This window comes from Curcuma longa, chromosome 1 (assembly GCF_044706935.1).
Source record: "Curcuma longa cultivar G26 ecotype Majalengka, Jawa Barat chromosome 1, ITB_CL_G26_1.1, whole genome shotgun sequence".
In the NCBI taxonomy this organism is placed as follows: domain Eukaryota; kingdom Viridiplantae; phylum Streptophyta; class Magnoliopsida; order Zingiberales; family Zingiberaceae; genus Curcuma; species Curcuma longa.
In genome coordinates, this window is record NC_133861.1 from 7,471,031 (window position 1) to 7,529,517 (window position 58,487).

A 58,487-nucleotide genomic window follows, 5' to 3' on the forward strand; every position below is an offset into this window, starting at 1 on the left:
AAAATATATAGTAAATTTGGCATCCCAAAAATCTATTTAATGCCCCCTGAAACTTGACCTATTTTATTGATAACCTCATCGACCTACCTCCACTGCTTTGCTTTGGCTTGTTTGTTTCTTTCCAAGAAATAACGGTGGGTGATCAAAACAAGAAGCAGTGAAGTGAGTGGTAAAGAGAAGGTATGGGAAACCCTTTTGGATGATCATGGCAAATGCCTTGGGAAGTGGGCCGTCGTTGGAAGTAAACACAGCGATTTGTTTTGGCAAGAAGAGTGGTGATCCAACAACACAAGTGTCTTTTGGAGAGGGTTGAAGATGTTCGTCAACTGTCGGTTGAGATCGAGCCTTAGACGAGCAGTAGCTCCTACGCCGTCGGACACGATGGCCGCTCTTTATCTATCAGGCAAAATGAAATGGGACAACTCAGTCGTCTTAACGGACTGTGAAATCTCTAATTTAATTCAATCAAAAATAATTAAAAATATATTTAAAAACATCCTATAATTTTATTGAATTTGATTATTTCATAAATAAACTCATAGATCCATCTCGATCCGTTTGGATTCGTAATTTGCAAGAGCTAATCCGTTTAGATTGTTTTTAAATGGATTAATAAAATTTTAATTTAATCCATTTAATTTATTTGACAGATGAGCCAATTCAATGACAACTCGATAAAAGCAACCTTAAGTGACATTTAAAAAAATAGAGAATCCTTGAGGTGTAAAATGAAAAATTCGTTATCTTAGACCTGACAAATGGTAAGGACGAACACAGAAGGCGAGACTAAATGCACCTGGACACGGTACGAGACAATGTGAATGAGCCTTCCCATGCGAACGAACTGCTTAGAAAATGGTACGGGAGTGCTGAACATGGTTTTCTTAGATTTCTTTGTATACTTGTTCTTGTTTAAGCATCAGAGAAGCAATAGTTTTATTTTTGGGGAATGGGGTGGTCATTTTTAAAAAAAAAGGCAAATAGTGTTTTATTCTTCCAAGTAATATGTACAATTTTTAACTTATGTTTGAATTTTTTTTATCATAGTACCATTTCATTTTTGTCATTTTAAATACATCTGAGCACATGTGAGAATTTAGTTTTTTTAAATTTTCATTTCATTTAATTTAAATATTATAATTTTAATTTTTTTTTAAAAAATTAACATTAAATGTCATGGATGGAAGTGCAAAGTAATATTTCAACATATATATAAATTAATAGGAAAGGTTAGAATGACGCTAAGATGGATCTTAGCAGTTACTCCAATACTTAAGTTAATCCCTTGATTCAGAAGTTGAAGAGTAGAAGAAGTTGCCTTGGGGCTTGTTTGTGTACTTGTGCTCGTGAAAGTATCCTTTCTTTTATATATTACCCTAGTAGAAAAAATGATGCCCATGTTCGGGTGGAGGGGGTGTTACGTTACTTCATATTTCTCATATTTCTGTTGAACATGTTGTCTCACATTTGCCATATTTTCCAAATTTTGTTGACTCTGTCATCCTACGTTTGTCATGTTCAGTTGACCTTGTCATCTCATGTTCTCCACGATTTGATCGAGAGAACGTCACCTTCGAGTAGAGGGGGTGTCACATCACCTCATGTTCCCATGACTAAGGAGGCTAGTGATTGCATTCAGAGGTACTGTGAATGAATCAAGCTAAAGGTGTCAAGCATAGACAAGCTGAAGGTGTCGAGCATGGCCGAGCTGAAGGAGTCAGGATTATCTGAGAGCCATAAGGTCAAGGGCCTAGGCATCTTTCTAGAATGAGGTTATTGACTCGAACTATGCTTCCCAAGTGAGGCTATCGACTCGAGCTATGCTTATTGAGTTGATTTGACTTGCTTAAAATCTAAGTTTCTTAGACTCAATAGGTCAAGTGAGCTTGACTTAACTCGGGCTCACTTTTGACCAAGCTTGATTATGATTGACTTAAATTTCATTTTGACTTATAACTCAACATAATTCTTCAGCAAAAGGTGGAATCCGTTGTCCCAGCGGCCCCACACGGTCGGCCTTACGATCCTCTGTGAAGAGGTAAATCGAGAAATTACATTTGTCCACTACAGGGAAGGGCATTGCCTTGGTTTCGTTTATATTCGACTCTTGTCCACTTCAATAAATTTACTCCGCAATAACTAATTCAATCATGCCATAACTCAACATAATTCTTGACTCCATTGATACACGTGGAAGTGGATAATATCTACCGCATCAAATATGAATAATTATAGACAACGTCGTGTTAATTCATGACTACACCAAACCAGCCCGGGGTATAGTTGAGTTGATTACGACGGAGCAGAGTTAGTGAAGTGGACAAGGATCGAATCTTGACAAAGTCGAGACAATGTCCTCCTCCATCGTGGCCAACTGTAGTTTCTCGATTTACCTCCTCACAGATGATCATGGAACCGATCGTATTGAGGTGATGGATTCTATTTTTGTTGAAATGACTGCACTAAACCAAGTTATGTCCAATCTACTATCTAAGTTGAGCCACCCCTATCTAGCTTGGTTGTGTATGGCATGAGTAGTTATGAACCATAACGTGTTAATGTATGACTCCTTAAACTAATTGACTTACAAACTCTATTGAACTCATGAATATCATATAATTCAACTCCTATTTTGTTTGGGATCGCACAATGATTTTTATTATTATTTTATAATTAATAATAATAATAATAATAATATTGCTACTAAATATGAATATTCTCAAAGTTACTTCGTATAAATTATATTTCAAATTTATCTAATAAATAAATCAAAATAAAATCCTCTATTTAATATAAATAATAATAATAATTTCAAAAAATAATGAAAATAATTAATGATTAAAAAAGGAGCAGGTGATGACGTGGCGAAACCCCATGTTTCGGCCAATTAAAAGCTTTCGCCTTCGCGTTTTAGTTTTTGAGCTTTTGCTTCCTCCGCAGCACTCGAAGAAGAAGAAGAAGAAGAGAACAACAATGGCGGAGAGAAGCTCCAACTCCCTCCGATATTTTTATTTTTCATGTTGTTCTTTCAGTTTGTTGTGAGAAGATTCCAAGATTTGCTCTTCCTGTTCCTCGGAGGAGGAAAAGATGGCATTTTTACCTCTTTTTGATCGGTTGTTCTGTGGAGAAGCGAGCTCGGAGGTGGAAGGAGGCGGAGGAGAGGAAATGCCGCCGATGATGGTCTCGTATGGCGAGGAATATTGGGCGGAGGCGCTGTCTTCTCTGGCGGCGAAGGACGCAGAGGCCTCTCCCTGTCTCATCGCCGGCGGCTGCAGCGATTCCCACCTCCGGGCGGCGAGGGAGGAGGCGGCCGAGTGGATCGTCCGCGCCGCCTCTTGCCAAGGCTTCTCAGCCCTCACGGCTCTCCTCGCGGTGACCTACTTCGACCGGTGCTTCCTCTCCGACGCCGGCGGCGGAGGCGGTGGGCTGCTGCGGCTCCACGGCGATAAGCCCTGGATGGGGCGCCTCGCCGCTGTGGCTTGTCTTTCCCTGGCGGCAAAGGTGGAGGAGACCCGCGTCCCACTGCTGCTCGATCTCCAGGCGCCTCCACCGCCGGAGGAAGCCGGATACTTGTTCGAGCCGAAGACCGTTCAGCGAATGGAGCTCCTGGTTCTCGACGCCCTCGGCTGGCGGATGAATCCCATAACCGCTCTATCCTTCGTTCACCACCTTCTCGCCGCCGCCGGTGGCAGCAGCGCCGCTGTCCGTAAACTAGCGAGGAGATCGGAAACGGCCCTTCTTGTCATGGTCCCCGGTGAGTAATTCAGATGACAGATTTAATGGAAAATCGTTAAAAATTTAATAAAACAAAAATATTTAAATTTATTTTAATATCGATAAAGCTAATCGATTTCTCCGTCTGCTTCACTGAAGACTGGAGATGGGTTCGACATCCGGCGTCGGTGTGGGCGGCGGCGGCGCTGCTCCACGCGGCGGAGTGGCCGGAAATCCACCGCCGCCGCCTCGTTTCCCTCCTCAGAGCCCCAAAGGTTGGATCTTTTAGCCACTGATCTCATCTCTCCTCCTCCATTTCTGTGAACTCCCCTGCTCACCACTGCAACGTAACACTCCGCAGGGAGCCACGGAAGAATGCCGCCAGCTAATGGCCGCCGCCATGAACGTCCACAAGCGCAAGCACCATTCCAGCTCATCGCCGGCGAGTCCCAGCGAGGTGATCGGCTCCTGCTTCAGCGCCGGCGAGTGCTCGTCGTCGGGTTCATGGCCGCCGTGGACTTCCCCTGTCGAGGCTCCTCCTCCGAACAAGAAGCTCAATGCCGGCGGCGTTAATGGAGATCAGAGAAACTACTAATTGTTTTCATCTCTAAGAATCAACCGATCGAGGAAGAGCTTGTTCTATCAGATTCTCATCGAAATGCACTGCTTTGCTATTTTTGCCCACTATTTTATCTATCTTCACACTTTGCCCATCATAGTTCAAAGTATTTCATTTTGCTCTAGCTATAATTCTCAAAACAAGAACAAATTACATTTGATAATACAATGAAAACATTAAGGAGCAATTCGATATTAAAATATAAAATACTCAAAGAATCTTAGAAGGTGTTTTAAAAATTATCGTTAGCTAGCTCGGGCCTCGGGTCACGGGTAGTGGGTAGGGTCCAAAAATTATAATTTGCAATATATAGTGACCAAATGTAGTATTTTAACTTAGAGAGGACAAGGACAAAAATGAAAGGGTAGGAAAAGTGTGAAGGGTAAACATAAAATTGTCTTAAAGTTTAGGGTGAAAATGAAAGGACAGAAAGAAAAGAGAGACAGCTCCAACAACTACACAACAGCATTGACAACTTGTGTTTGTTTGTCTGCAAATGGAAAAAGGTTGAAAATAAATAAATAATGAGAGATTTTGTTTGACCTTGAGATGCTCAAGTGTGGACTTTTTATGTATGAGCTGTTTTTAATTAACTTAGGAGGAAAATTTCACTTCACCCCCTTAAAGTTATTGCATTTTTATATCTCCCCACATACTCATACATATATATAAGTGTTCAACGAGAAGGAAAAACTCATCTTAGGTGTCCAAACATTGTCAGATTAATCCTGAAGATAGACAACCTTCCTTCTGATTTACCTATTTAGTAAATTTGAAATATAATTTGTGCATATTTACAGATATTTTTTTTTGCTCTATGAATACTTTACCATTGCATCACATAGTAGGAATTTGATTTTGATAAGTTAGGGGGCTAAAGTGAAATATTATCTTAACAATTTTTTAACCAGAATCTTAGTTAACAAGTCTTTCTTCCCATGTGAACTAGTGTTGAAACCCAAAGCATAAATCTAATATATTTGGTTTAAGTTCTAAGTCATAATATATTTGGTTCAAGTCTTCTTTTTCCCTTTTTATAATTTGCGGTTTGTTGTAATACTTTTAATATTATAGTTATAATAAAAACAAATTTTTTTTATAAATTACTTAATTTATTTTATATTTTCCCTAAAATTCTGACAATCAAATGAAATGATTAATTGGATGTCTGAATTAAATGCTTGATGGGTGTGGGACCAAGCAATTCTTTACTGCTTGTCTTCAATGATTTTGTTATCACCCACAACTACACTCTGACAGCACTACATATCAGTCAATTGTAAAAGCAACAAAAATGTGAGAGCATTCAATTATAATTATTGTAAAAGGGAGAAGAAGAAGAAAATAAAATAACATTTCATTTTCTTCATAAGTACTTTAATTTATGACACAATTACTTTATTAAAGGAGTGGTCAAGTCCATGACTTTTCCCCTCCCTTTCAATGATGCACAAACGTAAACTTTAAACACTAGTTATTCTTTTTTCACTCAGCCCTAAAAATCAAAAAGTGACAGCTTTGAATGTTTTGTTTAAGGCTTAGGAGGGAAGGTTTGGTTGAATCTTCTTTTTAGATCTAAGGGTTTCATTGTCCATGCACATTTGAGATTTTATTTGGATTTGGGGTTAAGAGGGTTTAATAAGTTTAATCCATTATCATTAATAGATCAAGATTTAACACTTTATAGTAAAAGGTAGAATCCGCCATCCCAACAGTCCCACATAATCAATTCCACGATTATCTACGAGGAGGTAAATCGAGAATTTACAATTGACCACTATGGAGGAGAGCATTGTCTTGGCTTCATCAAAATTCGACTGTTGCTCACTGTAACAAGTCTGCCCTGCAACAACCAACTCAAGCCAAAATTTAATATTCACTTTTATACATGAAAATGATTGATAAAAAGAGGCATAAGTAAGAGAAAATAAAAATTCAATTAAATTGAATTAATTGATTGAACAATTTAAAATTTTAATTTAATTATTTCAAAATTTTATTTTTTTATAAAAAATATTGATTAATTCGATTAAATTTTAATTTTAAAACTAATTCGATTAAACTGAATAAACCAAACTATAAATCTCTAAATTAGAAAATCCTAATCTCTAATTCTCAATTAACTAAATAAAATTTAAAATCAAATAAAAATGGAAATTTAATTAATTTGATCAATGATAAAATTAAATAATATTTTATTAATTTAATTTGTTCAATTTTTATTAAAAAGTTCAATTGAAAAAAAAATTAATTTATTCAATTTTGAATATTTAAATCAGTTCGATTCTAATCAAATACCCAACTCTAAGCATGAGGTTATTATCATGCTTAGCCCTAAGATAAGATAATTAGATTTGGACTTAAAAGATACCCATAACTTATGATACTCTAAAAAAATAATAATCCCAGTAGCTACATCTCTGGGGGTGGTCGGTCCGGTAGGAAGTTTCCCACCGACCATCAGGGTAAATCGGGAAGCACATACGACGGCCAATCCAGATGCCCAGCATCCTTTGATTGCGTTACCCATTTGGAGAAAAATTCCTACAAATACGCCGTAGTTAGGGATGACCACCCCTGAGTTACAATCCGGATGTCCTACCGTTGCACCAATGCCCCGGGGACTAACTTATGATACTCTAAAGATGTTTATACAAGTCTCCATTAACCATTTATCTCCAACTGAATCTCTTGCGATCTCGTGTTGGTCTTAATGGTTAGTAAGGCGTTGCATAGGTCAACAAGAAAAATTTAATACATCTTAAAAACATATTAGATGTTAAAATTACCTAGATTGGGAATATAGCAATGACCATAGCTTGCTAATAGCTAAATTTTGACGGTTAAAGTGAAAATTTATACAGATAGATGAAGAAGAATAACTTTATTTTTCATGTCTAACCATCTCTTATATTGACTTAGACTCCATCTTGCTCTACATCCTCAATATTTCTCACCATAAAGTGAGTTGATGAACTAATTGATAAGGATAACAGTGCCTCAAATATATAAATCTAACACGAAATAAGGAACCCTATTAAAATTTAACGGAAATCTAAACCAACTTTGAATAAATCATGCGGTACACAATTCTCGAGGGAAAACATCACATGCTTTGAGTCTTCATCATGATCATCAAGCCTTGTTAGTGTTAAACTACAAGCTTCAAATATCAGTACCTAATAATACTTAAATCACATGCTGGAAACTTAAAGAACAAGATAACGCGTAGATAAAGCTCTTTCGCAGGTAGTAGAAAAAAGATGGAGAAAGTACCAAGCATTGACGAGGAAGGGCAGGAGCATGGAGAATACATCTATATCGACTGAATTCCCAGGTGCGAAGTCAGTTCGTTCATATCGGATGCCTCGTCTTGCAAGCGCACTGCGTCCAGCTTCTGCTTCAGGACGTCAATTGCGTTGATGAGCATTTGTGAAGCCTTGATGGCACCTGTTGATTCAACGGTGAATATGAAGCTGTCTTCTTTGGCATAAATCTCGACAAGGCCTGGTTTCCCCATAGCTTCGGATTTCTTGAGGACTTCATCGTCATACGTATAAGCCTCTGGGTCAATAACTACAACCTGATATTGAGAAAAAACATTATCAGAATGGAAAGCGGATTCCATATATAAAAAAAAGAAGGGTAAGCAAGGATATGTCAAGATAAATTGTTAACTGAGAGAATCAGGGAAACATGAAAGAAAACCTGCCAAATTACCATTAGAGCATTACAAGATATAGGCATCCTTACTTGCAAACTAGAGCATAGCAAATTATGTTATCTTAGGGTTCAATCATCACAATAATGACACATCTCGTTCTCACTAAGTTGATTGGCATGTCCAGGAGGGGAATCGAACCCAGATTGTCTATGGATGATGAGGGTGAATCACAAAGTTACCAGCAACTTACCCAAACCAACAATAATTAACTTTAGTAAATCATCTTTTGTCGCTAGTTCCTTCATTGAAAAGCCATCTTAACGTTTATCCATCAACTTTAAGTCTTACACTCGAGGGCTGTCACTCCAAATTCCAAAATGAAAAACCCTCTTAATGAAGACAAACGCTTACCACTGATCAATGAATAGACTTGCAGAATAGATATAATTTGAACATGAGGCAACAATTTCTGTGTAATTTCTACGGCACAACCTTTTTATTCCTTAGCACTACAAGTATAAAGCCACAGGTATTAAACCAAAAAAAATTTACCAAAATCAGCATGTTTTCAAAGCAAAAGCAGGAAATGAAACTAATGCCAAATCCACCTTTGTAGGAATCCCTTAACCATAGAATTTTCAGCAATGAAATTTTAACACAAAAGAAGTGAATAAAACTGGCAATGATGAGAACCAAATTGGACAGTTTATTAAACACAATTATGCAATGAAGCCAAGCTGGTGGCTTTAGATAACCATGGATTATCCTACATATATTTATGTTCAGTTTTGAACTCCCAACAAGGCTGTAACTCGTGGCAACTTGTTCAGCAAAAGGACACTCTCAATCTCACAATTATAGTTATATGATATTCCTATTGCTATTCAGTCTAAATGGTGCTGTTGTGGAGCCATAACTCACTCTAACATAGCATGGATTCAAAATGGTTTGACTTTTCAAGTGGGAGTGGTTGGAACCTACAACCTATATATTCTTTTTACCTTTTGAGTGATACCAGGAAATACTGGAAGAGTGTAGCATTCTTGTAATTTGGTACGAAACCAATTGTTAAAATATCCAGCCCAATGCGAGTGATCCTATTGTGCAAGATCATAATGAGAATAAAATTGTTTTTTAATTGCTATCAAGGAAATTTAAATCAGAACACAAGCTTCATTAATTCATGAATACACCCTTAACTAGTAAAAAGAGTGAGATCGCCTATAAATCTAGCAATTTAGGGGAAGAGTCGGACCACACTGGGTCTATTGTACGTATCCTTACTCTACGTTCCAAGAGATTATTTCTACGACTCGAATCCGTGACTACAAGGTCACACGACAATAACTTTATTTTTGCGCCAAAGCTCCCCTTCTACTCTTGTTCAAATACTTTCACAACTTCAATAGTAGATAAGAGTTTGTGTTTCAAAGATTACAAGGAGCAATACAAATGTCAAATATGTGAAAAATTCCTTGGAGGAACAAACATAAAGTAAAGCAAATTTGTGGAGCTAACAATAGAACAAACCTGTTGAGTATTCGGATCAATGCCAAAAACTTTTGTAGGACTGCTCTCAACCCAGCTTCGTTTCTCTTCAAGCGTCAATGTTTCCATCAATTCCTCATTTATATGGATCTGTGGCTCATACATAAATGTAACGGTTGCAGCAGGTGACCATTTAGCGTGATCCTTGCCAATCCCTTTTCTAGCAATAGCCCTAAGTCTTAGCTCTTGCCCACGGCGTAATTTCACAATGAGTATACCCCTAGTATAAAATTAACAACCAACAGACATGTAAGTTAACAACAAGATAACATGATCATAGCCTACTTCTCGTACATACATTAGTAACAATGTAGAAGTGACATATAGATACGTTCAAAGGAACATAATTGACAATACCACCATTTATAGTCGAAAATAACCATATTTTATATTTAAATGACATATTGATATAATGGCATACATAAGTTTCCAATTATTATGTCCCAAAACTCCACTATATCAATTAGAAACACAGCCATGGAAAATTATAATTTGGCTCCATAGACACAAATACAAACATCTGGCAATATTAAAATTAAAGACAACCAAGAGAGTATGAGTCAAGCAAGATGGAATAGGATTGCAACTCTAATGTCACATATACAGTGTGCAGAAACTATGAATATATTAAAATCATCGAGGAAAACCAGAAACTGCACCAATTTAGGAGGAAACATTAGATAAGCAGACAACGAGACCATCTTGATTAAATACATACTGTTCTTGCGTTAGGCTACATGCTTCACATCTGACATTAAAGACTATCAAAGGTCCACTAAATCATAGAAGCTTTCTGCCAAGGATTGGGAGGATAATAACATTAAATAGTAACTAAATTTCATGAAAGAAATTAATGACATTAAAACAGAAAGCCAACTTTTTTATGCCTGTTGTGAGAAGCAGGGGTAGATAGGTCTTTTTTCTCTTATGGTATTAGGGTTATGTTGGTTATATAAACCCTGTACATGTTTTCCTTTTTTAAATAAGATAGTTTTAACATGGTATCAGAGCAGGTTCTCTAAAACCCTAATTTTTCCTCTCCTTCCCCATCGCGACGCTGCAGCCGCGAATCTTCTTTTCTCGCGTGCCGCCGCGAATCTTCTTTTCGCGTGCCGCCGCGACGCTACTGACGCGTCTTCTCCCGTGCGAGCGCCGCCAACACAGGCTACCGCCTTCCTCAAGACGCCGCCGACAGCACCGGCCCCACCCATCGCTCTCTTCCAGCATCGCGGTGAGCGCCTGGTCATTCCTTTGTCTTGTTGCCTTCGCCGCCGCCACCGTGCTCCGCCCTTCTCCGCCTGCCAAAAGAAGACTCTCCAGGCGGCAGGGCTCCGTTTCCGACGACCGCCGCGTTCGCTGCTTCGCATTCGCTGCATCCGGTTCAAGAAGGCTTCTTCGCCAGCCGCGCCTTCCATCGCTCGCCAACCCACCACGAAGAAAAAAAAATTCTGCTCGAAAAGAAAAAAGTTTGGTTGGAAGAAAAAGGAGAAAAGGTTCTGTTGAAAAAAAAACTTTTTTCTGAAAAAAAAAAAAAAAAAAAAAAAACTTTGTAGCCCCAACTTTATTTTATGATGGACACCTCTGGAGAAACTTCTGATATTTCTGCAGATCCCAAGACTTCTTCTGGACAAGTACAACCATTTTTCACGATGTCAGGAACTGGAGGATCCGGTCTTCAGATAACTTCGGAGAAATTGACAGAGACAAATTATGCATCTTGGGCAGTTGCTGTTGAACTTTATGTTGAAGGTCATGATAAACTTGATGTTCTTCATGGTACTAAAGTGAAACCAGATGAAAAGGATCCAAATTTTCGTATTTGGAGGCGTGACAATATTCAGTTGATGACTTGGATACTCAATTCCGTCAGTTCTGGCATCAAACAGGTCATTCTTCATAACAAAACAGCTTTTGATATGTGGAAGACACTGGAGCAAATGTACGGGCGCAAGCACGACATGCTACGTACTTATCAGCTAAGTAGTCAAATCTTTAAACTTGTTCAAGGTTCTATGTCTGTCACAAATTATTTTGCTGCTCTGAAGGGGTTGTGGGATGAGTTTGACTATTACAGGATGGAAGATTGGATTTCCACTGATGATCACAAGAGATATCTAAAACTTCTAGAGAAGGACAGAATTATTAAGTTTCTAGATGGGCTTAATGCAGAGTTTGAGAGTTTAAAAGGACAGATTCTTAGTCTTGATCCTACTCCCTCTCTAGAACAAGTTTACTACAAAGTTCTCAGTGAGGAGGGTAGGAAAAGGACCATGAGCAACAAGGGTATTTCTGCTACCAGCACTCCGATTGGGGAGACTTCTGCTCTAGTCAGTTCTGTAAACAGGTTCAAGTCTGGGGGAACTAGAGGAAAAAGTGATAAATTTTGTCGACACTGCAAGAGGACTAATCATGATTCAGATTTTTGTTGGGAAAAATATCCAGAGAAGAAACCTGACAAATTCAAACACAGTGACAAGAAGGCTCCTAGTCGTGGGAATGTTGTTGTCAAGAAATTAGTGGAGGAGGAGACTGTTGGTTCCTCTGTGTCCTCTCCTGTTGGGTTGTCCTCTACTGATATTGCCAATCTTCAACACCTTCTCTCACGGCTTCAGGCTTCATCTTCTGCCTCTACCCCTCCATCTCAAGCGCACACAGGTATCAGTGGCTTGGGATTGAGTGTTGCTGGTTCAAGCTCTTATAGCCCCTGGGTCATTGACTCAGGAGCTACAGATCATATGACAAACATTGCTAACTCTTTCATTTCCTACTCTTTGTCCTCTGGGCAAGATAAAGTGACCATTGCAAATGGAACCAAGGCCACTGTTGCTGGCAAAGGTTCCATACAACTGGCAGATCATTTTATCCTATCCTCTGCTCTTCATGTTCCTTCTATTTCTCTTAATTTACTTTCTGTTAGCAGCATTACAAAACAACTTCATTGCTCAGTAACCTTTTTTCCTGATCATTGTGTCTTCCAGGATCTCGAGACCAAGCAAATGATTGGGACTGGCCGTGAAGTAGGAGGTCTTTATTACTATCAGCTTGGAACAGCCTCTGCTCTGAAGACTACAGCACAGTGTTTGGAGAATAAACATCAAGACATCCTCTTATGGCATTCCCGGTTGGGACATTTATCCTTCAGGTCTTTGAAAGTTTTATTTCCTAGTCTTTTCTCGTCAATTTCTTTTGAGTCACTTCAGTGTGAAGTCTGTCAGTTATCAAAACATTGTAGAACTCAATTTTCTGAGTCCATAAATAAAAGTTCTTCTCCATTTGATCTTGTTCATTCTGATGTGTGGGGGCCCTCTCCTGTGACTTCTTTGGATGGTTATCGATACTTTCTCTCTTTTATTGATGATTACACCCATTGTACATGGCTTTATTTGATGAAAAGCAGAGAAGAAGTTCCTCGACTCATTCAAACTTTTTGTCAAATGGTAGAAACTCAATTTCATACAAGAGTAAAGACTTTACGTTCTGATAATGCCCGTGAGTACTTTGCTCAGTCTCTAAATACTTTCCTTGAGGATTCAGGAATTCTTCATGAGTCATCCTGTCCCTACACACCACAACAGAATGGAGTGGCTGAAAGAAAGAATCGTCATATCCTTGAAACAGCCCGTGCACTATTATTTCAACGCCACTTACCTAAATTTTTCTGGGCTGATGCTGTCCTTGCCGCTGCCTATATCATCAATAGATTGCCATCCAAAGGTCTCGGGTATCGGTGCCCTCTCACTATTCTTCGTCCTGGCACCACGTTGTTCTCCCTTACACCTCGAGTTTTTGGTTCTCTCTGCTTTATTCATGTTCTTGGTCCCAAGTCCTCAAAACTTGATCCTCGTTCTATACGGGGAGTTTTTCTAGGATATTCCACTTGTCAGAAAGGTTACAAGTGCTTTGATCCTATTACTAGGACGAGATATGTTTTGAAAGATGTTACCTTTTTTGAGTCTGAGTCTTATTATTCTCTTCAGCCTCATCCTCAGGGGGAGCATATTACCTCTTCTGTGTCTCCTTGTGTACCTCAAGTGGTCTCATCTCCTCCTTGTGTACCTGAAGTAGTCCCATCTCCTCCTGAAGTAGTCATATCTACTATTCCAGTGGATGCCATGGAAAATACATTACTGGGCTCGCAGTCTTCACAGGAAATTATCACTTACAAGCGACGAAGACACAAGCAAGGACCTACTACTGACCGGCTAGTCGAATCAGATGCTCTGGCTCTTGATTCCTTGGAGCAGTCATTAAATATGAATGAGCTGAACCTTCCTGTTGCTGTTAGGAAGGGGGTCAGGTCATGTACTCAACATCCTATCTCCAATCACGTTTCTTACTCTCGTTTGTCTTCTTCATATCATGCTTTTGTTTCACAGTTATCAAGTCATGCTATACCTTCTTCTTATTATGAAGCTGTAAAGGATGCTAGGTGGCTGGAGGCAATGAATGAAGAGGTAGAGGCTCTTAACAGGAATGGTACTTGGGAATTAGTTGATCCTCCAAAGGGGAAGAACTTGGTTGGTTCTAAATGGGTCTATACTATCAAGTATAATTCAGAGGGTGAAGTGATCAGATATAAAGCCAGACTTGTTGCCAAGGGATTCACTCAAACATATGGGGTGGATTACTTGGAGACTTTTGCTCCAGTTGCAAAACTGAATTCGGTCAGAGTAATTATTTCTCTTGCTGCTCAATATGATTGGCCTCTATTTCAGCTAGATGTTAAAAATGCATTTTTGAATGGTGATCTTCATGAAGAAGTCTACATGTTACCACCTCCTGGAATCGAAACAAAAGGAAAAATTTGCAGGCTAAGAAAAGCTTTGTATGGGCTTAAACAATCTCCCAGAGCATGGTTTGATAGGTTTTGCAAAGCCATGATATTGTTTGGCTTTAAACAAGGAAATGCTGATCATACACTTTTTGTTAAAAAGAAAGAGGGCAGAACTACCATTCTCTTGGTTTATGTTGATGACATGATAGTTACAGGTGATGACGAAGCTGAAATCCAGACTCTTAAGTCCAAGTTAACATCAGAATTTGAAATTAAAGATCTTGGACTATTGAGGTACTTCCTTGGTATTGAAGTTGCTCGATCTCAAGAAGGAATTTATATGTGTCAGAGAAAGTATGTGTTGGATTTACTCAAGGAGACAGGGAAGTTGGGTTGTCGACCAGCATCTACTCCTATAGAAGTAAATCATGATCTTACTAGTTCTAATGGAGAAGATCTTGCAAGTCTGGAAAAGGGAACGTATCAAAGGTTGGTTGGAAAATTACTATATTTGTCTATGACTAGGCCTGACATCACTTATGCTGTTAGTGTGGTGAGCCAGTACATGCATGCTCCTAAAACTGTCCATATGAAGGCTGTTGACAGGATTTTAAGGTACTTGAAGTCATGTCCAGGAAAAGGCTTGTTGTTCAAAGGGGGTGGTAATCTGAAAGTGGAATGTTATTCTGATGCAGATTGGGCTGGTTCTCGAGATGATAGAAGGTCCACTTCTGGCTATTGCACTTTTTTGGGAGGAAACCTGGTAACTTGGAGAAGTAAGAAACAAAATGTTTGTGCACGGTCCAGTGCTGAAGCAGAATATCGAGCCATGGCACAAGGTCTTGCAGAAATATTGTGGTTGTGTTTTTTGTTGAAAGACATGGGATTAAAAGCAGAATTACCCCTTAAGCTATATTGTGACAACAAGGCTGCAATCAATATTGCAAATAATCCAGTACAACATGATCGGACTAAACACATCGAGATTGATCGCCACTTTATTCGGGAGAGACTTGATTCCGGAGAATTATGTTTGCCTTATGTCAAATCTGAGGACCAACTTGCTGATATGTTTACGAAGGCTATACCCCAAGCTATGTTTAATTCTGTTCTTAGCAAGTTGAACATGTTTGATATATATGTTCAACTTGAGGGGGAGTGTTGTGAGAAGCAGGGGTAGATAGGTCTTTTTGCCAATAACTTATGGTATTAGGGTTATGTTGGTTATATAAACCCTGTACATGTGTTTCTTTTTTCAAAATAATAAGATAGTTTTAACAATAAAAAGACATGGGAAAATAAACCCTATATCAGCAGATAGCATGCCATACTAGCAGAAGATTCATAATCTTCAAAGATAGCGGTTGCAAGTGTTGAGGCCAAATATCAATAAGCCTAGTTCAGTTACTGATCCTAACCTTCCTTTGTTTGACTCTTAATAGAAACCTTTAAAAGGAATTACTTGGGGATCTAATAAGCAATGGCTGAGGGAACAGATTTATGGCTACAAGAATGAGGTCAGGGAAGCGCATGGCTTGGGATAATGATCAAACCTAGCATTAGGAACCAATCGAATTCAAAATTGTTCTGGTCATTCCTAGGGTTTCAGGTTTAACCATGATGAATTGAATTCAGGTTTCGGGTTTAGACTGCCATCTATCCAGGAGCAATAGAACGGGATAAGAAGAGGAAAATGACTACTTTTGCTCGGGAGATTCGTAGCCGCCAGGATCGGCCGACATAGCGCTCGCGATAGCCACATCGACGGGGCAGACGCGGGGATTGGTGCTCTGGAGGTCGGCGCTGGTGACGTCCAGCGTCTGGTCAGAGTCGCACCGGACGCTGAGGAAGAACTCGACGGAGCAGAACTCGCACTGGCCGTCCCCGTCGCAGGCGTCGCAGTCGCGGGAAAAGCGCATCGACATGGCGTCGTCGCTGGTGAGAGGGATGAGGCCGAGGCGGTGGGCGATGAACTCGTCGTTGAGGACAGAGGAGTTGGACTCGATCTCAACGAGGTCGATGGCGACGGTGGGCACCTCGGCGATCATGACGCGGCGGAGGGCGTTGGCGATGCTGACGTCGGTGTCCCGCAGCTCGAACTTGAGGTAGTCGTCCTTCATCTCGCGGATCCGCACCTTCGGAAACCGCTGATAGGACGTCCGGGAAGCCCCGCCGCCCAACATCTTCTCGCTCGCCATCGCCTCGATCTCCGGCAATCCCGTTCCGCCGCCTCTCGTAAAAAATGTACAAGGGCGAGGCAGCAGTAAATAATGAAAAATATTTCGTCTCTAACCCTTGAAAGTTTTTGAACTGCTCCCAAAGACGCAATAAATAATGAGACAATTTCGTTTTAACCATCTAATTTTTTATGTTTTAAATATTTCTTTATTGAAATTAATAAATAATATCTTAAAATGGATAAAAATCAAAAAATGTGCCTTATTTATTTTAGATAATTCAGTATCCAATTCTTCTGATCCAATTAATATGTAAGATGATCAATTTTATCCTAGGAAAGTTGATCGATTCTGTCCTATAGAAATTTTTGACTCACCCTCAAGATAATTTTAAAAACACGCAACTCTCTAAGTAAGAATCAACCTCCTAAATTTTTCATTCCACTAAAAGAAATTATTATACAGTATCATAACATAGATTCAAATCATGGATACTTAATTAAATCATTGAGTATCTTACCGCTATACCATTGCTCGGGAGCTAGACGTGTCGTATTTTCATTTCTATAAAAAGATGCCTAATTTAGAGGAATCCTTATTTTAAGATTACTATATTTACTAAAATTACTAAAAAAACCTTATTTTAAAAATTATAATCACGTTTTTAATGAAATGACTAAAGTTATAAAGAAATTTCAAAATATTATTCCAATTTCAAATTTATATTTTAGAATTCAATATGTACATTGTTGTAATAGTTTAAGTGCATGCCAAAAAATTATATTTGAAAATTTTAAAAATATTTTTTAGTAATCAGAAGCAAATTAAATCTATAAAGAAAAATTATATTTCTAATAGCATAATGATCATCAGTGCGGAATCCTTTTAACAGTTCAACATGAAAACTGATCGTGTATTATATTTAAAATAAAAAAACACAGGAAAATAAGCAAATCAATAAGTTTGTTATAAAATATGTCTGGGCAAACAAAATATCACGCTTAAACATCCTTTTTGTTTTGTGATACTTTTGTATGGAAGGAGTACGAAACCATAGAAGGAACTTGACGTTGAATCTAGTGAATTTCATAGTTTTTAAGTAGTATTGTAAATGAGTGAAACGTACGTGAATAAATTTAATGTTCAACTTGATAAGATTTTATTTATATTCATTTAATATATACAAAATCAATTAAATGAATAACATTTAATAATTTATTGAATTAAACAAGGCAAGCTTAGATATATTTTTGTTTAACTCATGAACAATATTCATGAACCATACTTTTATCAACATGCTAAATAAACAAAGAAAACTTTCAAAATGAATAAATAAGTTTATATTATTAAACTCAATAATCAATCAAATAAATTTAAAAGGTAAAAGTTTCAAACAATCAAATAAGTTTGAATTGAAAGCTCGATAATATCTAAATAAACCAAACTCAAGCCAAGCTTGAACTAAGCTCATAAAAAAAACTAAGTCAAGTTTAAACAATCATTTTAATGACTTGATTTATTTTAGGCTCAACTTGACTTGACTACCTTATCAAATAAATTTGAACACCATAAAACTTACTCAAATTGACTCATTTACAATCCTATACTAAAAAAGTAGAACAATCTTTTCTCATTAGCATTACTGTTAATATTATGTGGCTTTGATGGAAGTTTTTTGGCTGGCTAGTACTAGCAGTACTCCTTATTCCTTCCCCTTGAATTTGCATATCTAACAGTTAGATGTTCTTACGCTCAATGCCTACATGGTACAGATAATCAATGCTCATTGTTCTCTTTCAGCTTGCTGGATGATTATAGAGGAACATGGTCTTCTTCTATTTCCTTCTTTATAATCCTGAACTGTTAAATGAGAATAGTTTTGAGATTTCTCTTAAGAATTTGAATTACTTTGCTACTAGAAAGACTAGTTTACCAATGTGCCAGTCGGCTGCAGTTGACAGATTGCTGATAGAGTTCATCTACATGTGTTTTGAACCCATTGGTTACCTGAAGTTCACATATGAGGTCAAGTATCTATCATGTTCATCACTTTCTTTCTAGGTTACTTGAATGAAAAAACTTACAGAAAGTTAAAAAAAAAAAATCACTTTGGTGCTCAACAAAGATCAACAACAAGAAGAAAATCTAATCTAATGAAGTGAATTTTCAGCCTGACTAACAATATGATGTTTATTTGCAGCCATATGATTTTCATTATATTGACATTTAAACTCCTTGGCAACTCCAGCTTATCAACCTTCTTAATTCACAAAACTTTGCAAAGCTGGAAAAAAATTATGGTTTGGTATTGGATAATTGTTCGGTCCTTAGAGGGACATGATCTTCTTCTATTTCCTTCTTTACCTAGCATTTTAATCCAGACTTCTCTTCATGCTAAGCTTTCATTAGTACGACATGGTGTGTGCTTTTCTAGGCAATGGACTTGCCTCAAAGAGCAGCCCTTTGAACGAAATTCATATGAACGAGAAGATTGATAATTTACAATTGCTAATCCTGAACTGTTGAATGGGAATAGTCTTAAGATTTCTCTTCAAGAATTTGAATTACTTTACTGCTAGAAAGACTAGCTTACCAAAGTACCAGTCGGCTGCAGTTGACAGATGCTAGTAGAGTTCAAGAGTTCATCTACATGTGTTTTGAACCCATTGGCCTGAAGTTCATATATGAGGTCAAGTATCTATCATCTTCATCACTTCTTTCTAGGTTACTTGAATGAAAAAACTGATAGAAGGTAAAAGAAAAACACTTTGGTGCTCAACAGAGATCAACAACAAGAAGAAAATCTAATCTAATGAAGTGAATTTTCAGCCTGACCAATAATATGATGTTTGCTTGCAGCCATATGATTTTCATTATATTGATATTTAAACTCCTTGGCAACTCCAGCTTATCAACCTTCTTAATTCACAAAACTTTTCAAAGCTGAAAAAAAAATTTATGGTTTGGTATTGGATAATAGTTGAGTCCTTAGACTATGTCGAACACGGTAAAGCATCATCCATGCTTAGAACGAGCAAGATGAGCATCATGAATATGAAGAAAGCTTTCCCATCATCTATGAAATACTTCTGGCGTAAAGATGGGGAAGCAAGTGGAGCTCAAGTTGTTGTATCAAGGTTGCTACTATAATTTGTCATGATCTTATCAAGTGCTAGCTAGCTAAAGCAGGGACCTAGACTTTTGTTCCTTCTGTTTGATCAGCCCATGTAAATTTGATTGCAGAAATTCTCCTCTAAGAATGTAGTAGGGATTTGCATTACTCTTAAATTAAACGATCTTACAGTTGTATTATCTTACAACAACAACACAAATTGCGACGATTTCCACCTATTTAAGATTAGGCTATCCCAACATTGAAGTTTACATAGTTATATTCTCTTACAGAGCTTATTTTCTCATCATATGTCCTAGTTTTTATCTACCGAAGTTTCTTTGTTATTGAAATTCTTCCAGTGTTCTAGTAAAGAGAAGCAAGATAGGAATCAAAGAAGAAAACAAAATTCTGTGATTTGGATCTCATACCTCCTCCATAGATCGCGCTGACGTCTGGCGGGAATCGAGAGCCACAGGCGATCCTTCTCGACGCAGAGGAAGCGGATCTGGGTGATGTCCCTACTAATCGCTGACGCAAAGCCAGCCGGATCCTCGATCGAATGCATAGACGATGACGATGCATAAGAGAAGGAATCGAGCCGCTCCCGCTCCAGGTGCTCCAGCCCACCAGTCGCGCTGAGAGCCCTGATAGATCTCCGGTAGGGTTGCTCCGCCGCCGCCGGCGGCGGCGGCTTCCATCGGAGCAAGTCCTCGTCGGTCGTGGGACTCGCGCTCATCGATTATTAATTGGGTTTCGGTTTTAAACCAGATTGAGAGATCTTGACCGTTGATCAAGCTTGGGGTCCGAATTGGATGGTCAATATTGTTTTAACGACCTGGCACGCGATTGCACTGAAACGTCTAATGGAACAATTTGAAAATTCTAGGGGCAAGTTGATATTTTTCAAAGATATTAAGGTGAATTGAATATTTAGATAAATTGGATGGGGCAAAGTGAAACTTTCTCACCAGCCATGCCATATAGGGCACCACTCCGACTGCTCTCCGTGGCATCTGCTGCGCCTCCCAAATCGCCGGCTTCTCCCTGCCGAGGCTCCTCCAGGTTCGTCCCTCTACTTTCATTTCACCCGTTGCAGTGATCTGTTCCTGTGGTTGATGTCGATGTCTATGGATCTATTCGGTACCTGGATCTTCCAATTTATGTATTTCACGGTGGACTTTTCTTTTTTGAATCTAAAGATCAAGGTTTTTTTCCATATTTTTCGCGATTGATGCTGAATTTTTACTTTTGGCAGGATTTAGGTTTTGGTTATTTGGTTATCGTAGAAGACGACTCTTGTTTGTGCTTGCAGGGTTCTACTATTAGGAAAAGTTGGAGCGCTGTTCCAGGCTTATGATTCTCATTGGTTGCTTTGATCTTTTTATCGTTAAGCTTCGTAGAAAACTCGCTTTTTATAAGATATTTTTATCTGTAGTTGTTCTCGAAATCATATCTTTTTTTATGTTGTTTGGGGATTTCACTTTGCATTCGCCCATATGCTTAGTTTGATCAGTGAATTAATAAATCTGAACTCAAATTCCAAATGTTTGCTCTGTGAATTGTATGCCAAATTGATATTTTTATCTGTAGTTGTTCTCAAAATCATATCTTTTGGTGTTGTTTGGGGATTCCACTTTGCACTCGCCAATATGCTTAGTTTGATCAGTGAATTAATAAATCTGAAATCAAATTACAATTGTTTGCCGTGGATTGTCTGCCACTGACAGTTGTATTACTTTCTTAATTGCGTGAAATTGCCTTTGTGAACGGTGTTTCTATCCAGTCTGTTACCTTTCTGATTACATCTTTCTCAGAACTTTCTGCAAACTACTCAATGGCTGCTGGAAGAGGCATTGGCCAACTCTTGAGAAAGCACCTTCGGTTTCAGTCAACAGTAAATATTTATTCCTTTCCCCATTTTTACAGCATTCACTCCTCTCACTCTGTTAGACACATATTGTAGTTTACTAATCCATTTCTCTTGGATAGCCATATCATGATTTACTTGCCTCAATGCATATACATCACATCTAAGTGAATGGTTTGTGTTCGATTATTGTAAAGACACTATTTCTTTTTTAGTTCTTGTGTGTCTAAACATGCTTTTAGGATAATAAAATGCTTCAAAACAAGGTTTGCTTCTTCTTCCTCGTCCTCTCTAGTCGCATGTAAGTTCCCACTCTCAGGTTAGTTTGTACAAAAACAAGGATTTTCACACTATCCTTTATTTTTTGTAAACCTCAATAAGTGATACATATAAATTATGCCATCCTCGATAAGTGTTTTGTTCCTTAATTGAGTACAATACATTGAGGATTACTAACAAAACTTTGATTATGTCTGTGGATTCCTGCTTTGGTGTCATCGCAAAAGCAGGAAGAGGCTATTGTATCGGCTGGCATGAAATCGTTGAAAGCTTTTGCATTACTTGGAGTTGGGATTACTGGTGCTTTAAGCTTTGCATCCTTGGCATCTGCTGATGAAGCTGAGCATGGTTTACCGGCTTCAAATTATCCATGGCCTCACAAAGGCATCCTGAGTTCATACGATCATGCATCGTAAGTAAAACAGTGTTGGCATTTTGTTTTTCTGGTATCCTGAGAACTGAAATTTTATTTGTTACAAAATGTTTTTTTTTATGATATGGGAGGCAACTTTTTATGAAATCTAGTTCTCTATGATATCTCATACTTGGAAGATGGTTACAATTGATTTTCCTTTCCGTACCTTAGGCGATTCATTTTTGAATTTTTTAGAGGGTTTATAATTTCTGTATTCTTATGTCCACGTTTGTGATTTTGCAACTGTCGCCTGTGCACAATATTGTCAACAATCATATATGATTGTCTTTTAATGATAATGCATACTTATTCATTTTAAGACTGGTTTGAAAACCTATAACACAACATGATATGCACAGAATTCGGCGGGGTCACCAAGTTTATCAACAAGTATGTGCTTCTTGTCATTCTATGTCTCTGATCTCATATAGAGATCTTGTTGGTGTGGCGTACACTGAAGAGGAGACGAAAGCAATGGCTGCTGAAATTGAGGTCGTTGATGGCCCCAATGATGAAGGGGAAATGTTCACTCGTCCTGGCAAATTAAGCGATCGGTTTCCTCAGCCATATGCAAATGAACAAGCAGCAAGGTTTGCAAACGGAGGGGCATATCCTCCAGATTTGAGCCTGATTACGAAGGTACTGCCTGTCCTTGTCTATCTTGGTTACTTGTCGCTCATGTTTTCTTCAACAAGCTTGATTTTCTCTCCCTTTTCCTAGGCACGACACAATGGACAGAACTATGCGTTTGCTCTTCTCACTGGCTATCGTGATCCTCCTGCTGGTGTTTCGGTAATACTCTGGTTTCAATTTCATTTATTCCGTTTGTAAGAAATCTCATTAGTCATCAATTGTCACTCGTATCAGTATATATGTGATCTGCAAATATAATTTACCATTTATTGCACTCGTAGCAGTATAATTTCTCAATGATAGCATTTCTTATATTCTTTTGTTTACAACTTCCATAATTTTTTTTTAATTCATTACGACGAAAACAAGGCCTTGTTTCTTTGGATATATTGAAAAGATATACAACATCGAGTGCAGTTCATGACTGTCCATTGGGCAAAATTGAACTGAATATTAACTTCGAATTTCCGATGTGTTTATAAGCATATGCAAAGCAATCGTTCGCTAAATCTTATGTTTGTTATTGATGTGATTACAGATTCGCGAGGGGCTCCACTACAATCCTTATTTCCCTGGCGGTGCAATAGCCATGCCGAAAATGCTCATCGATGGTGCTGTTGAGTATGAGGATGGTACTCCTGCAACTGAATCCCAGGTAATTGAACTCAAGATGTGTTCGTATTCATAAACTGTGTTTGATCCGATACTAATTTCTCAAATGTGTTCCAGATGGGTAAGGATGTCGTAACATTTTTATCTTGGGCAGCCGAGCCTGAGATGGAGGAGAGGAAACTGGTAAACTCCAGCCTTCTCGCGCCTATATATTCTTCCATGTAGTATTCACCTAACCAAGATTAGCTTCGCGACTAATCGATCTGCTTTGCGGTTTGGTAGATGGGATTCAAATGGATTTTTGTACTCTCGCTTGCTCTTCTCCAAGCTGCATACTACCGGCGGTTGAAGTGGTCCGTTGTCAAGTCGCGCAAGTTGGTCGTAGATGCTGTCAACTGATGCTTTTATTTCTTCACGGGAAAGACCGGAATAACGACATTGGATGATGTACATTGTCGGTAGATCTAAAGCAATTTTTGGTTCATTCTCCATGTGGGAGAAGTATGTTCTTCTTGACTTAGTTTCTTGGATTGTCAAAAGGTTTGCAATGGCCGTCGACAGATGGTTTGTTATTTATTTTCGAAACATCAGATGTTTCTCTTTTTTGTGTTGCTTTTGCATAAATAATCGGCATAAGGTTTAACATTTTTTGTGGTTGGTTATTTATTTTCGAACATCAGATGTTTCTGTTTTGTGTTTCTATTTATTAAAAGATGTATTTTTAAAAAATATATATTTCAAACTTCATTTGATTAATTCTAAAGATAAGTAGTTTTTTTCTTAATTCGTCTATCAAATAAATTCAATATGGTTGTCATATTTCTTGTTCGTGTCCATAAATGATTGCCATCGACATAAATAATGGTTACATAAGATCTGCCCTTGTTATTGAATGTGTTCGTGTCTATCGATGGAATTACAATTATTCTTCTGACTTGTACCTGCAATTCAATAACAATAATTACGTGAAAATAATGCAAAAAGTAATTTCAATGTTAGTAGTTATGCATATAATCAAATCCAGGATAAAGATTCATATAACTAACATTAAATATATAGTTAAGACAAATAGATCAAAGTAGAAGATCTCAATTGAATGCCATGTAATCACTGACCATGAAAATTATAAAATCAATTGCAAGTAGAAGAATACACACTTGTGTGAAAAATAATCATCCACTTCAAAGAGCTTGTTATTTGTCAAAAGGAAGACTAAAATTCCCCCCGTAGTACTCGCTAATAGAAGCCTGTTGTAATATAAAAACAAAAACAAAAACAAAAACAAAAACAAAAAAAGAGAGTTAAAATTCTTGTGTTTGATTATGTCGACATTTGAAAAAAAACTCATGTGGTGCTTTAGGCCAGAGAACAATCGATTCAAATTATTCTTAGGCATGATGGTGTGAGATATGAAAGTAAACAATCTTTAACTAGTATAAATTAGATCACTCATCGATTGGATACGCCATATTTTTATGTATTGTGATTTAAGTTAAGGGTTATAAATGAGCCAAACTTAACACCAAACAAGCATAAATAAACTCTTATCAATTTATGTACTGCTTGTTATCATTTACGGCCCTGAGGAAGTGTATTTGAGCAAAGAAAAAGGATGTATGTTGAAAGGATAATTCTTTTAGAATTTATACCTGAAGAGTAGGAAGGATCAAGTCATATACTAGAAATAGGAACTTGAAATCTGTGGCAAACCTAAATGACCAAATTTATCATAATTAGCGAACCAATAAGTTAACTATTGTACCAAAAAAGTGAGCGAAGGATTGAAATTCGAAAAAACAAAAAGTTGAGAGGAACTTTCAAAGATTGGTGCAAAATTCTATCTATGAAGGCAAAACTAAGTGACTAATAAGGAAAACATCTGGATGATTCGAGTGAATATTCGAATGACAAATGCAGTAAAATTATCAATTTCGATATGTCGTGCCATGAGAATTTGATTGTTGTAAATTTACTTTGATTGATCAAAGATACATATAAATATTAGTCATTATTAACTTAATTGACTTCTTTCCTATTTAATATTATTTGCTGACTATTGCCTTAAAATACCTTTTAATACCTTGCAGTAGAAATTATATGTAAAATATTTTATATGCAATCACAAAGATATACTCACTGAGGGACAATTGTGTACATCACTTCCTGTGTTTGTAGATTTTGATTGTGCTTTTATTGCTCATGGAGTAGGAAAAGTTTGGAACTATTAGTTAATATCAACTAATCATAATCTATTCCATAATTCCACATATCTATACTTGTAAAAAGAAGACATTAAAGCAGCTCTCGCCTAGTGATGGATTCGAATGATTTTTTCTGAATTTTTCGATATCAATTTATCAGCAAGCTAAATTGATCCATGATAATTGAGCTTTTTCTCTAGGAAAAATGGTAGCTGACTTGGTAGAAGTTGCTAGGAGGCATAAAGTTAAATTTTGGACTAGGCTACTGGATTCAATGCCTTAAACTTTATGTTTGAACTGGTATAAAAGGAACAACATGCAAATAAGTCAACTTATGTAGAGAAAAAGCAATCAGTAGCTTCCTTGAAAAGCAAACACAGGAAAAATAGTGATCTTATGAAACAAGGAAATTGCAAAAGAAGAGAATAATGTTGATCTTAGAAAAAATATGCTGCTAAATATAGAGGTGCACCTTCTTAAAATCCGAGAGCAAACGTACAACTCTTCGATATCTGATTCAATCTTCAGCTTAATATATTGCTTGAAAAGCTCGACCAAGCTGCAAATCATTTCCTCTGATTCCACTGAACTTAAGTCAGAAAATGAAGACAGAAAAGGACTCAAGGACTGAAGCGTTAGAGAAAGAAGACCATTCGTATCGGATCTGGCAAACTGTGTTGCGATAATGTTCAAGACGAAACAATTACTAAGTCGGAATTTCTCAACCCAACTTGGAGGAGTTCCCATCCACATAGACATATTAGAATTTCCAGGATTCTCATCCAGGTTAGAGGGCATATCCTTCTCACTGGTGCTGGGGCCATTTCCAGGATAATGATGGGCTCTGTGTGGAGGCAGTGAAGCAAGAATATCAGCCTTCAATTCTTTAGGTAGCTGATCGAGCACCGAGTAATCTAACTGACTAAGAGATTGAGGTATCGTATCTGAATGATTATCAGCATGAGCATCTGGGTGTAAATCATCTGGCCTTGAAGAAGATGTTGGACAAGTCTGAATTTGTTGGAGGCTGTCCTCGTTAGCTCCCTAGAGATGCCCATACAACTAACATGAGTATAAATATAGCCAATATTAAAAGAGGATTGACAAAAAAGAAAAAGGCAAATAGAGACAAGCTTAAACAGAAGGAGAATCTAAGATAAATAGCATTCTTTATCTTTAGAACTTGCTCTGCTACTGAATTTTTAGAGATCCGGTAAACTTAACTGTAGTGGAAGATGATTAAAATCTACTCTTGTACAACAAAAATTCAAATATTAGGAGTTACTATTAAGATAAAGAGCAGATTCTCTGACCTCATGGCAAACTAAACTCAATAAGAAGAAGAAACATACAGACGGGTTGCCAATGCCAAATACAGAAGGAATTAAAAAACAGAAGTATAGCGTGAGCTGTTTCTACAAAAGTAGTTTTATTGGCATCACCAAACCAATGTTGAATACTTGCTAGCAAAAAAATGAGAAACATGTAGTATATAAACATATGAATGCAACAAGAAAGATGAGAAAGATAATAAGCAATGAAACAGATTGATATAAATAGTATTTATAGGAAAAATTGGTTTGTCAGTGAGAGACTTCCAGCCAAGAGTTTCATCCAATTCTAGATGAACCAAACTTGTTTATTCAGCATATTAGAAAAGACTTAATAGCATTTCGAAGCAAGGACAAACTCAGTAGCAACAGTAACTCAGTTAACATAACCATATAGAGTGTTAGATGGCTTGCTGAGTGTAAAGATGTTTACAAGACAACAAATTATAAATTAAAACATTTGTATATTTAAATCTTGTTATAAATTTTATAAAATAATTAAAGGAACTGAATACCAATAGAAATATAACAGATAAATAGATACCAGTATGTTGTACATAAACATTTCACCTGCTGCTGCTGATTGCAAGGTCCATCATATGGATTATCTAATCGTTCCTTCAGCTTTACTTCGTTCACGCATGCAAAACTCTGTCCCATCTCTATTCCCTTGTGCTTTTCTTTCGTATCATTAATTCTTGATGCTTCATATTCCATCTCACAAAACTTTTCAGTTCCAATAAACATAGCTTCTCTATATGTTGAGCATTCACCTTGCTCATCGACTATCAGCTGTTTCATTTTTTCATTCTTTAGTAACAACGGCCTTCTGGTAGATAGTGAACTAAGAGCTATAGTGGTTTTTCCATCCCTCCGATTTGACATACTCTTAGAAGTAAAAAAAGAAGACAGCTTTTGTTGCTTATGAGTCCCATTCTCAAGCTCATTTAACTGGTAAGGAACCCCTATGCAAAAGAAAAAAAAAAAACTAAATAAATGAGAAATACATTTCATTTAGCATCAAATAAAATCAATTTTGTTGGTATTTCCAACACGCATGCTAAATATTTCTCAACTATCATCTATGAGGAACCTCACAAGGTGATGAAATTAACTAATACTAATCAATTGTGAGAAAATGGAACTAGAAGCATATTCTTGTGATAACATCGTCATCAAGTCATGTTCATTTCAACTATGGGATCTGCTACATGAATTTGTATCCCTCTATCAAGCTTCATGCAAGATTATGTCATTAGCAATTTATAAATCAATTAAAGCATGACTAATTAGAGCACAAATCTTAGCTAACGAAATGGGCAATTAGACTTTGATTGGTTAGGCATTAGTTCATTTCATGAGTCATTAATTCATATACAAAAAATTTATGCTAATTGCAGATGCTTTGCTCAAAGCTCAAGATCATATTCCACAAAGCTATCATCTAAAGGGAAAAAAAATCTTCTTTAGCAAAAGGTGTGGCCAAATATCATATGAATGCTAAAATTTGAGGAAACAATAAAATGGAAAATCATGAGTAAAGACATTTACAGCTCAAAAGCTTATTAGCAGCCACAGATTCAATCACCCAAGCAGGTTTCACAACTGGAAGCCCTCGACTGAATACCCTGAACCATAAAAAGATCACTATAATCAATTAAAGGATTGCTTTAAAAACCACATCAGATAGATACCATGATGCTCCAAGGTGACCTGAAGTTCCTCATTTTGCTGTCAGGCAGATGGCTGCAAATAATATGTGTCACAGAGCGCCTCGAGAAGTAATTCTCGTACCGACCACCATGAATCATCATACAAGCTCTGAGCTCCTACAGGAATCCGTCCAAGAACACACTGTCACAACCAAATCGACAGATCTACTGATACAATTCGTAAACAATTGTAAAAAGAAATTAACGGCATACCTGACTGGAAGGGATCGTGAATCCGTCAACGAAGATCGAGATACCAAAGAAAATGCCCTTCCCGCTTCCAAGTCGGCCACGGAAGACCGCACTAGCATCGAATTGCTCCCGAAGCTTTTGGCTTTTCACCGCCATGTAGCTGCAATGGCAGGAGAGCGGGAAAGATGAGGAGTGCGCGAGGACAAGGAATAGATGACGAACCTGAAAGGAGAGCCTCGTGCCTTCCGGGGTGTGCGAAAGGAGGTTTCTTAGCGCCGCGCCGGCCGAATTCTCTAGGGTTCTTGGTCCGTGCCGGATCGGATCTGGTCGCCGTCCACGGAGATAGCGAAGATCTTGACGTCGCCATTCCGAAGGCTGAGGAGGAGGAGGAGGAGGCCAGCGGCGGGGCTGCAGACGAGGAAATGAGCGCCGCCGGATTTGAATCTTAAACGAGCCAATCGTACGTGGGACGGAACCCGTTGCTGACGCATGCTAGTGGATGGTTTTTAGAAAAGATAAACTTTGTGGGGTGAAGTGAACTCTGTATAGATCTTAATTGACAATCAAGGAAACTAAATGGGCCAAATCGCAAGTTTCCCATACGCAGTCCTCCTCGATCACGTCCATGGCTTCCCCTCTCCTCCTCTCTCTCTCTCTCTCTCTCTCTCCAAGTTTAGGATTCTGCCAGAGAAGCGTGGCCAATGCTGGCGGGGTGCCCGCCCTCCCCTTCGATAAATGGCTCCCTCCTCCGCCTCCGCCTCTCTTGGAGCCCTTGAGCGTTCATCCTCCGCTTGGTTCTGCGCCAGACGCGAAGCATTTCCCCGGCTATTGCCTCTTCATGGCTGTGAGTCCATTTCTCCCCCCGATTTTGCCTTGGAGTTCCGGTTCGATCGTCAAAATATCGTTTCCTGGGAAGTGTTCGGGCTTTAATTGCTCCAAGATCATCCTTTTGGCTTTTTGGTTCCGTCGCTTCTGGTTTTCGTCCGCTAAAAGTTGCTCTTCAATTGCTTCAAGATCGATTTTCGTTCGTGATGCCGTATGCTTCTGCCATTTGGGGTTCTTATAGTCACTGATGCGAGATGTGTTTTTGTATCCATGATTTGGATTGCTTTCTGATAAACTTTACACTTTTCTTTTTAGGGTTCGATTTGCATTCTCCGTGTTTTAGTTTTCCCCTTTTCCTATCATCTTTGACATTTCTCAACTTAAGCTGCAAATTTCTATTACATTGCTCAGAATCAACTTCTGAAGGAAAGTCAATTCTCAAGAACTAAGATTTCACATCTTGTGTTTGGATCGATTGAAACAGGATTTTGGTTTCTAAGAAAAAAATAAGTAAATTCTCTCAGCATGCATACAAAAAAATAATAATCTAGCAAAACACAAGAAGGGTTGATACAAAAAATAATATTCGGCAACCAGAATTTGAGTCCCAAAACTTCTATGTTTCTTCACAAATGAATTCATTGTTACTATGGAATAGGAATTCCATTTAATTTTTGTCCTGAGATTTTAGTTTGCAACATAATATCCTGTGTATTCCTTGAGAAGCATTTGCAATATCTATGATATGAGCATGTGGCAATAATTGGTTCACATTAGCTTGTATGTTTGTACACTTATGATCAACTTCCATTTTTACGGCATAGGAATCGGGAGTTGACTGAGAGAGCATGCATTTATGTTGTGCGGTAATCTCCAAAGAAACCAAACCGTTTGGTTTGGTTTTTCGGCTTGAAATCAAATAATGGATTCCCTTTGTTAGAAAATATTGTGTATACTTTTGTGTTATGTTTATGAGAGATAATCTTATGGTGTCATAGGACCATATAGTGATTTGCCTATCTTTTCACGCAAAGCGTGCAGTAAAACATTGGAATTAGTTCATTAATTTGTTTAACTAACATGGTATTTTGTTCTTTGTTTTTCAGTTTCTCATGGTATGTATCCACTTATAAAAATCTCTAATGATGTTTTAATCTTACAGAATAGAACTAATCTAATAGTTCAAATAGGTTTTACCAATTCTAGATCATGTTCCCGATTTATCACCCTACGTAACTGCTGTTTTTTCTTCTGCTGTTCTCTACTCTGCAGCAGGGGGGCCATGTGCCGCGCTTCGGTGATTGGAACCAAAATGCTGCCTACACGACACACTTTGATACGGCACGCAAGGAGAAAGCTTCTGGTACTACCATTCTCAGTCCATATGATCCAGAGCGAATGATAGAGCTCCACAAACCTGGAGACCTGGCTGCAGAACCTCAATATCCAAAAGAAGGCCGGCACAGGGACAAACATAGGGAGTTCGGCGGGCGGAATCATGAGCCAAAAGCAAATGATGGCAGGGAGGAAAGGAAATGCAAAGGTGGAAACCATCAAGACCATAGGAGTGTAGGTGAAGCTGGATACTTACCTTCTCAGTCCCCCGTCGTGCAGAGAAGAAAAGTAAATGTTCAACAAGGAGCAACTGTAAGAACAATTTTCTTTCTCAAGTATCGCAAAGCAGAGAACGACTAAGCCAAAGTATTTTGGTTTCATATGTTGAAGTTAAATCATGATAGTTTCATTTAAAATTTGCTTGACTTGTTACTTTCTCATAAGATAATGTTGCTAGGAAGAACTTGACACTATACTTATGGTCTAAACCAGTCATGATTATCGATGGGAAAGTCAAGAATGGAACCATAAGAAAGGCGAAGAACCCATTCACAAGGAAGCTAGGAATTACATAAGAGAATAATAGCAAAGCGAGAAAGTCATGATTTATGGTGTGCTCAAATCTCACATATGGGGCCTCTGAGCTCATCAGCAAACACAGGCCAGAATACAAGCTTTCTGTTCGACCTTATTAGTTTGATCGAGAAAGACTTATCTTGATCTAGGTGGATCTAATTCATCTGAGGTTGAACTATTTTTTAACCATTTATAACTGCCCTCCTAGCCATATCTCCAACCTATAGAGGTTTATTGATCATCGCGCCAATTGATTGCTACTAATTCTAATTATGGATCTTGGTTCCTCATGTCATCCATCTTGCAGTTACTATTAATAGGCAATTATTCCAATATCGATCTTTAGTCTATGAAACCAAGTTCATTGTTGAAGAACTTTATAATTTGTTCTGTTCTTATGTCGACAGGATCGCCAAAGAGCCACAGCATTGCCAAAATTCGGAGAATGGAATGCGGCAGATCCTAATATGGCAGCTGGATACACTGTCATCTTCAACAAAGTTAAAGAAGACAAGAAGGCAGCAGCTGCAACTACCATTCCGGGATTTACTCCTCAACCTGCATTTCCTGCGCCGAGCCACAGGTCTTACCACCAGAAAGATCATTCTTTTTGGAGTTGGGTAAGTTCTAAATTGTGCTGAACTTTGTTTGCGATCTCTTTGATCTATTTTTGGGCATTTTACTGACAAAAAAGCTTTGATCTTAACTTTTTTTGGCCTCATCTTGTTGCAAACTGATTTGATCTTAACTTTAGGTTTTTGGATATCAAAAAGAAAATTTATTGTGGCTCTAAATCATCATAAGATGTTTCATTTTTTGTAGTGCAAACAGAGTTTGCAAATCAGCATCCCATGCTTAGCTAGCTTTCGGAAATTATAAGTTGAACATTTTAATTTGCATTGTGACAAATCTCATATTTATCTTTGGATTGAACATTTCAAGTTTCGAAAATGTATATTTTCGTCCTAAATTTTGTCGCTAGCTGATTCGTAAATTTGCTTATGGTACCTTTTATGAGAACAAACAAACTGATCAGTTTGACAAATGCTATTAAATTTACAGAGGTCTGGTGGCAAATTGTTGCCTTTTATATCTATCTTCTAATCGGTGGTTTCGCAGATGTTTCCATGCCTACATTCAAGCCTCAGAAACAGATCAAATGAATTCCCAAATAAGGCATAGTCTCACATCCAATGTGAATGTTCCCGCGGAAAGATTTCTTGCTACCTATGGAACTCTCGATCGAAAATACGAAAACCATAGAAAGATTTCTTGCTATGTATGTATTACTATCCATTCAACCAGAGCTACTGGTTGATGCATTTGTTCAATATGTTTGATATGTTCTTATATTTCGGGGTCGAATGTTCTTATATGTTCTTAAATTTCAATGTAATCTTTGTATTGTGGTTGTTCTTTGTTCATTTAGTAAAAGTTATTGGTGGTGCCTTGAGGTTGTGCCCATGTACACCATTCCATACATATAAAGATGAAAAAAGAAGAATCGCCGAGGCAATGTCCTCTTTCGTAGTGGTCAACTGTAATTTTTTAATTTATCTTCTTATAAATGAATATGGTGTCCATTGTTTAGGATCGTTGAAGTGGCGGATTTTATTTTTTTATAAAGAATGATGAAAAAAGGAGTATGCATTCGTTTGGCTATGAAATTATTCCAACTATTAATTATTAATGCAAACAAGAATGAAAAAGAATAATGAAATAATTTTTGAAATAAATAAATGAAATTAAATTAAAAAAATATTTAAGAAGATTTGATTTTTATTATGACTAATCTTGAAAGTATAATTGTTTCAAAATCTTAATTTTGAGAATGTTAGAAGTTCCCTCGGGACATAGTTGAGTTGGTTATGATAGAACAAAGTTATTGAAGTGGACAAGAGTCGAATTCAATGTTCTCCTCCGTCGTGATCAATTGTAATTTTTTGATTTATTTTTTCACAAATGATCCTGAGATCGATCGTATAGGATCGATCATGTGGGATCGATCATGTGGGACGGACGGTTGAATGACGGATTCTACCTTTAAAGAAAATGTTAGAGGTTAGAACTGTAAATTAGGAATTTCTTGGAGTTAAATGGGAAAAAGTGTTGCTCCCTGTGATAAATCTCGCCGTTGCTTTGTTCGCACTGGTTTTGGTTTACTTGGAAGGACGCTAACCTAGCGAGGCGAGATGAGGAGATTAGAGGGCAAGGTGGCGATCGTCACGGCCTCCACCCAAGGGATCGGGTTCGCCATCGCCGAGCGCCTGGGCCTCGAGGGCGCCGCCGTCGTCGTCTCCTCCCGGAAGCAGGTTCGCTTCGCCCCTCTTTTGTACTGCTTCAATTTCTTTGTATTTGGGATTTTTTTTAAGCCATCGATCGGTGTTTCCTCGTTTGGGAGAACAGAAAAACGTCGATGAGGCGGTGGATAAGCTTCGGACGAAGGGAATCGAGGTGATCGGGGCAGTCTGTCATGTGTCGAATCCCCAGCACCGGAAGGATCTCGTGGAGAAGACCGTTCAGGTGCGCGCTTCTTTGTTTGAGTAGAGAATGATGTTCCTGTTGAGATGTGACTTTTGGATTCTGTGAGGATTTTGGTTTGTGAATAGCCGAAATCAAATTTCAGTTTTTGGTTTGCCATGCTTAATCAGTGTTCTTACATCTCCTTCCTGGTGAATTCCGATTGAGAGATCTCAAGCTAGTTCATGGTGATCAAACCTGTCTTGAGGGATCTAATCATGGGGTTTACTGTTTCAAGCAATCTAATTAGATCGACTAAAAGATAGTTCCTTTTTTTTTTTCATTTTCCTGATTTCCACTCTCACCCAGACTCGGTTGGCCTCTGATTCTTAGTTAAAATAGTTGAACCCTAGTACAGAAGATTATTGATCTTTTAGAATTAATAGAAAGCTTCAGTTGCAGCAAAAGGTGGTAAATTGGTCGTACAAAATTACTGATGTGGTGTTGTATTAGTTCTCCCAGAACCTTGTTAGCCAACATTCCAGTTACTAGAAACTAGTAGTGGAATTGAAACTTTAATTGCCAGTTTTTTCCTTGCTTATGGTACATGAGAGGATAAAACCATATCTGCATCGGTAGCCTGATCCTTTAAAATTGATCACTTGACTGACAACAAGCAATAACCACCTTAGATGATCAAGCCACTTTCAAAAGCTTACTTGAGCTGCTACAGAAACCATTCAGTTAGCTGGTCTGCATCCCTAATTGATCACTTATTTCCTTTTGTTGTGATGCAGAACTCTTGGATTGCCACTTTTCGTTCTTTCCTCATTTCCTTGAACTGACTTTGATGTAAGAGACTAATTGAGACATACCATCATGATGAAGCTGAAACTTTTTTTGCTTTGTTGATCATTGTATTAAGTTAAAATTTAGTACACCTATTTTTCTTGGTGTGGTAGATTTTTTTTCTTTTCTGTGTGTCGAGTAAGATTCTGAGATTTCGATGCTGGTTCAGTGGTAACCATTTTACAAAAAAGATACCATTAATTCATTTTTTGTCTATCCTGTTGAGAGTTGATGGCCATGAAGATATTCATTAAATTGCATACTTGAATGGAACAATTGGATTTGAGAGATCAAATGAGTACAATGTCAATTCCTCGACTTGAATTAATATATCAGTTTGGAGAATGTTGAGGTTTTGTTTATTATCCCTTTCTTCAGTAAGTCTTCTGCTCAGGGACTTACTGTCATCTTGTTTGACATTAGTATTTGACACAGATCTAACAGATGTCATCTCTGATACTCTTGTAGAAATATGGTCGCATAGATATAGTCGTGTCAAATGCTGCTTCTAATCCATCAGTTGATGGCATACTGGATACCAAAGAGTCCATTCTCGATAAGCTTTGGGAGATCAATGTGAAATCTTCCATCCTTATCCTCCAGGTAGTTTGCATCTTGTTCTTGCTTCACCTTGTCTTGTTTGTGTATATTAACTTGGTTCCTCTTTCAGGCTGCTGCATCTTACTTGCAGAAAGGATCTTCTGTTATCCTTATATCTTCAATTGCAGGTTACCACCCACAAGCTTCCATGGCCATGTATGGTGTTACAAAGACTGCCCTTCTCGGACTCACTAAGGCACTTCTCTCTTTCTTATTGTTGTATCGCATGGATCATATTTCTTAGAATATCATGGTGCATCGATAAGACATTTCATAGATTATACAATTTTACATTACAGTGAATTTCGACATTTCTATTCTACAAGTAACTGAGAATAGTTACAGATAAAATTTATATTTTACCTTAAAGATTGTAGTAGTAGTTAGTTTGTAATCCCTTCTGTATTGTCTGTGCCCTGATAACATCAAATGACAGTTGGCTAAATTTCTTGCAGGCCCTTGCTTCCGAAATGAGCCCGGATACCCGTGTCAACTGTATAGCTCCTGGATTCGTCCCTACTCATTTTGCTAGTTTCATTACGACCAATGACGCTTTGGTGAGCTTTCTCTTCTTTTGTTCAAGGGCTCTTGTGATTCCTACTAGACATTTATCGTGCACTTTTAGTCTATTCAATGTATTTTGTGTTGGATCTAACTAGCCAATGGCCCACGGCTATGGTGAGGGCTAGACGTCGCTGTCGGTAAGGGCGACATATATAAGGTAGGCGTAACGTCTCACCAGTTCAAATGTAGCCTCTCGCAGAGCGAGAATTTGGGAGAGGGACAAAGAGAAAGATGCCACACAAGTGTGATGGGGAGGTTTAGAAATGACAATGAAAGTAATACATGTTGTTGCCTTTTTTGCGTTGTTAACATACCGAGTGGCATGCCGTGGGAACACTTCAGCCTTGGGATCAAGTAGCTCCTCAATCGGAACCCTGATAGTTTCATACTTCAAAGTTTTCTCACATCATTCCTTTCATCTCTCATCTTGTGCTTAAAGAACCTCTGCTTAAATGCAGAGAAAAACTATTGAGGATCAAACTTTGCTGAAGAGGCTTGGAACTACAGAAGACATGGCGTCCGTTGCCGCATTCCTTGCATCGGATGACTCAGCCTACATCACCGGAGAAACACTCGTGGTTGCCGGAGGAATGCCTTCCAGACTATAATCCCTCCCCCTAATTCAATAAAACCTTGTGATGGTGATTCACTAGTAGATAACTTTACATTTACTGAATCAACCATTTCCAAAGTCTCAGAGTCACTGAGGCCTCATTTCATTGGATATGTAGAACAGAGAGATTTTAGACTTATTTGGGCAACTGAAGCTGGATGAATTGTGTTTATGGTTCTTGCAATAAACAGTTGGTCATGAACTACAGGCCAACAAATTGATGGCATTGAACCCTGAAAGTGCTTGCAGCCTAGCTGCGAATCACAACTGTTGCGGCCGCGAATTGCGGAGCCCACAAGCTCATGGCTAAGCCGCGAATCACTTGCAGTCTAACCGCGATAAAACAAACAGACAAACTCATAAATGAAGGTGCGATTGAAACTTCATAAATAAATCAATTTGAGTTTTTCATCTACCATTTCTTGACTCTAAAAAGATCCAACTCAACTCATCTTCCTTCAAATATGAACACAAGAAAGAAAAAGCCTACGACCACATTTTTAATTAACAAGAACAAGTCAAACACTCTACAAGCAAGTTGAGGATTAAGACCATGTGGAATTGATGCAAATAGATTAATGCCACCTAAATCACAATCTCAAATATTCTAAATCACGCAACTTTCCAACCCACTCAATTTGAGAGGCCTAAAAGGCAAAGCTAAAGTTAAACAATACAAAGAGATGAAAAATACCTTCACCAACATGTTTTCAACAGCCACAAGATTTCGTTGTTGTTGTTGCGGATCTGCGAAAACCAAACAAGACGAATCAAACTGTCAAATACATGCTTCAAATAAGATCATAAAGTCGATGTTTTCTAACCCACCAGATGACTAAATTTAATAGTTTGGTCCAACCACTGCATCAACTTTGCTTCACAAATTGGGATGGTGAGACTTGTACAACACCTAAAGTTGATATAGCCACAATGAATGCATCACAAGTTGAGGGTTGCTTTCTGTGGCTGGAAAGGGGGAAGAAAGAACTTGCAATGCATGCATTCACATGGCTAACATTTAACATCCAGCGACTTGAATTAATAGTGAAAGGTTAGGAAATAATCGAGACGAATTAGTAAGCAAATGAATAAGTGATACAGTTAGTAAAATTTCCAAGTTTGAGCTAAACCGTTTGTTTTCGATACGCAATGACAAAGCAAAAGCAAAGCAAATGACTTCTACTTAAAACGGAGAAAGAAACGAGAGAAAAATTGCTAGAGAACAAGGGCAAGTTGAAGAACAGTGGCATCAGATAGATTAAATGTTTACTATGTTGGGCAAGCATATTCCAAATGACAAAAGAGAAAGTGCCAAATCATGCTTGAGAGTTTAAAAATGCATAATGTCACAAGAGGGCGAATAGATCCCTCCAACTTCAAAAGTAAGTGGATTTCAGCAGCCTTAATCTAAATCGAAGTTATATAGTGCAATTGTCTACAGGAGTTGAATTTGTCTACCACAATAACATTCAATATCATACAGAAATGACTGCTTACTAACTTACAAGAACTCATCGACAAATAGAAGCAAATGTTCACCTATATCTCATGGTGCTCTTTCAACATTTAAATATAAAAGAAAGGTAAAAGATCATGTACAGAAACTTAAAGCTGGATACCTTAAGTAAGAACATAATGTTAATAACATAACAGTCGTTTCAGTCTTTCAGACAAAGTTGGTTCGACAAATCTAACAAACAATAAGCATAAATTTGGTAAAAGGAAAAACAGATCAACCACAGGAGAAAGAAAACCTGTAGGTAACTGAATTCCAAGAGCATAAACATGGAGGTGAGTAGCTTAATAATAGCCCCAAAGACCAGCAACTTGAATATGTAAACAACATTAAGCTAAGCAAACAGCTTTGCAGTTAGAAAACCTAACTTTAGCACAATGCCAATGCAAGCACAGAGAATGACAATGCTACAAAGATTAAACAAGACAAGATACAGATCCGGGCACTCTGTAGATCTGTTTACACTCAAGTGGGATAGAAATCAACAATGGCAAAGGGCGATTACCAAATAAACTTTTATCAGGATAAGTCCTTGGTAGAAAGGCAGGCATCAAATAAGGAATAAAAGGCTGAAATTTTGGAGAAGAACAATTTCTTAAGCTTGATATTTTCTTTAGTTCTGTTTCCATTTTGACAAATTGAGTAGAGAACTGTTCGTGCGCTGAACAAAAGGCAAAAGAGTGACAAACTAAGAGAAACCTCAAATATGTTCTTACACAATTCGATCCATGAATTCTACTCATCATATAGCTTTCAAAACTTAAATTCAACCCCGTACATATAGATCGAAGTATATAAAGGCAGGGTTCGAATGTATTCGTGGGGAGAAGTCAGAAGAATTCGGGAGAGAAGGGAAAAACCAGTTTTTTTTTTCTGAATTTGTTCTCGTCTCTCGCGGTCATCAGAGGCGGAGAACCGTGTCCTGGAAATCATCATCTGGATAAGGAAGGTTAAGATCAAATGGCAGTGGCTGCGGCCAGGAAGATATGATGATGTCGTCGTCATCGACGACGGAGGAAGAGGATCCGCAGTCACTGTGGCAGTCACCGTCGCCGTTTAGAGGACGCGGGGGCGCCGGGGGGTTGGCCTGCCGCCTTTGCTCTGGATGCCGCAGACGGATCGGCACAGAAGAAGACGGCAGCCTCGGACCGCTTGACGACTCCACGGTGCTGCTGTGGCTGCTAGAAACCGGCCGCTGAGCTGGCTGTGACGGGTGCTGGAAGGAGAAATGGGCGGAAGCCGCGGCGGCGACGGAAGGGTGAGTTGGGAAGGACGAGGGCTGTAAGGGGAAATTAGTCTTGGCCTTAGGTCCACGGAGGGCGACAGCCGCGGCGTCGTAGGCGCGCGCGGCGTCCTCGGCGGAGTCGAAGGTGCCAAGCCAGATCCGCGTCTTCTTCCACGGGTCACGGATCTCCGCCGCGAAACGCCCCCAGGGCCGCTTCCGAACGCCACGGAACCGCATCTCCGCCGCCGCCGCCGCCAAAGCAGCTGGCTCCGCCGCCGTCGTCAGCTTCGCGGACTGCGCACGCCCCTTCCTCATCGCCAGCACCACAATCGTCGAAAACAAAATCGATACAAAAGGGGGAGAAAACAACTATTCTTATCCTCTCCGATCTCAGAAGCTTAGGAACGGATAAGCCCCGCAAGAAGGCCTATGCAGTAGATGACACAGGCTCGGCACTCAGAAGGCGAATCTGGAACGATTCATCACCATCTTCGCCGGCGAAAACTCGAACGACCACCGTCTCGGCGTCGTCGTCTCCTCCCCGGCCCGTCTCTTTTATCGACTGCGGTGGTAGTACATTTGCGCAGCCTGAAAAGACGAAAACACCCCTACATTATTTATTTTCTAAAAAATGAAAAAAATAATTTGTATCTCATTGGCGCCACATCCTCCTACGTACCCATACTGGTACCTTTCCTTTAATTCGTTCCTAACGCGGGGCCTATTTCCCTGGTTGGGTTCAGAAAACCGAGTGCAATCAGACCGGTTTGGCCCAGACCGAAGCGATTCTCCTTTTTTTAAAAAAAAAAATTATCGGAAATCGATAATGTAAAGAAATCGTGTAAGACGCGGTCGAAGCTGGCGTGGGCCGTGTTCCGGCCAGACCGGACCGAGCTGGACCGGCCAATCAAGTCTCGAGTTTTTTTGGCAATAAATAAAGTTTTGGATAAATTAAAAAAATTAATTTAGTGCGAACTGGCTCCGGTGTGGGGAGCGAGGGATTCAAATCGGCCTATAAATAAATGAAATAAAATAAAATAAAAATGAAAATGAAAATAAAATGAAGTGGGAGTTGGTTTGGGGTACCAAGTGTGGTCCATCATTCGTCCCGTCTCGATCCGTCGAATTCTCTCCGTCCATCGGTCTGCAGCGGCCCCTGCAGCGGCTGACACTGAACCCTTTATTTTTATTTTTTATTTTTTAAAATTTAAAAAACAAACTATTCATTTCCAGTTCAACAAGGTTGAGCCTTATGCCCCACTATTCATAGTCAATCTGTGAGCTTGTGGTTAGGGTGCGACTCGTAGCCAATCCGTGAGATCGCGGTTAGGGCATGACTCGCAGCCCCCAACCACAAGTAGATATAAGCTTTCCATATAGCACGAGACTCGTAATAAGAATGTCTCCGCGAGCTCTAGTGAAGTTGATAAGGACACCGAACCGTATAAACGTAAAACGATTATCATGGACAGTCAATACGAGGAGGGCGAGATCAAACACCGACTAAATCGATCAATCGATTATGGGTGACATTGAGCGTGGATGTGGTTCGAGCTTGGGTGGCAAGCGACAAGTAAGGATAATCAATGGATATCGAGAATTTGAAAGAAAGTTCTAGAAACATGAAGGCCAATTCCACAGCCTCATATTTTTCATATCTCTCTCAGACCACCCAATTGGGTTAAAAATAATTTTTTAAAAATAAAAAAAATAAAAAAGGAGAGAAAAAAAATTAGAAGAGACAAATGTACACGTGTCCATAAGGCAGTGGATGCTGAGATTGCTTGGAGTCCTATAAATTGTACCGGAACGACAAGTCACAGTTGCGTAAAACCCTCGTCTTCCTCGTTGCGATGGCAGGCACTGCTGCGTCTTGGAATTCCTTGGCCGTCAACGCGCCTCCGGCGGTGTTCTCCCCTGCCGCCGGCCGCGGTCGCCGATCGTCCTTTGCGCTTTCCTCCCCCCTCCTCCTCAACGCCGCCAAATGGACGAGCGGGCGGAGGCGCCAGAACCTCTCCTTCCCGGCCCCGTTCCTCCCCCGGGCTGTGGCCGACGACGACGAGTGGGGGAAGGAGAGAAGTGAGGATCCGGAGGGATCCGGGGTAGCTGTGGTGGAATCCCCGGAAGCGACGGAGCCGGACGAGGCGGCCGAACTCAAGAAGAAGCTGATCGATCTGCTCTCTGGCACCGACAGGGGATTGAAGGCGTCGAGCGAGACGAGGGCGGAGGTCGTGGAGCTCATCACCCAGCTCGAGGCCAAGAACCCCACGCCCGCCCCCACCGATGCCCTCTTCCTCCTCAACGGCAAGTGGATCCTCGCGTAAGATTCCGATCTCCCTCTATCTCGATCCCTCCCTCTTTTTGGCTAGAAACTTCTTCTCGATTAGCTAAACCTAGCGGAGTTCGGACGCAGCTACACGTCGTTCTCGCAATTGTTTCCACTTTTGGGATCGGGGAGGCTGCCGCGGCTGGTGAAGGTGGATGAGATATCTCAGACCATCGATTCGGAGAGCTTTACGGTGGTGAACTCGGTGAAATTTGCAGGGCCTCTGGCCACCACTTCTCTCACCACCAATGCCAAATTTGAAATCCGGAGTCCCAAGAGAGTGCAGGTACAATCTTGGATGCCCTAATTGGGGAGATCTTGATATCCTGATTCATTTTGATGCATAATCCTAATTTGCTGCTTCTTCAGATCAAGTTCGAGGAAGGCATAGTAGGAACCCCGCAGCTGACTGACGACATCGTTGTACCTGACAAGGTGGAGTTCTTAGGGCAAAACATCGATCTATCTCCGTTCAAAGGCGTCATAACTTCCCTCCAGGATGCGGCATCTTCAGTTGCAAAGACCATCTCCGGCCGACCTCCACTTAAGATCCCGATCAACAACACCAACGCACAGTCCTGGCTGCTCACCACCTATCTCGACGAGGAGCTCAGAATCTCAAGAGGGGACGGGGGCAGCGTCTTCGTGCTTCTCAAGGAAGGTAGCCCTCTCCTGAACTGATGAGGCCGACGCCTATAATTTGAACTTAATGTGGGTTTAGGTAACGTGTAGTACACTAGTTGAAATGTATACATCGTCTAGGGTTGTATAGTTATGAATGATAAATGTAAATGAAATATTTGCTTTTTATATAATACACAATGAATGGGAGCCCAATTTCATGTGGTGCATTTGTTTGGCGATTAGATACAGGTTAAATATTTCAAAGGGGAGCCTAATAATTCTTGTTTCAACAACTCTATGGTGGCCATGATAATTTCTGAAGGTTGGTATAATTGAGAAACGAAACAGGGAAACATATTGTCAAAGAGATAACTCAATTGTCTTAGTATTATTATCTCTATCATGTTGTATTCTTGTTTCAACAACTCTATGGTGGCCATGATAATTTCTGAAGGTTGGTATAATTGAGAAGTTCTCAATTATTGCCGCGGCGAAACAGGGAAACATATTGTCAAAGAGAAATCAATTGTCTTAGTATTATTATTCTACATGTTGGCAATTACGATTTCATAATTATTACAATGTAAATAAAATAAAAATTTACATGGTAATCATTACAAAAAAATCATAATTGCCATAACATAAAAAAATGATAAAAATTTATATTATACTTATTCCATTGATTCATATTGTACAGTTACGATCTCTTAACTGCAATGTGAATAAAAATAATTTCATAACATAATTTAAGAATTTAAATTCTGATAACTACATAATCATAACTATTATAACTTATTTAAATAAAAAATAAATATTAAATAATACAGAATAATAATGAAGGATATTTAGATAATTATATATAACTGAATACTAAAATAAAATATTTAAAAAATTAAAATTAAATATCCCTTTAATATTCGAAAATAAAAGGCATCCTTCTCACGTCTGTCCAAGTTTGAAACTATATTGGATATAAAAATACTTAAAGTAAGCGCGGTAGAGAAAAATAATAATACCTGTTATAAATCCAGCTGGTTTCCACGTGGCACCACTCCTCAATCCTCGCGCCATAGTGGTTGATTTTTTTTTTTTTTTGACTTCCTCCCGCCTCAAACGCAGTAGAAGACCGCCCTCCTCGAGATCAATCGATTCCAAATCCCAATCCCCAAACTACTAGTGAACCATCGATTGATCTCCATCTCCAAACTTGTGATCCATCGCCGTGTCCAACTAGATCGATCTCGCCTGGAACAGATCGGGCGAAATGGAGGATGATCGCCGGATCGGGAGGCAGCGACGGCGAAAATGGAACCGCCTGCAGCGGCAGATCGCGCTCATGGGCTGCTGCGCCAGCGATTGGAGCTTCCGAGCCACCGAGGACGGCCACGATCTCCCGATCGATCCAGATCTGACGGAAGCGGCCGCGGTGGCGGCGGGGGAAGTGGATCTGGCCACGGCGCTGGCGGCGGAGCGGCGACACCGCGCGGCTTCTGCAGCAACGGAGAGAGATCAGGGCTCGGGCGGGAGGGAGGAGGGGGATCAGGCTCGGGCGTCGTCGCTGATGAAATTGCTGGCGGAAGAGGATAGGAGCGATGGGGAAGGCCCCAGCGGCAGCGACAGGTGGTGGTGGTGCTGCGTGTGTATGGGACGGCGGAATGGGGCGGCGTTGATTCCCTGCGGCCACACCTTCTGCCGGCCGTGTGCCCGGGAGATGCGGGCGGGCAGAGGCGCATGCCCTCTCTGCAACCGTCCGATCGCCGACGTCCTTGACATCTTCTGAATCGACGGCCGCCCACCCAATTTATCTCATTTTTTTTCCAACGGTCCTCTCAAAATTTCCAAAATCATTTATTTTACCCCTCTGCCATTAGTAGCAAAATGTTATATATATTTCTTTATAAGTATACGAAAATGCTCCGCTGCGCGATGAGTATTTCCGCAACCCATCCGCGACACCCTGACCCCCAGCCGCCGGCGGTCCTTCCTCGGCCGGTCTCCGACCGCGATTTGACCGAAAATCGACCGCGATTTGACCCGCAATGGCCGCATGCCACTGGTGGCGGTTTCCGAACAAATTCGGCCGGATTCCGATCACAATCCGGCCAGAATCCGGTATCAATCGGTACGTCGACGAGTGGCGCATCGACTGGGCCCGATCCGACGGTCGGATGGCGAGGCGGCAGCGGCGACAGTGGCTGAGGATCGGGATGTGTTTACTGTGCATTCCCAATTTTGGACGGTCCGATGGGCTCGTGATCGCGTGATGGATGGTGATTGCCCAGTTGCGCACGGGCGCGTAGGAAACCGACGCGCAGCAGAGCATTTCTGTATAAGTATATTCGCGATTATATACAAAATATGGCAAAAAGATGGGCTCCTCCTATGTGCATGTGTGATGAGAGATTCAAATATGTTCATATGATAGGTACACACTATAGAATAGTATGCGAACTGTTGTGTAGAGATGATTCCAGTGGCAAGTGTGTTGAACAAGAAGGGCTTGAAATAAATGTAATGATAAGATATATAACCAGCTATGGAAGAGTTTGAAAATGTCATTTTCGGCAACAAATTTAACCGATAAAAATGCAGTCTAACCGAACTAGGACGCGAACCTTGGTTACAAGGTTTCAGCAATGCTTGTACAATTGGAGTGTTCTTGATGAGAATGGTAGATAGCTCAGCTTGCAAGACACCATCTGTGAACTCTTGAAACGACCCAAATGATATCTGCATAGATCACATAGGATTAAGAAACTCTTTGACCTGATATGTTGGATTCAGATATAGAACAGGAATGAAGAATTCGGAAAGAAAAATTCACATATCGAGAAGCAAAACAACCACAAGCAACAATGCGTACGGTAAAATACGGATTGGTACCACTATCGTTCCTCTGGTTGTTCAGACTGAAAACAATGTCAATAGACAAGATGCTGAGTAACAGGTCGAGCATAAATAAACCACACGTTCTATACTAAATTGAAGAACAATCCTGGCAAGGTATTTACTTCAGAAATTTGAACGAAAGCTAGCCGAAATAAATGCTCAAAAAGTAGAAACAAACAGATATGTGAAGAGGTGTGAATTCTGAACTAACCGGTTTAGTTTGATTGAGCATAGTCATAGGGTTGAGGAGTTGATAACATGCGCAAAGGTGGAATGAATTAGCTAAAAAACACATACCGTTTTTTGCCCATTATACAAGAGAACTAACAAAGAACAGAAAAAAGGCTTCTTGAATCATGTCTCTTTGGCTTGGTCTACTTAGGCAGGAAGATAGTGGGAAATGCCACAAATTTACACATGAAATCAGCATTTGGTCACTCGAGTACATTTTTGTGTTTTCCTTCCCCTTCTCCTAGTTATCCATCCAAGTAAACCAGTCTTTAGTTTAGCAAATGTGTTTGCTCTCAACAGATTCCCCCTTCTCCTAGTTCTCCATGTTTCCAGTGGTGCGTAGGATTTCCAATGAGTTTTTGTTAAATAGTCACCACCAACAATACAAATGCAAGTGATATTAGTCTCAACTATTTGAAAATGGCTACAAGAATTTTAGTTAATTGCTTCAATTTCTTAGGTCTCCCACCATCACTAACAAGTTCGACTCTCAATTCAACCTGTCTGATTATAAAATATATTGGGTCAAACAAACCTCATTGCTCATGAATAATAGTATTTTTTTGAGTTCTATCATTGTTATTTTTGCTATTTCAAAGAGAGTCTTGCATTTGTTAAACAAAACTGAAACTTTACATGTTTGTTTTATTGTCTATGTTTTTTCTGCTTGTTGCTCTTGAAGCCACCTAACAAATGTTTACCAAGCACTTGATTAAATTCACAAACATTAGAATGTACTTTTGAGGCTCAAAGTTGCAGTAAGCTTTTCAAAATCAACTACTTCATAACAAATACAATATAGAATCATGTCATTAGGTTTACATTATGTCATGAATCTATAAAGATCCACACAGTATCGACATTTCAGTTGCATTTTCAACTCACTTTGTTTAGTATCTCAAATTTGACATCGTCCATATAAGAGCCCGGAACCCTTAATCATCAAAGTAATTTTACCACTATCTCAATATTTATACTCCCACCTTAAAGGAAAATGATAAAAAGAAAATTTGAGTAAAAAGGCCATTTCATATACTTGTGATAAATATCTAGCAACTTTTAGCAATGTAGTATGTTGCTTTAAGCACAAGAAAAAATAATCTACCATAATCCTGTATGACCAAAATGTTATTTGACTGTTTTTAATAGTTTTACAAGTAAATATTGCATCACTACAGTATTCTATTTATTTTCAAATCAGTAGCATCCGACTAAAAGATGTGTGCTCTAAAGGAGATTCATTTTCACCCACAATATCAAACAAAAGTTTATTAAATCATAAAGACTGCATCTACTTATAAGGCAAGGAGATAACTACAATTAAGCACAAATGTGATAGGTTCATTTAGTTATCTAAGGATGTCTGTGTCAGTTAAAAGAATATTTTAGTTTAAAAGTCTTTAGGAACTACATACCTCAGTGACAAGAGCAGCAGAAACTTGCTCCAACAAAAAATAAAAAATACCACAGCTGCCACTAAGATGATTCCAAGAATGCTAAGCTAGACCTCTGCTCAAGATAAACAGATATATGAAATTCCATTTCACTGATTCGACAACCAAATCCTACAAATGTTAATTTTCCAGCATATGTTTATCCTCATCCATTGAATTCACTCCAGATGCTTCACTGTTTGAAATTGTAATTTTCTTCTCATCACACTGTGCTTCAGTTTCATTGGATGCATGTTTCTTAAGAACTGTGGATATGTCCCCTTCAGAAGCCCCTGCTAGCTTGAATCTTTCGATAGCAGCATCAAAATTATTTTTCCAGTAGTCAAAACCAAGCTTAAACTCAACTTGGGAACGCTCAAAGAGCATGTTGCCCCAAAACAGATGTATTTGAGATCTCATTGCTGCTGCCTGCTCTGCAGCCTCCTCAGCTGATAACTCCCTGTGACCATCTGCAGCTCTTTGTTTTTTTCTCTTCTTCAACAATTCCTCCTCATTGCTTTTTCCAGGGTCTTTAAGCTCATTTATTCTCTGCTGTTCCACCTTCTCCCACATAGCAGTAGCAGCCTTCATCTTTTCCTCTGCGCTATCAAATAGTCTGATTGTTTCTAAAGAATCCCAAGTTGATAGATCAAGCTTCTTAGCCAGTGCAAAAGACCAATGGAGCTTTGCTGTTTCAAACTCTTGCTGCCCCAAAGCAAGCAAACCTTCATAAAAGTCAGGCTTGATTTTAAGAGCTTCTTCATACTTCTTACCAGCAAGGGCATATCGCTCATTGACCCAGTCATAAGCAGTTTGAAGCTGTGCAGCCAAAACATCTTCAGGTGCAGACTCATCCAGAGCAATGCGTTTCCTTGCAGCGCACATGTGCACATTCCCCCAGTTGAAGAAGGCTAGGGCTGCCACTTCCTGGAACTTAGCAGCAGCCAGGTCGAACAGGCATTGAGCTTCCTCTCCTGTCACTGTCTCCTCAAGTGCCTCAGAGCATAACTCCATTCCCAGCTCATGCAAGTCTAAATGTGCTTCGGCATCAATCCCAATTTGATTCCTAAACAGCTGAGCAAATTCGAACAACCAATCATCGATCTCGACTTCCTTACACTCAGGATGATCACATCCCTTGTGTAGCACTCCGACCTTATCTTTTGCAACTTCTTCAGCCTCTGGACCTGTCTTTATGACCTCATAGTTGACTGCTTCTTCAATGGAATCCCCATTCACAGAATCTGAAACACTCTGATCAATGTTCATTCCTTCCTCCTCCAGAAGCTTCTCCTCTTCTTCAGGAACCTGAGGCTCTTGCTCAGGGTTCACCTCTACAATGTGCAACCGCAACAATTGTAGGTTATCATCCTTATCAACTCCAGAACCTTCCTTTACTTCTTTCTTATTAATCTCATCAACAAAGGATTCCGCCAATCTTAACTCTGCAGTACTGGTCACAGTTATAAGATCTCCATCAGCATCCTTGTACTTGATCAGCACAGCCTTGGATGAAGGAAACCTATTAGTCACGATTTCCCTTAGAGCCTTGAAGGTGCAATTTGTAGGCATTTGGGCAAGCCTGATATCATGGTCATACACGAGCTTCAATGGCCTCCAACGGATCGCCGCTGATTCTAAAGTCTCCTTTTTAACACTTTGCCGTGAACTGCCTCTAGGCGACAATGATTGGGAAGGGGTTTCACCATTAGGAGGCTTAGAGGGAACCAGCCGAAGGGGTTGGGATTTCGTCTGGGGGCCGTTAGGAAGAGATGGTGAGCTCGGGCGATGATGGTTTTGAGAAGCAACTGCTGGCTTACTGGCAGTGGGTGAAGGCTGCGGGGGCGTGGATGCCTTTTTGGGGCGGGCAGGAAGGCAAGGGCCGAGACCAGAGACGGGAATACCAACCTGAACGACGGAGGCGCCTAGGGCTGCGGGAGAGGGTCGACTTCCGGGATCGACGGCGGAAGGGGAAGCTGGAGCAGCAGCAGCGCGGAGGCGGCGAGCGAGGTCGAGGGCGTCGGGGTTGCAGGAATCCTGCGCGAGCAGCGCGTGGACATCCTGGAGGGCGACGTCGTACCTGCGAAGGGCCTCGAGGGCTCTGGCGCGGCGGAGGAGTGCGCGCGGGAATCCCGGCTGAGCCTGCAGCGCAAGCGAGCATTCCGCCACGACAGCCTCGTTGTCGACGGGCCGCAACTGCATAAGGCAGGCGGCGCGGTTGCTGTGGAAGACGGCGCGGTCCGGGTGGCCGCGGGGGGCGAGTTTGAGCGCCATCTCGTACTGCCCCAGCGCGCCTCCATAGTCCTTCGCCTGGAACAGCCGGTTGCCCTCTTCCTTGAGCTCGTGGGCGCGCTTCAAGAGGAGCGACACGTCCACCTCCACAACACCGTTACTACCATTACTCAGCGTCGCCTGAGGGGGCTGCGACGGTGGCCTCGCAGCCTCGGGCGCGGATGCAGGAGGAGCCTGTGACGCATTCTTCTTCTTTCGGCCGCCGGACTTCCCCATCCCGGCGATTGAGGAGCAAGATTTTCAGGGAGGATGAGATCGCCGTTGGAATTTGGGGACGACGATGAGGCAGGACAGGAGACCTTCTTCACATTCTGTTCCGGTGCATATTTATAGCAGCGGAAACCCTATCGCAGGAAGTCCACAAGTGATAGAGGAGACGGAGACGATGAAGCCTCGAGAGAAACAGAGAAGATCATTCTAGAAAATCCGAATGATCCGATCCCGGGCCTGGCCCAGGACCGGCCCAAGTGACTTGGTTTAAGGAAAATTAACTACTTAAAAAATATAAATAGATAGTAATAATAATTAATCTCACCTCGACTATATTTAAATACTCGGGGATGCCTCCTAAGTATTATCTTAAGCGGTTAGACATCCAATGTCAATGTGAATAAAATAGGAATGAGCCAAAAGATTGACTTGATTAGGCGAGTGAAGATGAGTGTGCGATTTACAATGCGAGAAGTAAAACAAGACTAAGATCGATAAACTATAAACCTTCTTTTTTTAAAAAAAAAAATCCTAGTATTAATTCATAAACATTTTCTATTGATCATCAAAATAAATTTAGAGGTGCGAACGGTGCATTGCTCCACAACCAACATCTCAAGATTATCTTTCCATTAGAAAAAAATTAATTCACAGTGCTTCGCAATTAGGAATTAACTCATAAGTGTTTGATTGACTATGAAAGCTCTTTACTGTTGAACCGTAACCCAAGAGCAACTATAAACTTTCCCCTTGAAAGTAATCAATTTGATCCCATAAAAATTTTTCACCAACCATTAGGGTGAATTCAAGATGTGTGCTCACATTGAAGTCATCGAACAACTGCAACACGCCATGGTATTAAAATTATGGGCTGCAACATGATTGCTTCGCTAAGTGGTAGTTCAATCAACTCAAGTAATCATATTTTGTATTGCTTTTTATATTTTTTTCATTAAATAAAGAATATGCATGCTTCAATTGAGAATCAAACCGTAATGATATAGAGAATCGATCAACGACCTTACCATTACATGACTCCCGACACCCACAAGTAGGAGTTATTAGGAGCTAATGAACAAAAAAAAACTTGCTAAGATGAAAATGCATAGATCAAATTGCTACCGAGATAATTGAAAATTTTCAATGACTAAGAATCCCATCGAACCTAAAAATGATATAGATAAGATGATAGCTTACATAAAAGGATGTATATATATATCAATATCTATGCTAATATAAAAAATATTAGCAACATTGCAAATGTGAACTATTAACTTATTTACTTATGTGAAGTGAACAAATTAAATTGTGACATCTTAGTTAAAATGTGATATCTATTGTAAGTAAATAAAAATATTTATTACAATTAACTGGATTTATAATTAAATTGTGACATTTTACCTAAAAATATTTGAGGATCCACCATTTGAGGAGGGTGCCTACATCTTACATACTTTATCATCACTGCATATTTCCTTCATCCAACCAAAATTTAGATACATCAGAATTAGTAATTAGTGAATGAACAAGTAAATCTTTAAACAAAGAGAAGACAAAAGAACAGATAGAGATCCTCATCATCATTTCTAATATATTCATTATAAGCTATTTATCACTAAATTTATTATAAATAAATGAGTTCATTGAAACTGCCTACTTAAAAAAAACATTTTAATTTCTTATGCAACTCTATGCTTAGTAAAAGAATATTAAAGTGAAAAATTCAGACTAACAAACGTGCATATTATTAATAAAACAATTTCCAATTTTTTAACTTCACCTGTGAATAACAAACAGTTTTAGAAGTAACATCTAGTAAATCAAGATGAAGAGGGACATGAATGAGCAAGAAATTCGAGTATGGGTAAGTCACTGTTTCACAAAGAATAAAATGAAAATAGTTGATGGTTCTCAAAGATTAATGTTTGATTTACTTGGACAATATAAGAGAGAAAAGAAAGGTCATGGAACAAAATGATTGATTTCTCTTGTTTACTTAGAAAGAAGCAGAGGAGAATAAAATTTCTAACTTTTTTTATTTCCTTTTATTTTGATTCTGCAAATATCTAATGGAAATAGATGGTAATAAAATTTACACATCTCATAACACAAATTTCTCTCCCTTCAATTCCATCTGAGTAAACAAGACAAATGAAATTGGGTAAAACTAAGAAACAATTCATTTCCTTTCTCTCCTTTTTACTTGAATAAATTATTCCCCTTTCTCCCTGGCCATCTTAAGTTCTATGCATTGGTACAAATATATGAAGTTTGATGTCTGGCTTTGAAGAAATTGTTAGTGATATCAAAATGGTGAAGGAACATTCACAAAAATGAGCACTAGAAATCTAGAAGAGTAGGATTTTTCCAAATCCTTCAGCAGAGTGGCAATATGTTTCCATAAACAACTAAAGCCCCAGAGAAGATCTTAAGTAACAAATTATTGTAATTATTAAGTTAATTCTTATGGTTCTGTTCTTCCTTAGCTTGATTTTGGGGTGATAGGGATAATTTGTACATCTAAATAAAAAAAAAAGGAGAGAGTTGTAAACAAATCCAAACACTTGAGATCATCTATGGAGTTTAGATTGCATTTGGAATGAATGCCAAGAGAGGCAGGTGGTGGCATTTAGGAGACTCAATTTAATGACTCTTGACCCAAATTTTGCCTCATAATTAATGATGGAATTAATAAGTACTTAAGAATGATGACAGTAACTGATTAATAAACAAAGGCATCTATCTATATATTCAGATTTCTAAATTATGCTGTCAATTGTACTTACTGCATTTTCCTTCCTCAATTTCATAATGTCTTCCAATGGAGGACGCCCTATGAAAAGGGAAAAGATTATAAGCTGTTAACCGAAAGAGGATTCACAAACTTCAGAGTACAAATAAATAATCAGGAATCGAGCAGGGCAGTTTAATTCAACAAAATTGTTTTTCTAAGACTTATCTAGTAGAATTCATGTTCATCATCAAGTTGTTTATTCCGACTACTTAGGGTCGGCCTTATGGATTTTATCCCTGCATTGAGTTCTACACCAAGCTATATCACTTGCAATATTCAGATCAATTAAATCGCTTTTCAATAAATTAACTAAAATCTTTTTGGTCTTGTTCTATCCTTACACCTTCCATTCTACTCAATTCAACTCATCTAATTAGTTACCAGTGAACATGACCATACTATCTCAATCTATTTTCTTTCTTTTATCATCTATTGGAAATACACTTACAAATGTTCTTTTCATTCTTTCTATGCTGACAAACCTCACACATTTATCTCGCAATTCTCATCTCTACTAAATTATTTTTTTTACAATTTTATTTCCTAACAAAACATGGTGATCCTAAAGTAGGGTAGTTCATACAAAAAAATTTGTAAAACTTTTCATTTAGCCTAGGAGCATCCAAAGGTCACTGAAGAATCTACAAGCACATCTCCCTTTCAACTACCCATTATTTATTCCATTAATAATATGTTGATCAATATCTCATTGTAGAATAATATATTCAAGATATCTTAAAACTCCTGCTACAAATTTATTTTTATCAATCTTATTTGCTTTCTTAGTTCTTTTCTTATTGTTGGAATTATATTCCATATATTCAAAAAGCATACATGTTCTATTCTGCCCATATCCTTTCCTTAGGTTGGTATTAAAACTGAATGGCCAAGTCACTGGGAAAACAAAGCATGTTTTAAGAAAACATGCATAATGTGGGCACTACAATCAGGGATAAAAATTATCAATATTAGCATTTCAAATAAATGAAACTTTCAACACCCGTCGAGCTATTTCACTATATGAGTATTAAAAAAAATGTAGCTTTCACCATGAATTCAATTTTATCAGATTTTTCATTGTTTTATGTACTGTTAACATTGATTAAGCAAATTGTTAAAGCCTAAGAGGGAACCCAATACAATTCAAAATGCCAAGGCATTTAGCCGACGAACCTCTTGGTATTTTAAGTATATTTTGAGAACCTGATGTCGAGATGTGGCACTAAGAGGTTGAGTATTATCTCTCTCTCTCTCACACACACACACACACACTTCCTATAAAAAACAGTTAAAGGTGAAGGACAAGTTTGTAGTAGTGAGAATAAGAAACACACTGATGTGAAGGAAATGGCATGTCTAAGTCAATAAGTACCTGTAATTTCCAGTCGATACTTGGCCCAAACACTGTAGATTGCATTTGCTATAGTAGCCACCTGTATCATTAACAGTCATGTCACAAAAGCAAGCCTTGTTTATGCTAAGAAACCTATAAAATAGATTGTCTGAATGTAGCATCATCCTTCTAGTTCTTATAGTTTAATGACTTTTCAGTAGATAGAGGGTAAAGTGCGGCAGTAACTTAATCTGTTCTATCAAAGATTTTTAAATAATGGAAACCGCAACATGAGGTACTCGAGTCAACACTGAATACATATAACAATTAATTGATTAACTAAAGAATTAATACGGATAATATCAATAGTACAGAAAATAAAACTGTCCAAGATATGAAAATTATCTTTCCATATCTCGTCCTTCAATTCCATCTCCTAATACAAGTAAAAGGAAAGCAAAGGGGAAGAAAGTCAACACTTGTTACTATATGTGAAGAAGATTTTCTTCCCATGAGTTACCCTTCGATTCTGTTTGTTGATCATGAAGAATAGATAAAATACTAGAAGAGAGGAGAGGAAAAGGAAAGGGGAGGAGAAGAGAAGATGCACCAACTGAAGGATGCTAGAGTTGAAGAAACCAAGATACATTTATATTTTGTTTCTATACCTGTTTCAGTTTCAACTGTGTCAATTCAAATCCAATTCCAATGGTAAAGTATTATAGATATATTTATAGATATGTGGAGAAATCAATACCAATGCTTAATATCTAGGAACATTATTTAGTATAAATTATAAAATTATAAATTAATCTCACCATTGTGCTGCAAGAAGCAATGCTCAAATTATATCCATTTTAGTATCAGGAATGTATAATCACTTGTTATATTTTTGTAACTTATTGCTTTTAAATTTTAATTCAATTGATTATAATTTTTATAGGTTTATATTTGGAGGTAATTGAGCAAAGTGAAATGAGATTATAATATAAAAAGCATTGAGTTGATCTTGGAAGATTCTAAAGCATACTAAAGTAAGCCGAGTGTTGGCATGACGCAATACTACAACTGTACCCTTCAGGCCACAGTCCTCCAGCATCGACCGGTATTTTAAACCTTGAAAACACAAATCATTTTTGGCAGGAAAATAGTTGTATGAAAAAAATCCAAAAGTAAAAGTCACTATGAAGCATCACTATCTTATTAACTGTCAAGCAAGGTTGGCTTTGAATTTCAGTACAACTTACTGGCCCATATTTTGTAATGGCATAAATCCATCCCAAACCAACTTCCTCGTACAATCTTCGAAATGCCTGTGAAAGAACTTTGGTTTAGAAAATCACCTACTGCAATGGACATCAGCAACAAAGTTTAAGCAACGGATGACCAGAAAACTAAAAAGGTTTTCATTCCATTTCCATTGATCATCTCTATTTCCCACTTCTTTGGCAGAAAATGTTCTTGTAATCTGTCCAAAATATATATTCTAGGACAATGTAATCAAAAGTGAATGCTTGTGTGGTTTGTTATCAAGGAGCATTGGTCATATCCCTAGATCAGTCTTCTGGATCTATTGCTAGAAAGTAGAAAACAAGACCAGAATGAGAAGTGTTCTTCAAAATTATAAGACATTAACGTATTCACTGGTTCCAGTTGCATCTATATAAACTATTACTGAACTGAATATGATACCAACTAGCACAGATGAAATAAACTTAATTTTTCCACATATTAGGTCTTCTCTAATATCATTAGCATTTACCATGAAATCTCAACTAAGTTAATTGAAATATCACCATCATATTTAAAGTTAAAGAATCATGCAGGAATTAAGGAAATTATTGATTTTGCATTGGAATCATAAAGTTCTAAACAAAGTTGGAACGTAGGCCTTATTTGGCTGGGAAAATTTACTAATTTCTTTTTGTTTCTTAGAAAATAGAATTTAAAGTCTGAAAAAGCTAGATAAAATAAATATTTAAAATTGACTTTTTTGACACATTTAAATTTATTAGAAGCAAATGATGAGATAAATATTTATTTTTTATGTTCTATAATTTTTATTTTTTCAAACCAAATAGGATATTAGTTTTTCTATGTATCATGTTTTCTCTAATATCATTAGGATTTATCATGAAATCTCAGCTTAGTTTAATGAAGTAACACCGTCATTTATATTTAAAGAATAAAGTGAAAATGAAACAAATTGATAGATTTTTTATCGGAACTATTTTTCTCTATGCACTTCCCATGAAGTTCTGACAAAGTTGGAATGGCTAATCAACATAACCAAATTCACTAGGTCATAAGAATAACATAATTAGTTTTGAAAACAGGGAAAAGCTCAATCTATCTTAATTTTCCACATATTAGGTCTGCAACTATGCAACCAATTAATCCACACCCACTTAACTACAAGCATTTTTAGGATTCATTATGATTAGCCAAACTGATTATACTATTAGAATAATGGGAATTCTATTCTGATCATTCAAATATCATATATTATGCCAAAAAGGCCACTTATCTCAGACAGTTAAAAAGAAGTTCAAAATTCATTATGACTTAGTATTGGATGCTACCGCTAACCAGAAAATTTAGAAGTTGTAAATTACAAATACTTTCCACCAGAACCTACAAATGAATCCCAATTGAGCTGTATAATTTTCCTGTAGGGTGAGTATAACATACTTCAACATCTGTAACCACGGTGCCATCGGATTGAATTGCATGGATTCTTCCCATTACCTTCACAAAAAAAAAAAACACATATTCACAGTCTTCAGTAGACTTAGTATAGACTAATCAAAATCATGAATTAGCACATCCAAATTCCTCTACAGTGAATTGTGTGATCACAGTTTTGTTAAAACTTTACAACAATTTTGAATCCAATTTTCAGGAAGACGCATTAGAACAATATATATATATATATATATATATATATATATATATATATATATATATATATATATATATATATATATATATATAATTTCACCAATTTAGCCTAGTGCGAAAAGTTGTTGTGGAAACTCAAATATTTTTAGATGATTAGTCATTAGTTCCACAGTGTTACCTTTGCAGCTAGGAAGGATAAATGGCATTGACTCATCTCGTGTATATTAGAGTTAGATATTTCACAACTATGGAGAAAAGAGCAACAAACTAAAATAAAAGTAAAACGGAATCCGTCTTATTTACCATTAGTTTACTGACTATAGAATAACATTATTATCTTGGCAACCATGAGCTGAAATAAGTTACAAATTCTTCAAATAAAGCAATTCGGTTAGACTTTAGATTATGTAAGAAAATAAGAAGAAAAGTGATATCCAACTGCCAGCATTCTAAGATTACTAAATAGATAAGAAAGATTCTCTAAGTGATCCCATTTCTTATATTTAATTGCTTTCTTTCTCAAGTGATATAGCTTTGATTAGTACATACAGTTTATCATGAACATGATAGTTACGACATACAGTTTTGTAATCGAGACCCTGGTTCTCCTGAGGAGAGTAATCTTTGGAGCTTATGTCAACAAATTTGATAGCACCATATGACTTATTCCTTTCTCTTAGAAAGTTTACCTGGACAGACAAAGAAATCGAGAATATATATGTCAGAACAATTGACAACTCAACCTCACTCGAACAATGTACTTACAGTACAATTACAACTTAACAACTACTGGTTAAAACTTCACGTTACTGTATATCATTCCCACATAATTGCTTCTGTGAAGTTGCGATACTATTTTAAAGCAAATTGAATCTATGTCCTTAGGCCTCGTACTGAATTACTAATTATAAAGATCATCATATATGATGATTGCATTGAACATTCTATTTTCTTATATAGATAAAACTAGTCAAGTAGATCATGCACAATATATACGAGAAGGAGAAGTCAAAATGCCTAAGTAGATGGGTCAGTTGACCACCAACACAACTAATATACTCGTTGCTTGCTTGACATCATGATATGATGCAATGCTGTTATCTATTTTTTTTTCAATTCACCACATTTAATAAAAGATACCTTTCCTCCTCAAAAAAAAAAAGTTTTTGTGAAATAGTAGTTTAACAGCTAGTAGACGGTAGAACGAAGCTCCAATCAAGTTATAATTCACTACGAACAAAACGTCACCATAGTGTTTGCCACCAAAGAAAAATTGACCTCACGCATACAAAGTGGACAATCTCCATCGTAAAGCATTTTGATCTTCCATGCGTTTGATGTTCCAGCACTTTGATCCTCCTTTACTCGAGTAGTGGATCCCAACTTAGCCTCGGAATGAACCCGAAATCTGAAAACTAAACCGAACAACCAAGTTCTGTAAATGTATTCATCATTCTTCGGTAAATAGGGGGCGAAAATCTCCAGATATGATTTCTGAGGTTCAGAATGAATTAAAATTGAATATTCTCGTCATGTACAACAAGAAACTCGACGAATACAAGCTCCGATGATGGATAGTTTACAGCGTAAAGCAAGACAAAGTAAAGTAACATCTCGATGAGTGTATTTATCGAGTAAATATCATCGGAAAGAAAGGATCCGAGAGAGAAAAGAAAACGGTACCTCGATTCGAAGGGGAAGGAGAGATGGTGGTTCTTCGCAAGGGGGAGAAGGAGACGGAAGGAGATGAAGAGATCGGAGCGCGGAAGGCAGAGCGTCGAAGCGCGGCACGAGAAGCCATGGCGATTCGGAGCTCGGGCGAAGAATTTCTGGAGGAAAAAAAAAGGAATTTAAAGAAGTTTTTTTTAAGGGAAAGAATTCGTGTCGCCACGTAGACCATCGGAGGCCAGAAATTTTCCTTTATTTAATTAATTGTGGTGATTTTATTTTATTCCGCTATTAGTAATTTTGAATTTTAAAATTTTATCGAGGGTTACATTTAATTATTTATAAAAATTTAATTTTTTTATTATCAATT

The 58,487-nt window shown here is 38.6% G+C and overlaps 12 protein-coding genes and 1 long non-coding RNA gene across 15 annotated transcripts; 7 read left to right on the forward strand and 6 right to left on the reverse strand.

Moving 5' to 3' along the window:
- Positions 1-3,087: 3,087 nt before the first annotated feature.
- LOC141813188 (cyclin-D3-2-like) lies at positions 3,088-4,309 on the forward strand. The gene is made up of 3 exons (XM_074701107.1): positions 3,088-3,754; positions 3,874-3,989; positions 4,076-4,309. Exons 1-3 carry the CDS (start codon positions 3,088-3,090, stop codon positions 4,307-4,309), a joined length of 1,017 nt encoding a protein of 338 aa, XP_074557208.1.
- Positions 4,310-7,423: 3,114 nt separating this feature from the next.
- LOC141822160 (DNA-directed RNA polymerases II, IV and V subunit 3-like) lies at positions 7,424-16,599 on the reverse strand. Its single transcript, XM_074709595.1, has 3 exons — positions 16,021-16,599; positions 9,528-9,765; positions 7,424-7,916 (listed from the first exon to the last, which is right to left on the reverse strand). Exons 1-3 carry the CDS (start codon positions 16,515-16,517, stop codon positions 7,650-7,652), a joined length of 1,002 nt encoding a protein of 333 aa, XP_074565696.1. The 5' UTR covers positions 16,518-16,599; the 3' UTR covers positions 7,424-7,649.
- LOC141822171 (uncharacterized) lies at positions 11,282-12,620 on the forward strand. Its single transcript, XM_074709605.1, has 2 exons — positions 11,282-12,203; positions 12,335-12,620. The coding sequence occupies exons 1-2, from the start codon at positions 11,390-11,392 to the stop codon at positions 12,445-12,447; spliced, it is 927 nt and encodes a 308-aa protein (XP_074565706.1). The 5' UTR covers positions 11,282-11,389; the 3' UTR covers positions 12,448-12,620.
- Positions 16,600-18,120: 1,521 nt separating the features above from the next.
- LOC141840546 (uncharacterized) lies at positions 18,121-20,328 on the reverse strand. The gene is made up of 3 exons (XR_012602747.1): positions 20,040-20,328; positions 18,430-18,503; positions 18,121-18,356 (listed from the first exon to the last, which is right to left on the reverse strand). It is a non-coding gene; the product is annotated as an uncharacterized LOC141840546 (long non-coding RNA).
- A 264-nt stretch (positions 20,329-20,592) lies between these two features.
- On the forward strand, positions 20,593-24,062 carry LOC141822182 (cytochrome c1-2, heme protein, mitochondrial-like). Of its 2 annotated transcripts, none has more exons than XM_074709613.1 (8): positions 20,593-20,673; positions 21,426-21,505; positions 21,985-22,169; positions 22,532-22,811; positions 22,893-22,964; positions 23,344-23,460; positions 23,535-23,600; positions 23,700-24,062. In XM_074709613.1, the coding sequence occupies exons 2-8, from the start codon at positions 21,446-21,448 to the stop codon at positions 23,814-23,816; spliced, it is 897 nt and encodes a 298-aa protein (XP_074565714.1). In that variant the 5' UTR covers positions 20,593-20,673; positions 21,426-21,445; the 3' UTR covers positions 23,817-24,062. The 2 variants fall into 2 exon arrangements, with proteins under 2 accessions (XP_074565714.1, XP_074565723.1); XM_074709622.1 differs by having other exon boundaries at positions 21,988-22,169.
- A 484-nt stretch (positions 24,063-24,546) lies between these two features.
- On the reverse strand, positions 24,547-29,220 carry LOC141822122 (uncharacterized). The gene is made up of 8 exons (XM_074709587.1): positions 29,096-29,220; positions 28,875-29,013; positions 28,663-28,778; positions 28,501-28,577; positions 27,520-27,914; positions 26,091-26,662; positions 25,067-25,127; positions 24,547-24,664 (listed from the first exon to the last, which is right to left on the reverse strand). Exons 1-8 carry the CDS (start codon positions 29,218-29,220, stop codon positions 24,611-24,613), a joined length of 1,539 nt encoding a protein of 512 aa, XP_074565688.1. The 3' UTR covers positions 24,547-24,610.
- Positions 29,221-29,538: 318 nt separating this feature from the next.
- On the forward strand, positions 29,539-32,941 carry LOC141827004 (RPM1-interacting protein 4-like). Of its 2 annotated transcripts, none has more exons than XM_074714319.1 (4): positions 29,539-29,697; positions 30,951-31,325; positions 31,997-32,209; positions 32,709-32,941. In XM_074714319.1, the coding sequence occupies exons 1-4, from the start codon at positions 29,692-29,694 to the stop codon at positions 32,769-32,771; spliced, it is 657 nt and encodes a 218-aa protein (XP_074570420.1). In that variant the 5' UTR covers positions 29,539-29,691; the 3' UTR covers positions 32,772-32,941. The 2 variants fall into 2 exon arrangements, with proteins under 2 accessions (XP_074570420.1, XP_074570476.1); XM_074714375.1 differs by having other exon boundaries at positions 30,954-31,325.
- Positions 32,942-33,735: 794 nt separating this feature from the next.
- On the forward strand, positions 33,736-36,847 carry LOC141832920 (short-chain dehydrogenase/reductase SDRA-like). Its single transcript, XM_074720320.1, has 6 exons — positions 33,736-33,901; positions 33,996-34,112; positions 35,367-35,501; positions 35,569-35,694; positions 35,954-36,055; positions 36,521-36,847. The coding sequence occupies exons 1-6, from the start codon at positions 33,782-33,784 to the stop codon at positions 36,668-36,670; spliced, it is 750 nt and encodes a 249-aa protein (XP_074576421.1). The 5' UTR covers positions 33,736-33,781; the 3' UTR covers positions 36,671-36,847.
- Positions 36,848-38,829: 1,982 nt separating this feature from the next.
- Positions 38,830-39,932, reverse strand: LOC141833011 (ethylene-responsive transcription factor 3-like). Its single transcript, XM_074720430.1, has one exon. It carries the CDS (start codon positions 39,729-39,731, stop codon positions 39,093-39,095), a length of 639 nt encoding a protein of 212 aa, XP_074576531.1. The 5' UTR covers positions 39,732-39,932; the 3' UTR covers positions 38,830-39,092.
- A 1,322-nt stretch (positions 39,933-41,254) lies between these two features.
- On the forward strand, positions 41,255-42,579 carry LOC141832816 (putative plastid-lipid-associated protein 2, chloroplastic). The gene is made up of 3 exons (XM_074720220.1): positions 41,255-41,736; positions 41,830-42,028; positions 42,112-42,579. Exons 1-3 carry the CDS (start codon positions 41,270-41,272, stop codon positions 42,421-42,423), a joined length of 978 nt encoding a protein of 325 aa, XP_074576321.1. The 5' UTR covers positions 41,255-41,269; the 3' UTR covers positions 42,424-42,579.
- Positions 42,580-43,630: 1,051 nt separating this feature from the next.
- On the forward strand, positions 43,631-44,146 carry LOC141833103 (uncharacterized). The gene has a single exon (XM_074720522.1). It carries the CDS (start codon positions 43,631-43,633, stop codon positions 44,144-44,146), a length of 516 nt encoding a protein of 171 aa, XP_074576623.1.
- A 684-nt stretch (positions 44,147-44,830) lies between these two features.
- Positions 44,831-49,487, reverse strand: LOC141835895 (protein CLMP1-like). The gene is made up of 2 exons (XM_074723293.1): positions 46,902-49,487; positions 44,831-45,096 (listed from the first exon to the last, which is right to left on the reverse strand). Exon 1 carries the CDS (start codon positions 49,425-49,427, stop codon positions 47,061-47,063), a length of 2,367 nt encoding a protein of 788 aa, XP_074579394.1. The 5' UTR covers positions 49,428-49,487; the 3' UTR covers positions 44,831-45,096; positions 46,902-47,060.
- A 1,195-nt stretch (positions 49,488-50,682) lies between these two features.
- Positions 50,683-58,267, reverse strand: LOC141848655 (uncharacterized protein At5g50100, chloroplastic). The gene is made up of 8 exons (XM_074736706.1): positions 58,133-58,267; positions 57,728-57,864; positions 57,031-57,138; positions 56,240-56,296; positions 54,796-54,861; positions 53,588-53,648; positions 52,208-52,254; positions 50,683-50,896 (listed from the first exon to the last, which is right to left on the reverse strand). The coding sequence occupies exons 1-8, from the start codon at positions 58,248-58,250 to the stop codon at positions 50,861-50,863; spliced, it is 630 nt and encodes a 209-aa protein (XP_074592807.1). The 5' UTR covers positions 58,251-58,267; the 3' UTR covers positions 50,683-50,860.
- Positions 58,268-58,487: the final 220 nt, after the last annotated feature.

Excerpts from the sequence above, each read along its gene's own strand:
- LOC141827004 (XM_074714319.1), top strand. Across the intron at positions 31,326-31,996 it reads ATGTTCAACAAGGAGCAACT|GATCGCCAAAGAGCCACAGC; the intron begins GTAAGAACAATT and ends TTATGTCGACAG. Across the intron at positions 32,210-32,708 it reads ATCATTCTTTTTGGAGTTGG|ATGTTTCCATGCCTACATTC; the intron begins GTAAGTTCTAAA and ends GTGGTTTCGCAG.
- LOC141835895 (XM_074723293.1), bottom strand. The coding sequence starts at position 49,427 with ATGGGGAAGTCCGGCGGCCGAAAGAAGAAGAATGCGTCACAGGCTCCT.
- LOC141832920 (XM_074720320.1), top strand. The coding sequence starts at position 33,782 with ATGAGGAGATTAGAGGGCAAGGTGGCGATCGTCACGGCCTCCACCCAA. Across the intron at positions 34,113-35,366 it reads TCGTGGAGAAGACCGTTCAG|AAATATGGTCGCATAGATAT; the intron begins GTGCGCGCTTCT and ends ATACTCTTGTAG. Across the intron at positions 35,695-35,953 it reads CCCTTCTCGGACTCACTAAG|GCCCTTGCTTCCGAAATGAG; the intron begins GCACTTCTCTCT and ends AATTTCTTGCAG.
- LOC141822182 (XM_074709613.1), top strand. The coding sequence starts at position 21,446 with ATGGCTGCTGGAAGAGGCATTGGCCAACTCTTGAGAAAGCACCTTCGG. Across the intron at positions 22,965-23,343 it reads ATCCTCCTGCTGGTGTTTCG|ATTCGCGAGGGGCTCCACTA; the intron begins GTAATACTCTGG and ends ATGTGATTACAG. Across the intron at positions 23,461-23,534 it reads CTCCTGCAACTGAATCCCAG|ATGGGTAAGGATGTCGTAAC; the intron begins GTAATTGAACTC and ends AATGTGTTCCAG.
- LOC141822171 (XM_074709605.1), top strand. The coding sequence starts at position 11,390 with ATGACTTGGATACTCAATTCCGTCAGTTCTGGCATCAAACAGGTCATT. Across the intron at positions 12,204-12,334 it reads ATCTCAAGCGCACACAGGTA|AAAGTGACCATTGCAAATGG; the intron begins TCAGTGGCTTGG and ends TCTGGGCAAGAT.
- LOC141822122 (XM_074709587.1), bottom strand. The coding sequence starts at position 29,220 with ATGGCGACGTCAAGATCTTCGCTATCTCCGTGGACGGCGACCAGATCC. Across the intron at positions 28,779-28,874 it reads TCACGATCCCTTCCAGTCAG|GAGCTCAGAGCTTGTATGAT; the intron begins GTATGCCGTTAA and ends GGATTCCTGTAG. Across the intron at positions 25,128-26,090 it reads TGCTCTCGGATTTTAAGAAG|GTTTGCCACAGATTTCAAGT; the intron begins GTGCACCTCTAT and ends TTGGTCATTTAG.
- LOC141848655 (XM_074736706.1), bottom strand. The coding sequence starts at position 58,250 with ATGGCTTCTCGTGCCGCGCTTCGACGCTCTGCCTTCCGCGCTCCGATC. Across the intron at positions 57,865-58,132 it reads TCCTTCCCCTTCGAATCGAG|TTTTCAGATTTCGGGTTCAT; the intron begins GTACCGTTTTCT and ends TGTTCGGTTTAG. Across the intron at positions 57,139-57,727 it reads GTCCACTTTGTATGCGTGAG|GTAAACTTTCTAAGAGAAAG; the intron begins GTCAATTTTTCT and ends TTGTCTGTCCAG.
- LOC141833103 (XM_074720522.1), top strand. The coding sequence starts at position 43,631 with ATGGAGGATGATCGCCGGATCGGGAGGCAGCGACGGCGAAAATGGAAC.
- LOC141813188 (XM_074701107.1), top strand. The coding sequence starts at position 3,088 with ATGGCATTTTTACCTCTTTTTGATCGGTTGTTCTGTGGAGAAGCGAGC. Across the intron at positions 3,755-3,873 it reads CCTTCTTGTCATGGTCCCCG|ACTGGAGATGGGTTCGACAT; the intron begins GTGAGTAATTCA and ends GCTTCACTGAAG. Across the intron at positions 3,990-4,075 it reads CCCTCCTCAGAGCCCCAAAG|GGAGCCACGGAAGAATGCCG; the intron begins GTTGGATCTTTT and ends AACACTCCGCAG.
- LOC141832816 (XM_074720220.1), top strand. The coding sequence starts at position 41,270 with ATGGCAGGCACTGCTGCGTCTTGGAATTCCTTGGCCGTCAACGCGCCT. Across the intron at positions 41,737-41,829 it reads AACGGCAAGTGGATCCTCGC|CTACACGTCGTTCTCGCAAT; the intron begins GTAAGATTCCGA and ends GTTCGGACGCAG. Across the intron at positions 42,029-42,111 it reads GGAGTCCCAAGAGAGTGCAG|ATCAAGTTCGAGGAAGGCAT; the intron begins GTACAATCTTGG and ends CTGCTTCTTCAG.
- LOC141822160 (XM_074709595.1), bottom strand. The coding sequence starts at position 16,517 with ATGGCGAGCGAGAAGATGTTGGGCGGCGGGGCTTCCCGGACGTCCTAT. Across the intron at positions 9,766-16,020 it reads TACGAATCTCCCGAGCAAAA|GGGTATACTCATTGTGAAAT; the intron begins GTAGTCATTTTC and ends ATTTTATACTAG. Across the intron at positions 7,917-9,527 it reads TTGATCCGAATACTCAACAG|GTTGTAGTTATTGACCCAGA; the intron begins GTTTGTTCTATT and ends TCTCAATATCAG.
- LOC141833011 (XM_074720430.1), bottom strand. The coding sequence starts at position 39,731 with ATGAGGAAGGGGCGTGCGCAGTCCGCGAAGCTGACGACGGCGGCGGAG.